The sequence below is a fragment of the Trichosurus vulpecula genome, chromosome 4 (assembly GCF_011100635.1).
Source record: "Trichosurus vulpecula isolate mTriVul1 chromosome 4, mTriVul1.pri, whole genome shotgun sequence".
Taxonomy (NCBI): domain Eukaryota; kingdom Metazoa; phylum Chordata; class Mammalia; order Diprotodontia; family Phalangeridae; genus Trichosurus; species Trichosurus vulpecula.
This window is the reverse complement of record NC_050576.1, coordinates 414,252,698-414,324,786: the sequence shown is the minus strand read 5'-3', so window position 1 is coordinate 414,324,786 and position 72,089 is coordinate 414,252,698. Positions and strand designations below refer to the sequence as shown.

At 37.6% G+C, this 72,089-nt stretch overlaps 1 protein-coding gene and 2 pseudogenes across 1 annotated transcript; all 3 read left to right on the top strand.

Moving 5' to 3' along the window:
- The first annotated feature begins 2,343 nt into the window (after positions 1 to 2,343).
- On the top strand, positions 2,344 to 3,508 carry LOC118847350 (annotated as a pseudogene).
- Positions 3,509 to 27,955: 24,447 nt separating this feature from the next.
- On the top strand, positions 27,956 to 28,393 carry LOC118847349 (uncharacterized protein C3orf14-like). The gene has a single exon (XM_036755813.1). The coding sequence runs from the start codon at positions 27,956 to 27,958 to the stop codon at positions 28,391 to 28,393; it is 438 nt and encodes a 145-aa protein (XP_036611708.1).
- Positions 28,394 to 63,014: 34,621 nt separating this feature from the next.
- On the top strand, positions 63,015 to 66,081 carry LOC118847348 (annotated as a pseudogene).
- The last annotated feature ends 6,008 nt before the right edge of the window (positions 66,082 to 72,089 follow it).

Sequence of the window (72,089 nt, the reverse complement as noted above, 5' to 3'; positions counted from 1 at the left end):
TATATTTGTATGTGGGATTAAAGTGAGATTGTTAACACTTTGTAGTTACTTTCCTTAATAAAGTAGATCAAAGAACCTGTGTTGGCAGCCCTCTGAGCACTTGTTGTTGTTGGTAGCTGCTAGCTAAATTGTTGTTTCACATACTAGCCTTCTTTGATTGATTATTTAACAGGAATAGACTTAATTTGAAAACTAGCCAGACTGAGACAGTAACTATCTTTCCTGCTCACTATTTTTCTGATGCATTCAAAGGATAAACATTACAGTTTTCACCCATCACATTGATACCATGAACCCAACAGGGAGGGAGATACCTTCCTCCTCTCTCTTCTACCTTAGGTCCTGAGAAATGGGCCTATGGGCAGCTCTCTTAGTTTTTTTTTTCCTTCTCAGTTTCAGGTGACATTAGTGATCTCTACCAGACACAAAGTTCAAGCCAAAGTAACCCCAGATCCCAAGCTCCTCTTGAAATGTTGTAGCCAGCCTGCCCAGAAGGAATACCCTAAGAAGTAGAGATGTCTGGGACTTAGAGCTGGGATTATGTTCTAAAGGAAGTGAATTAAGTTATAGACATAATCTTTTTCTCCTTTCCAGAGACTGAATTGATAGGGGAGAGAGGATTAAGTTCCACATGTCAGGGAGTAAGTTTGTATATTTGTGATTATACCTTTTGATGTAAATGTTCTTTTGTAAAGGTTAATCTAACAGTAGTTAAATGAAACTGGGTTGAAAGGAACCATACCCTACAGATGAAGGAACACCATTTGAAGAGCAAAATGTTGCCTCCAGGCCTTTAAGCTATGGGGGGAAGGGCAGTCATCAGTATCACATTGTTTATATTTCATAATTACTTAAATGTGTCCATATTACCCTCCCTTAGAACGAAAGCTCCTTGAGGTGAGTGACTAATTATTTTCTTCATATGCACAATGCCTAAAATAGTTTTCAACATCAAATAGATGCTTAATAAAAGCTTTTTAAATAACATGAATTATGGATGTGTCATATGGAGAATAAACCCATGCACATGTATGTGCATATAATGTATGTCTGAATATATCCACCCATGTACATATAACTATATGTGCATGCATAATATGTATATATTGTGCATGCATATTTGTCTTTCTGTTTGTTTATGTATGTGAATGTCGTATATATGAAATTTCCCCCCCCTCAATCATATATATACCTCCAAGAAATATTCGATCTAATAGAAAGCTATGCTTTATCTCATGATGATTAACTAAGCCTGAGAAAATAAAACAACAACAACAACAACAAGAAACAGATGACAAATTTTCCTGATGAATTGAGAGGGAGGAAGAAGGGTTTGATACCCTGAATGACATTTAATAGCATTATGTCTGGAAAAAATCTTTCTTCAAATACTTTCTCCAACCATTTTGATAAGAGATAGCCATTCTTTTCTATACCTGGTCACAACTTTGTCATTTGCACTATCCATTCTTCCTAAATTCCAAAAATATCCAATCCTTTTACAATTAATGCTACTTTTACAATATGAAGAAATATCTATTCATTTTTCTTAAGTTCAAGAATAGATAGTTGTAATTACTTTTAACCACTACAAAACCATCAAGAATGAATATTATTGATTTACAAAGACAAAGAGGAGCTGCTGAGAAGAGATATGAGAAGGAAATTTCCCCCTACTCCTTTTCAGTGGTCTGAGGTATGAGGGTGTGGGGAGGGAGTAAATTTCAGATTTTTTAATAGATTAATCATTTTTGCTGATGTTTTTCTTCCTTTTTTTGGAGGGGGAAGGCAGGGCAATTAAGGTTAAGTGACTTGCCCAAGGTCACACAGCTAGTAAGTGTGTCAAGTGTCTGAGGCTGGATTTGATCTCAGGTCCTCCTGACTGCAGGGCCGCTGTTCTACTCACTGTACTGCCTAGTTACCCCCTCTTCCTTTTCTTAATTTTCTTTATAAAATATTCTTTGTAATATGAGTTTGTTCTTTAGCTGTGGAAGGAAAGGGAGACAGAGGAAAATTTAGACTGTCTAAAACACATATCAATAAAATTTTTATTTTTAAGAAATCAACTACTCTTCAGTTTTGAAATTTAATTGACTCAGGAGATTAAAAACTTTGGCTGCTGACCATTTCCTGGTTTCTAGAAGTTTAAAAAATACTAAGATTTCCATATTAACTCTGAGGCTTGGCTGCTGGGGCCAAGGCCAAGGCTTGGGATGTAGCTCCAGGGAAGGCAGCCAGGTCATAGCCCTCAGCTGCTACCACTGCCTCTGCTGGATCTCAGCCCAATTTACCATAAAAGGGGGATTTCTGCCCCCTAGGACTGAAAAGCTTCAACTTTCAACCATGCTGAAGCTTCTTGTTGTGGGGGTGCCAACCAGATGTTTTTTCTGCAAAGGATCTGTGGTGGGGCAGGGTAATGTGTCACCAGCAGGAACCGAGAAGCAGACACAATGGCGCTCACTGAGTTAGGACTTCTACTAATAGAGAAGTGTAGATGAATGACCCCTAGTTCCACCACAGTTGAAGAAGAGGAAACATCTCCAGTACCCCAAGAAGATGAAGAGGAGGTGCGGATACTGACATTACCGCTACAAGCCCACCATGCCATGGAGAAGGTGGAGGAGTTTTTATATAAGGTATGGGAAGGACATGGTGGGTCATCCTGTATGATGTGCTCCCTGACTGCCTGAAGGACAATGATTACCTTATACATGGTCACAGACAACCCATGCCTTCTTTCTGTGCCTGTTTTAAGAGCTTCTTCCTTATCCATATTGAGACTGGTAATATTTGGACCCATCTTCTTGGTTTTGTGCTGTTTCACTTTTTAGGAATCTTGACCATGCTCAGACCAAACATGTATTTCATGGCCCCTATACAGGAGAAAGTGGTCTTTGGGATTTTTTTTCCTGGGTGCTGTGCTCTGCCTCAGTTTCTCCTGGTTTTTTCACAGCATCTATTGTCATTTTGAAAAAAGTCTCTTGGACATTTTCCAAATTGGACTATTCAGGGATTGCTCTATTGATCATGGGGAGCTTTGTCCCCTGGCTCTATTACTCATTCTACTGCTCTCCACAGCCATGACTCATCTACCTCTCCATTGTCTGTGTCCTGGGTATCTCTACTATCATTGTAGTTCAGTCAGACTGTTTTGCCACACCCAAACACAGGTAAACAACAGCAGGAATGTTCCTGGGACTGGATTTGAGTGGGGTTGTGACCACCATGCACTTCACTACTGCAGAAGGCTTTGTCAAGGCAACAGCTGTGGGCTGGATGTGTTGGTTCTTCCTCATGGCTGTGACATATATCACTAAAGCTGGGCTATACGCTGCCTGAATCCCTGAGCACTTTTTTTCCTTGCAAATCCAATATATGGTTCCAGTCACATCAGATTTATCATGCCCTGGTGGTGGTGACAACCTTTGTCTACTTTGATGGTGTATCCAACCTTCAGGAATTCCATTATGGCCTTGAAGATGGCTGCACTGATGACTCCCTTCTCTGAGTCCATCCAGTACAGAGATAAAGGAGGAGCTTCCCAAGTGCCTTTTAAAAATTGTTTCTTTGCTGAAATGAAAAGAAGACTTGAGTTGTCTGTTTCTGGAAGAAACCTCTTAGTAAGTTCCATGCCAGCTGAGCCTCAGCCCACTCTTACATCCAATAGGCTGTCAACTCTCAATTTCTACATCTAGGACTGGAGCTGATGGCCTGCCTAAGTCACTCCTTTCCCTCTTCAGAAGAGCAACCAGTCACCTCACATGGGCATTGTTTTGAAACTCATGTTCAAATTCCCTTCTACCCTCCCTTCCCCAGTCATTTTGGAAATAGCAAAAGAACTGGGTTTCTTCAGAAATTCTGTTTCTAGTAGAAAATGTTTCCCCATTTATACTTTTTAAACTGGATTAGAGCTGTCCACTCTTTTCATAGCACACTTCTGTAAACAAAGCTAACTTGGTCCCAACTTTCCAGGGCCTGGATCTCCACATAGAATAATAGGAATAAAGCCACCCAATTTTACCAAGCTGGCCACTCATTAAAGTGTACCCAGGCTTTACCCAACTTGTTTTAATTCCCCCACCACCACCTTAACCCCCCAGCAGAGTAATGTAAAATTAAAGAGACAGAAAATATTTAATATTTAATACTAAGCTTGAAAAGGGAGCTGTGTATCATTGCTGTGTATCTCAGTACAAAGACTATAATGATATAAATAGAACATATGGTATTTAGGAGGAGTTCAGGGCCATTAAAATCTTATTGTCTCTGGTTATCTAATAAATAAGTCATTCTATGCCCCCTAAAAAGTGTGACTAATTTGAAGCACGAAACAGTTTACCTGTTAGTTCTATAGGTAAGGAAGAATTGTGACCAGATATAGCATTACAGAATGTAACATTGATAATTTAGATTACATTAAATTAAAAAAAAGTTTTTCACAAATAAAACCAATGCAACCAAGATTAATAAGAAAACAGAAAACTAGGGAAAAATTTTAACAGCAAGTTTCTCTAATAAGGACCTCCTTTATAAAATATATATAAAATGTCAAATTTATAAGGAAATGTGCAATTCCCCAATTGATAAATGGTCAAAGGACATGAATGGGCAATTTCCAGAAGAAGAATAATCATATAAAAATGTTCTAAATCACTATTTATTAGAGAAATGTAAATCAAGACAATTCTGGGTTACCACTTCGCACATATCAGGTTGGCTAATATGACAAAAAAGCAAAATTAAAAGTTTCAGATGTGGAAAATTTGGAATACTAATGCACTTTTAGTGAAGATGTAAACTGATCCTGTCATTCTGAAGAGTAATTTTAAACTGGACTTTGACCCAGCAATCCCACTACCAAGTCAGTATCCCAAAGAGATCAAATAAAAAGGAAAAGATCCTATATGTACAAAAAACAAACAAACAGGAGTGGAGCCAAGATGGCCGCATGAAGACAGCTTCTTACCGGAGCTCTCTCACAAGATCTGTCAGATTCCCATAAAAAAGTGAATTTGAGCAGATTTCAGAGAGTCAGAAACCGCGAGCAGTCTGCGTGGGGCAAATTTCCGAGCCGGGAGAGTCTGAAAGGCCGGAGGAACGAACCTGCAGGCTCGGAGAGTGCTCGGTGCGGAGCTGCTCCAGACCAAGGCAGAAGCGGCCGGCCGGGAAATCCACGTGGGAGACGGGCTGGGAGAAAGCTGGGTGCCCGAAACCGGCAGAGATCCCCAGGCCTCCCAACACAGGATGGAGCGACAAGAGGCAGCACAATGCCACCGGCCGTGAAAACACCCAGTCCTGACGCTTGCAAAACCCAGGAACTCGGCTTCTTGAACTTCCGGAAGACTCAATGGCCAGGTAAACGGCTCTAACCCCTCCCCCCCTCACCCAGAGAATTCCTCGGGGAAAAAAAAAAAAAGAGAGAACTGAAACAGAGGAGAGAGTAGCGGGGCTTCACAGGACAAATACCAGAAGCTCATTAGTCCCAGAGGGGAAGAGTCGGCGGGGGTCAAGCCAGGAGCCCAGACGTAACCTTGCTCCCCCAGGGGAAGCTCCAGTCATCAGCTCAAACAACAAAGAGCTGAGACCATTGCTGAAAAGCAAGTGCTGGAGAGCACCTACAGGGAGTGAGACGCCAGGGAGCCAGACCCCTCCCCCACACCTCAGGAAACAGAAGGTTATAATTCTAGACTCACAACCCCCAGAATAAGAAAGCTGGGAGAGAAAGCCCTGAGACTCACAGATAGAAATTCGTTGTAAAGCCAGCAAAAGGCAAACCAACATGAAGAAGAACACAAAAAAACCAAGGACAATAGATTCTTTTTATGGAGACAGGCAGGATCAAAATATCGACATAGAAGAAGATAGCAATGACACGGTAGATACATCAGATACCTCAAAAGCTAATATGATCTGGTCTCCAGCCCAAAAAGCACTGCTGGAAGAGCTAAAAGAGGATTTTAAAAACCAAATTAGGGAGCTAAAAGAAAATATGGAAAAAATGGAAAAAAGGGAGAAAAAATCCACTGATGAAATCAAGTCCCTAAAGAATAAGATTGGTGAAATGGCTATGGAGATTCAGAATCTAGAGAGAGAAAAGGACACCCTGAGAGGTGAAATCAACCAATTGAAAATGGAGGCTCAAAAGCAAAATGTAAACACTAACTCATTTAAAATTAGACTTGAGCAAGTGGAAGCTAATGAATCTATGAGGCATCAAGAAGTAATAAAACAAAACTTAAAGAATGAAAAAATAGAAAAAAATGTGAAATATCTGATTGGCAAAACAACTGACCTGGAAAATAGATCCAGGAGAGACAATTTGAGAGTTATTGGTCTACCGGAAATCCACGATGAAAAAAGGAGCCTTGACAGTATCTTCGAAGAAATTATCAAAGACAACTGCCCAGAGGTCCAAGAACCAGAGGGCAAAATAGTCATTGAAAGAATTCACCGATCACCCCCTGAAAGAGATCCCAAACTCAAAACACCAAGAAATATTATAGCCAAATTTCAGAGCTATAAACTCAAGGAGAAAATACTGCAAGCAGCCAAAAAGAAGCAATTCAAATATCGTGGAACTACAGTCAGGATCACGCAGGATCTCTCAGCTTCCACATTAAAAGACAGGAGAAATTGGAATATGATATTCCGAAGGGCAAAGGAGCTGGGACTACAACCAAGGATCAACTACCCAGCAAAACTAAGCATAATTTTCCAGGCAAGGCGATGGACATTCAATGAAATAAGGGAATTCCAGACCTTCCTGATGAAAAGGCCAGAACTCAATGGAAAATTTGATCTCCAAATACAAACCTCAAGAGAGACATAAAAAGGTAACCAGGGGGAAAACCCCACAAACTTCATTAACCAATAAGCTTAGGTTGTTTACATCTTTATGTGGGATTATATCATCTTCTGTATGTTTTTTATGTATATATATATATATATATACACATATACATATATAAGTCATTCTTGTGAATGGTATAACTATTGTGACAAATGAAAGGGATATACATAGGTTGTGAATGCCTGTATAAATTAACTGATGTAAAGATATAAAATATAAATAAGAGATATAAAGGGAGGGCTATGAGGGAAGTGGTAAGGAGGTTGTAGAAAAGGGTAAATTACACCAAAGGAAGTGGAAAAAAAACATATTATAGTAGAGGGAAAGAAGGGAGGGAGAAGAGCAGTATTTGAGCTTTACTGTCATCTGATCTAGTTCAAGAAGGGAATAACATACTCTGATAAGTTTAGAAATCTAACTTGTCCTACGGGAAGTGGGAGGGAAAGGGGGGAAAAAGGGAGGGGGGAGGGCAGAAGGAAGAGGAGAAGTAGCAAGTGGGTAACGGTAAGATAAGGGAGGGGAATAAAGAGGGTGGGTTAACTGAGGAAAGCGGCGGTCAAAAGCAAAACTTTGTTGGGGAGGAGAAGGGGAAAGGGAGAAATAAAAGCATAAACAGGGGGAATTAGGATGGAGAAAAAGACACAGATAGAAATCATAACGCTGAACGTGCAGGGGATGAACATTCTCACAAAACAGAAGCAGATAGCAGAATGGATTAAAAACCATAATCCTACAATATGCTGTTTACAAGAAACGCATCTGAAACAGGGGGATACACATAGGGTTAAAGTAAAAGGCTGGAGTAAAATATATTGTGCCTCAGCTAAAGTAAAAAAAGCAGGTGTAGCAATCCTAATCTCAGACAAAGCAAAAGTAAAGATAGATCTAATTAAAAGAGATAAGGAAGGACATTATATCCTGCTAAAAGGCACCATAAACAATGAAGCAATATCATTGCTTAACATATATGCACCAAGTGGTAAGGCATACAAATTCTTAGAGGAGAGGTTAAGGGAGTTACAGGAAGAAATAGACAGCAAAACTATAATATTGGGAGACCTCAACCTCCCCCTTTCTGAACTTGATAAATCTAACCTCAAAATAAATAAGAAAAAAGTTAAGGAGGTAAACAGAATTTTAGAAAAGGCACATATGATAGACCTCTGGAGAAAACTGAATGGGGATAAAAAGGAATATACTTTCTTCTCAAAAGTACATGGCACATACTCAAAAATTGACCATGTACTAGGGCATAAAAACCTCACAATCCAGTGCAGAAAAGCAGAAGTAGTCAATGCATCCTTTTCAGATCATGATGCAATAAGAATCATTTTTAATAAAGTACCATGGAAAAATAAGCTAAAAACTAATTGGAAACTAAATAATTTAATTCTAAAGAGTGAGTGGGCCAAAGATCAAATCAGAGAAACAATTAATAATTTCATTCAAGAGAATGACAATAATGAAACAACATACCAAAACTTATGGGATGCAGCAAAAGCAGTTCTTAGGGGAAGTTTTATATCTCTAAATGCCTACATGAATAAAATAGGGAAAGAGGAGATCAATGATCTGGGCATACAGCTGAAAAAGCTAGAAAAAGAGCAAATTGAAAACCCCCAATTAAATACCAAATTAGAAATACTGAAAATCAAAGGAGAGATTAATAAAATTGAAACCAAGAAAACTATTGAATTAATAAATAAAACAAAGAGCTGGTTTTATGAAAAAACCAATAAAATTGACAAACCTTTGGCCAATTTGATTAAAAAAAAGAAAGAAGAAAATCAAATTACCAGTATAAAAAATGAAAAGGGTGAGGTCACCTCTAATGAAGAGGAAATCAAAACAATAATTAGGAATTATTTTGCCCAACTGTATGCCCATAAATTTGACAACCTTAGAGATATGGATGAATATCTACAAAAACATAAACTGCCCAGACTAACAGAGAAGGAAGTGAAATTTCTTAATGACCCCATATCAGAAAAAGAAATTGAGCAGGCCATCAACAAACTCCCTAGGAAAAAATCTCCAGGGCCAGATGGTTTTACATGTGAATTCTATCAAACATTTAAAGAACAACTAATTCCAATACTTTGTAGACTATTTGGGAAAATAGGTGAAGAAGGAGTGCTACCAAATTCTTTTTATGACACAAATATGGTACTAATACCCAAACCAGGTAGAGTTAAAACAGAGAAAGAAAATTATAGACCAATTTCTCTAATGAATATTGATGCAAAAATTTTAAATAAAATATTAGCAAAAAGATTGCAGCAACTCATTACGAGAATAATACACCATGACCAGGTAGGATTTATTCCAGGAATGCAAGGCTCGTTCAATATTAGGAAAACTATTAGCATAATTGACCATATCAACAACAAAACTAGCAAAAACCATATGATCATCTCAATAGATGCAGAAAAAGCCTTTGACAAAGTACAACACCCATTCCTATTAAAAACACTAGAAAGCATAGGAATAAGGGGAACCTTCCTCAAAATTATAAATAGCATCTACCTAAAACCATCAACAAGCATTATTTGTAATGGGGATAAACTAGATGCATTCCCAATAAGATCAGGGGTGAAACAAGGATGTCCATTATCACCCCTATTATTCAATTTGGTTCTAGAAACATTAGCTGTAGCAATAAGAGAAGAAAAAGAAATTGAAGGAATTAGAATAGGAAAAGAAGAAACTAAATTATCACTTTTTGCAGATGATATGATGATGTATCTAGAGAATCCTAGAGAATCAAGTAAAAAACTACTTGAAATAATAAACAACTTTAGCAAAGTTGCAGGATATAAAATAAACCCACATAAATCCTCAGCATTCCTATACATTACTGACAAAGCCCAACAGCAAGAGCTAGAAAGAGAAATTCCATTCAAAGTTACTGAAGGCACTATAAAATATTTGGGAGTCTATTTGCCAAGACAAACCCAGGGCCTATATGAACATAACTATGAAACACTTTTCACGCGAATAAAATCAGATCTAAATAAATGGAGAAATATCAGTTGCTCATGGTTAGGCCGAGCTAATATAATAAAAATGACAATTCTACCTAAATTAATCTATCTATTCAGTGCCATACCAATCGAACTACCAAAAAATTTTTTTACTGAGCTGGAGAAAATAATAACAAAATTCATTTGGAAAAACAAGATGTCTAGAGTACCTAGGATATTAATGAAAAGACATGCTAGAGATGGTGGTTTAGCCACACCAGATATTAAACTGTACTACACAGCAGCAGTCATCAAAACTGCCTGGTACTGGTTAAGAAACAGGGGTGTGGATCAGTGGAATAGGATAGGTATACAAGAAGGTGAAATCAACAAGTTTAGCAATCTACTCTTTGATAAACCCAAAGAAGCCAGTTTCTGGGCTAATAATTCACTATTTCACAAAAACTGTTGGGAAAATTGGAAAATGGTAGGGCAAAAACTGGGCATAGACCAATATCTTACACCATATACCAAAATAAAGTCAAAATGGGTTCATGATTTAGGAGTAAAAGTTGATACTCTAAGTAATTTGGGAAAGCAAGGAATAGTTTACTTATCAGACTTGTGGAAAAGTAAAGAATTCATGACCCAACCACAGATAGAGAGCATTACAAAATGCAAAATGGATAATTTTGATTATGTCAAATTGAAATGTTTTTGTACAAAAAAAGACAATGCAACAAGAATTAGGAGGGAAGCAGAAAATTGGGAGAAAATCTTTGCAACTAGTATGTCTGATAAAGGCCTCATCTCTAAAATATACAGGGAGCTAAGCCAAATATATAGGAATACAAGCCATTCCCCAATTGAGAAATGGTCAAAGGATATGAACAGGCAGTTTTCAGAGGAAGAAATTAAAGCTATGTACAGGCATATGGAAAAATGCTCTGGATCGCTGCTGATTAGAGAAATGCAAATCAAAACAACTCTTAGATACCACATCTCTCCTGCCAGATTGGCTAAAATAACAAATCAGGAGAATGATAAATGCTGGAAAGGATGTGGGGAAATTGGAACATTGTTACATTGCTGGTGGAGTTGCGAGCTGATCCAGCCATTTTGGAGGGCGGTGTGGAACTATGCCCAAAGGGCTATAGAAATGTTCATACCCTTTGATCCAGTAATACCACTTCTAGGGTTATATCCCAAAGAAATCACGCAAGCGGGAAAAGGACCCATATGTACAAGAATATTTATAGCAGCTCTCTTTGTGGTAGCCAAGAATTGGAAAGCAAAGGGATGCCCATCAATTGGGGAATGGCTGAACAAGCTGTGGTATATGAAGGTGATGGAATACTATTGTGCCATAAGAAATGGGGATGATGCAGACTTCATAACAACCTGGAAAAACCTACACGACATAATGCTGAGTGAGCGGAGCAGAGCCAGGAAAACGTTGTGCACAGCCACAGATATGTGGATTCCGTGAGGACCAACCCTGACATACTGCGCTTCTCTCAGCAACCTAAAGGGGCAAGGACAACTCCAGGGGACTCATGATGGAGAATGCTATCTTCATTCAGAGAAAGAACTGCGAAGTTTGAATACAGACTGAGGCACACTACATGCTCGCCTTTTCTGCTTCTCTTTTGTTTTTGTTTTTGGGTTTTTTTTTTTTTTGGTTTTTTTTTTTTTGGTTCTGTTTCTTCTTTCTCATGATTCATTCCATTGGTCAAAATCCTTCTCCACGACTTGACTAGAGCATAAATTAATTCAATGCGAAGTTATACATGACAGTTATATGAGACTTCATGCCGTCTTGGGGAGGGACGGGGGAGGGAGGGGAGAAAAACTGGAACTCAAAACTATGTAGAACCGTGTGTGGTAAACTAAAAATAAATAAATTTAAAAAAAAAAAACAAACAAACAAAAAAAGAAACCCTGAGACTAGGCTAGAAAATCAAATTGCATAACTTAGAGGCAAGAGAACTTTGGGCAAGAATCAACTCGTGGACCCTTTGATTTTTATATATGTTAAATATATTTTCTCTTCTTTGAGTAAATACAATCTCTTTTTTGACTGTCAAATAACCTAAAAGTGTTTCATTTCAATGATTAAATTTTAGTAAACAATGGTCCTGAGTCAGGTCTAAATTAAAGCATTGCTTTTAACTTTTCAGTTTCCTTTTCTTTAAGATATGTAACTTAATTTTTCCACCAAAATAATTTTATTTCCATTTTTAATTGGTTATAGACACAGGTATAACATAAGTTCAGATTATTTAAGTCCTCATGCACTATTACATTCTTTATAAAAAGAATCTCCATCTTGGGTCTACTCATTATACTTCTATGGTATAACATTTATACACCGAGTATGGGATCACAAGAAAAGATACACACATGATTTGTTCATTTAAGTTACTTATTTTACAGAAGTATTAAAAATGAATGCCACACGGAACTGAAACATGTATTAAAATTTTGAATATAAAATTCAGAATTCTAACTGGAATGTAAAAAGAATAGAAGCCCCGCAGACACTTGTGTTAAAATCAGTAATGTAATAAAACATTATTCATAGAATGCTTTCATCTGTTCATTTTGCATTCCCTAATTTAACAGTTAACAATGTGACAGCTTGACAAACCCAATGAATTGTTAGGATGAAGCACTTTTGTTAGTTTTTATACCAAAGGAGCAAATTTGGTGCATACTAATGCCAGCTATTTTACACATCAATTTCTGATAACAAACCTTTTATGAACTACATAGCATGCTGTGAAAATACTTTTATTATTTGTATGCAACTATCTAATATATATTTTAAATATATAGATACATTTTTCTTAACTTTATGTTCTTCTGGACATAGAAATACATTATAAAGACATTCTACAGTGAGTATTAATGAAGCCAGACCAAAATGAAGGGTGAAAATTCCAATTATGGAACAGAAAAATATATTTCCTGAGTTATTGGAGCATATAACAATAGCTTTTGAGTTACTGTAATAGATATATTCCTCCATTTTAAAGACACTAATGAAATTTGGATTCAGTGCCTGGGGCTAGAGATGATTTTTGAGAATTGAAAAGAAGTATAGAACAATTGTTTTCGTTCTTGAATTCTTGAATCTTTCATTATTTATTCAGTTAGGAGATTATGTTGATATGGTAAGATGAGATCTATTTGTCACATTTAAGGTGTTTGGAGAGGCACCTCTATCTCTTTTATAGATTTCTATTACATAGATATATAACTTAGATTCTTCAACTTCCCCATAAATAGCATGATTTTAAGGTATTTAAAACTTCAATTTGCCTTGTTCTTAATAAGTCCTACTTGGGCATTGGTTCTTCAAACGATAGCCAGTGAGAAAACAGATAAAGAAACACATTCCCTGAATGTAGCAGGGGGAAGGTAATTATTAAGAAAGAATATTGTATACATTGTCAGAGTGATAACTGTAATGCATGCATGAATTTATTTTTTCTTCTGTCTTAGACCAGGTGCTTGTTACCTCCAAATGCAAGTTCAAGATCTCTAGAGATTCATTAGATAAGGCAAACAAAAACAAGACAACTAACAAAAACAAAACACAAATTCTTAAAGCACAGCCCTCAGCAATAAAACACATTGACAAGTGAATTTGTCCTAGGCCCTCATGCAGAAAGATACAACCAAGTTGATAACATCTACATCCCACATGAGATTTTTTTTTAAACTACCAGATTCAAACATGCTAAAACTGCTTTGTATAGGGTTTACCAAAAAGTGGTCCTTAATTCATTTGACCTAACCTTGCCCAGGATTTCTATGACTATGGGATATTCATGTCCTTTAAATCATTAATGTCATGCATCCTATTCAGTCCCCTAAGCCTGAAGGCCTGGGAAATTAAGCAATGCTTATGACACCCTTTCACACAAAAAAGGGATTTCATCTGGAGTAGGTGGCAATTCCCAGAAATGACTGTGATGTGCACACAAAAGGCACCCATCAAACCCATTAAAAATATAGTACTCAATATTGAAAACAATGTTCAGATATGGTCTGATGATAACAGAATAGAGTAGGACTAAAATATCAGTTGTTCTGGACACTTCCTCTGTAAGTGAATGAATAAATGAAAAAAATAATGTGAATCATAGTTTGTGAATAAATTAAATAGGGTTTTACAATGTGAAAAACAGTGTGCTGAACCCTGGGGATATAAACTGAAAAAAAAAATAAGACAGTTGTTCCTCTTAAGGAACTCAGATTTCAACAGGAATACACAAAACATACAGAAGGTCACAGTAGGAGTAGGAAAGGCTCTAGATTCTTGTAACGGGAAGCAAAGTGGAACTTTTTGTTGTCTTTTCTTTTTGAGTGCTTCTCAGCACTAAGGCAATCAAGTGTCTTTGACTTAGTCTTGCCTTTGTTTGCAGGAAGGTCCACATCCTTTTGCTAGTTAGGTCACAAGAGGTGTGAAACCCTTGAGAGATGTGAAGCATTCTGACCCTGAAGACGTGTATATATGCTCTAAGGTTAGCATTTTGTTTGGGGCTCACACACTGGAAGATTGTTGTTGTGGAGATGCTGGGTAGCTGTTAAGGACCCCTCCATCTTTGAAAAAAACAAATGTTGGTGCTTCTCTTTCTGGTAACTATGTATGAACGGCGTTGGTCAGACAGCTGGAACCCTGTCTGATGATTTCTGTTATTTGCTCTGTTTATATTTTCTCTGTTTGTAATTTCTGTTTGTATTTGCTCTGAAGTTCAAGGTGCTGATATTTTCCCCTGACCTAAGTGAACAATCTATGTATGTTTGATAAAAGTGAGATTGTAAACCCCTTAACGTTGCTTTCCTTAGAAAAGCAGATCAAAGAACCTTTTCTATCAGTCCTCCTGTGTGCTGGTATTGTTGATCTTACACCTCCATAGCAGCTGCTAGTAACATTGTTGTTACAATTCTTTAAGGAATGGTGGAAAAAGAAAGGGTAATATATTTTCATTGATCTCATTTCCATTAGTAAAAGCATGTTGGTTTCTAATGTTCAGAAATTTGACAGTGTCAAGATATATTTATTTTCTATATCTTTGGTAGCTGCGGTTGCTAATAAGGCTAGAGATGCAGTATGTCTGGAAGAAGTTTCCAATATGTAACCCCAGATGGACTGCCTTGATGGATTATATTTTAAGACCTAGTCTGAAAGCAGGGACCATATTCTGTGGATACTACTCCTTTCAGGGTTCTTTGTGTATTAATACTCTAAAAAATTAAGGAGCAGAAGCGGAGACACAAATGTCAGAACAAGGTGATTGTGTTAATTTTCCACTTTTAGAAAAAGAAAACAATATTTAGGATTTTGTAATTGAAAATTTCACCAACTAATCTCTTTAAAGACTATTCTTTCTGGGTTATTAAATAAGCAGGCATAGACTAAATTATTGCCAATCATCAAATTAATTAATTTTGAGGAAAAGTCGCATTTAAAAGTCTCATGTTAGCTATTTACTTTCCTGTTCAATTGATTTTTCACTTTAAGAGGTGAGCAAAAATTCAATGAAAAAGAAGACCCAAGGAAGAAATTCTTAGAAATTAAGGTTATAATGAGAATTATAATATATGAGGTTTGTATTTTTAAATGAGCAGTGCAACTCCATGTAATTTTAAGAGTGTTCTGGGAGTTACTGCCAACTAGACAGTAAATTCCATTTGCCTTTTATTAACATATCTTTGCTATAAGTGCTGCTGAAATTGCCCATAGAAGACACATTTTTCCAGGGTAAGAGTAATAGAAGTAATATTTGGGAATTAATACTGCTAGTTGCATGATCCAGTCTGTTTTGGTCTTTATTATTCCAAAAACAAAACAAAACAAAATAATTTATGTCATGTTGGCCTCAGCAGGGAAGTGAGGACATGATTCATTAATAAATGGCATATCTAAAAGCCATCCTACCTACAATTAGTTAAACTTCATTTAGAGAAGTTTCATAGAGCAATGGAGAACTTAGACAGCAAGTTATTTTGATTTTCTGTCAACAATTATAGCAGAATGTCTCCTGTTTTACATATTTATAAATGAGATACAGATGCCTATTCTTCTGTGATAGATGTTCTTTGTCAAACTGAGTGACATATTGCAGTTGTAGTCACCTAGTGTGGCAATAAGTAGGTTCTTAAAATCTTTCTGAGCTTGCTATGCTGGCCAAGAACAACAAATGTAATAGTCTTGTTGAAAGAAAAAAAAAATCCATACATTCACCCATGTTAAAGATTGAGCTTATCTGAAACTGCAAACAGAAAAGAAAAAAAAAAGTTTGTGTTCTCAGTTGGATGTCTCTTCAAACCAATAGTCTGTGACAATGGTTTTTAAATTTTCTTGTTAACTTTTTCTTTACCTTTCTTTCCTTGAATAGAACCTCTTTTTTTTTTTCTTTTGGTGTGGCTTCAGAGAAATACTTTCTCTTTGTAGATCAGAGCTGTTCAACCTTAGGGTTATATTGAAACAATAGACAGTATATTTTGATTTTCCCATTTTGGTGAGAACTCTGTGGTAGCTTGGTTTGGTTTACTAAAGCATTTATGCAAATTTCTATGCTTGTAGGTGGGTCACATAAATCACATTGTGGGTGGCTGTTTCAACAATCTGGCTAGCAGCTATTGAGGGGGTGAAAGACCAACACAAGCCAAACAACAAGCACGCTGCCAAAGTGCTTCAAAAGCTCAGGTTCTTTAGATCTGCTTTACTAAGGAAAGCAACATTAAGGGGTTATCAAGCTTATTTTAATCCACCATACAAATATCACTCACTTAGTTCCGGGGAAAAAGCCAGTATCCTGAACTTCAGAGCAAAATACAAACAAAGTACAAACATCGACAGACAGACCTTGTCTGATTCAAATCCCAATACATAGTTACCAGAGTTTAACAAAGTCCCAACACCTGGGTTTATGAGCTGGAGGGCTCTTAGCTACAGCTGCCTGGAGTTTCCACATCAGTGTGAACCACCAAAAGTGAGATCCCTGCACAAATGGCTCTGTCTTCTCTTCTTATTGCATTTCAGACGTCATCAAACATCATGTGAATGACCAGAACTTAGGCTCACATTATTGGCTCTTGAGTTAGCACCTCCCCTTAGGAACCTGGGAGGGTCACACCCACATAGGTTTGGCACCCAATAGGGGTTAGAGCCTGGGGCTTAGCACTTAGTAAGACTCAATGAAATACACTGAATTAATCAAAGGAAACAAAAGCCAAACTCTTCAAGGGCACTTGGGTGAACTGAGTGCAAACAGCCCATTTTGCTTACCAACACGGCTGCATTTTGGACAGCCCTGATTTAGACAACAACCAAGAAGGGATCCTGTGAGTGGACAGGCAGTTAAAATAAAAGATCCTTCTCAACAGCAGCATTACTCTCCTTAAATTATCTAAATATTTTATTTATGTAAAGGCATACATATATCTATTTTGATTATCACCAATACTTTATAATTTTAAAAAGGCATATATCCCCATATTAAACTTCAGCATCTCTCTCTCCTTAAGAGTTCAACTGTCAGGATTGCCCTCTCCTCCCCAATTTCAACATACCAAAGAACTTAAACATCCTCCTCCTCCTTCCCTATACCAACAACTCTAACTTTGTCCTTGATAATTTCTTCCAGGTGGTTGTCCTTATAATATATCTACTCTTTTCCTAACTTTCAACTTCTTTTCAACTACCGGCTCATTACTTGCTATCTATAAACATGTTCAGATCTCCCACATTCTAAAAACAAACAAACAAATCTTTAACCTGATTCTATCAAGCCTTTAATCTATTATCCTTTCTCTTTCATATTTTTTTCCTGCAAAACTCCTAAAATAGCTGTGTAAATTGTTTCATATACTTTATTATCTGCCACTCATTGCCTAAAAAATTAAGATATGTTTACAACTACCACATGACCAAAACTGCTATCTCCAAAATCATCATTCTCCCAATCAACAAGCATTTATCAAATTCTTACTATACGCCAGACATTGGGTAAGCTCTGGGCAAAAAAAGAAAGTAAAAATTATGTTTCCTGACTTTCAGAAGCTGACATTTTTATGGGAGAGACAATGTGCAAATAGCCAAAGTGTTTTACAGTTTATCAGTCCTATCTGACTCCGTGACCTAGTGCACCATACCATGACAATACCGTGTATGGAATTTTCTTAGTAAAGATACTGGGGTGGCTTGCCTTTTCTTTCTCCAGGGAAGTAGATACATACAATATAAATATATAGAAATAGGGAGGTTGTAGAGGATGAGATACTTACGGTAGGGAAGACTAGAAAAAAATTCTAAAGAAGGTAAATTCTAGACCCAGGGAAGAGACAGTAAAAAGGCTCAATATAGCTAGTGGCCTAAGTAGTGTTTTGTACTTTCCATCTCCCACCAGGCACAAAGTGTTTCCAGAGGAAAGGTTAAGCTAGAGGTCTTCTACTTCCCCAAAAGCATTCTCTACCCTTTACACAGGGAGTCTACCACTTACTCTTAGCATGTCCTAGCCAACTTCCTCATATAAGAAAACCTCAGAAGACCTCAAACCATGAGATACTGCCTTATGCCTTCTATATCCTTCTGGGCACAACATGTCACCAGAGGTAGAGCTGCAAAGGGCATGGCCAGGAATCTTCCATCTGCCCCAAAGCAGGCACTTTTATCTGTGCCAGCACAAGGCAAAGTTTGCCTTCCATTGCCAGTCCAATCTTGCAACTGGGAAGTGGAGAAATTCCCATGCAAAGGATTGAAACCTTCCCTTTTACTGCAGCCTTCACATCTTCTGCTGGACTTACCTTTTGGGGGAATGGGTAGAGGAGTGGTGCTCTCTACTAAATGATGAACATTCTCCCACCTGCTTATAATCTTCACCTCACAGTGTCTCCAAACTCATGTAGACCATCACCCTAAAGTCATTCCCAAACCCCACTGCCTGATCCCTCATTTCCATCCTCCTCAACTTTATCATCCCAAAATTTCAACCTAATTCGACTTACCTCTTTCACTGTGCCCTCTGTAATGCCTGTTTCTTAAGCAATAAACTTCCTTTGATCGTAATTCTTTTCCTTTCCCACTGCTTCCATTGACAGATCTACTGTAACCTGGCTTTCTCCTGATGACTTAACTTCTCTGGCTACCCATTCTAATACTGTCTTCACCTACAATCATGTTCTTTGCCTCACTGAGAGAGGCAAGGGAGTTGGAATACTCCTTGCTTCCCATTTCCACTTTTAAGTTTTCCTCTTTTCTCTGTCATTCAGTAAGCTCTTTTTCTCTGATGTCCAGGCTATTCACATCTACCATTCAATCACAATCTGAGTTGCTATTATCTATATATAACCCAGATCACTCCCTTTCCTTCCTCAATGAGTTTGATATCTCGATCACAATTTTTGTCTCCTTCCTCACTCTCGTCCTCATACTAAGTGCCTGAAAAATAAATATTGATACTCCCTCAAATACCCTAAAGTTTCAGTTTCTCAGCCTACTAGACACCCACAATAGTGCTAATACCTTTGTTTTTATATATTTATTTGTTTATTTGGATTAAAATGCCCATCCCTTGGCTCACTTCTTAAGCAGCCTTAATAACTGAATGGGTGTTGCCTCAGGTAAAGTAAGAATTCAGAAAGGCCTTAGCTTAAAATGTCCAGGGTCTCTCACAGTATCCTGGGGCATTCCCAGTTGTCTGATCTATATCTGACCAAAGGACCTGGATGGCTTTGGAGGAAAAAGTGAGGCATGTGAGTTTGCGTGGCCCTCCTTCAGTGTAATCCAATTCATTTGTAAATCATGACATCTTCTTCCTGAAATCATGGTCTTCTTCAAGAATGAAGGAGAAAACCACAACCTGTGAGTAGTCCAAGCTGCCCAATGGGGACTCAACTGGCCAGTTCCAGTTGAGCAGCTGAGCTCCTCTTCTCCTCTCCTCTACTTTCTTTTCCTCTCTCTACATAGGGTGCCATGTCCTTACCTGAGGTTGTTGTGCTCAAAGGAAGGTAAATTTTCATGGTTGAAGCCTGCCTCAGTATTGTGGGGTTTACTGGCTATTTTCTTTCTTAAAGACCATGCCTGAAATCCAATTCATTGTAGCCACTGGACCCAAATGGCTCTGGAGGAGAAAGTGATCCTGATGACTATGCACAGCCCTTCATTATCACTGTAATCTAATTGATTTACAAGTCACGATGTCATCTTTTGATGTAACGTTCCTCTTTGAGAACAAAGGATAAACCACATGAACAATCACAGATTTTCCACATCTTTGTTCAAGAATTCCAAAATTTCCTTCTGTAACTATAATCCACTAACTTTTGACCTCTCCCTCTTCCTTTCCTTAAAAAGCCTCCTCTTCATCCGAACCACATCCATCTCTTGACTCCTTAATTCTCTCCCTAGTCAACTCCACTACATTAGTTGCTCTCACTGCTTTTCACTATCTTGTCACTTTGGTGAACCAATTCAACTCTGTGTTGTCTTCCTCTCTTGAATCAATAATTCTCTCATCATTGCTGACAATTACACTTAGCTAAGCCATAGACTTGAATCACTTTCACCATTTATGATCTTTGCTCCTAAACACATTTTATACATTCTACATAAACATTCATATTAAAAGTATTTTCATTTTAGCCATCTTGTATAGAAGAATTAGGATGTGTGGGAGGAACCATGAAAAAGAAAAAAATAAAACTAAAGAAAACCAAAAAGAGAGCAAATAGTATTCTTCAATCCACATTCAGCCTCCTTATTTTTTTGTGTGGATATAGATGGCATTTTTCTTTTATTATACCTAATTTATTTTTTTAGTTTTCAACAATCATTTCCAGAAGATTACAATATTTTGAGTCACAAATTTTCTCCCCATCTCTACCCTCCCCCTTTCTTGAAGATAGCATTATTCTGATTGCCCTTTCCCCAATCTACTATCCCTTCTACTATTCAACTCCTGCCCCCTCCTGCCTTATCCCCTTTTCCTTTACTCTTTTATAGGGCACGATAGATTTCTATACCCCATTGCCTATATACCTTATTTCCCAGTTCCACACAAAAACAATTTTTTTTAATATTTGTTTTTAGAAGTTTGAGTTCTAAATTCTCTCCCTTCTTCCTTCCACACACACCCTCCTTGAGAAGCCAAACAATTCAATATAGATTATATATGTATCATTACTCAAAACACTTCCATAAAAGTCATGTTGTGAAAGACTTAACTATATTTCCCTCCATCCTATCCTGTCTTCCATTTTATTCAATTTTCTCCTTTCACTGTCCTTTTTCAAAAGTGTTTGCTTCTGATCACCCCTCCCTGCCACTATCTTCACATCTATCAACCCCCTCCCTGTTATACCCCCCCACTTCCCTGTAGGCTAAACTAAGCAATTGAGGGTGTATATTATTCCCTAGTTAAGTCAAATCCTATAAGAGTAAGGTTAACTTATTCCCTGTAGCCTTCCCCCTCTTCCCTTACATAATAAAAGCTTTTTCTTGCCAATTTTATGGAGATAATTTACCCCATTCTATTTCTCCCTTCCTCCCTCACTTAATATATACCTCTCTCACCCCTTAATTTTATTGTTTTAGACATCGGCTCTTCACCCTGTGAATTGCCCTCTTTCTTTACATGTGTATATTCCCTTCAATTACCCTAAGATTGAGAAAGGTCTCATGAGTTACAAATATCGTCTTTCCATGGAGGAATGTAAACAGTTCAAGTTTAGTAAGTCCCTCATGATTTCTCTTTCCTGTTTGCCTTTTTCATACTTCTCTTGATTTTTGTATTTGAAAGTGAAATTTTCTATTCAGCTGGGTTTTTTTTTTGTTTTTCATCAAGAATGCTTCAAAAGCCTTTATCTAGTGGAAAATCCATTTTTCCCCTGAAGTGTTATGCTCAGTTTTGCTGGGTTGGTGATTCTTGCTTTTAGTCCCTTTAACCTCTGGAATATCATATTCTAAGCCCTTAGATCCCTTAAGTAGAAGCTGCTAGATCTTGCATTATCCTGATTGTGTTTCCATAGTACCCAAATTGTTTCTTTCCAGCAGCTTGCAATATTTTCTCCTTGACCTGGGAACTCTGGAATGTGGCTACAATATCACTGGGAGTTTTTCTTTGGGGATCTTTTTCAAGAGATGATTGGTGGATTCTTTCAATTTCTATTTTACCCTTGGGTACCACAATATCAGAGCAATTTCCCTTGATAATTTCTTGAAAGGGGATTTCGAGGCTCATATTTTCTTCATAGCTTTCAGGTAGTCCAATAATTTTTAAATTATCTCTCCTGGATCTATTTTCCAGGTCAGTGGTTTTTCCAATGAGATATTTCATATTACCTTCTATTTTTATCATTCTCTTAGTTCTGTTTAAAAATTTCTTCATTTCTCATAAAATCATTAGCTTCCATTTATTCCATTTTCATTTTTAAGTAATTATCTTCTTCAGTGAGGTTTTGGACCTTTTTTTTTCATTTGGCCAATTCTGGGTTTTTTTGTTTGTTTGTTTGTTTGTTTTTTAAGGCATAAATCTCCTCATTGGCTTTTTGGACCTCTTTTGCCATTTGGGTTAGTTTATTTTTTTCTTTATCCTTTATTGGATATTTATTACAATCCACATGCATTTTCTATATATACAAATTTTCAAAAACGACCTGATTCTTTTCTTTTTTATAATTATTTTTTTTTATTTTTAGTTTACAACACTCAGTTGCATATAACGTTGAGTTCCAGATTTTCTTTCCCCTCCTCCCCACCACCATCACCAAGGTGGCATGGAATCTGATATATATTTTAAATATAACTTCACATTGAATTTATTTACACAAAAGTCAGTTGTAAAGTGCAATTATGACTAAAAGAATGAATCACAACAAAGAAGACACAAAAAAATGAAAAAAAGAAAAGATAAAAAAGGGAAAAATGGCAAGCATAAAGTGTACCTCAATCTGCATTCAGACTCCATAGTTCTCTCTCTGGATGTAGGTAGCCCTCTCCATCATAAGTCCTTTGGAGTTGTCTTTGCACCTTGTATTGCTGAGAAAAGTGAAGTCTATCAGGGTTATTCATCACAGAATCCATATATCTGCGGTTGTATATAATGTTCTCCCCATTCTGCTCTCTCCCTTCACTCAGCATTATATCGGGTAGGATTTTCCAGGTTATTATGAAGTACACGTGATCCCAATTTCTTATAGCAAAGTAGTATTCTGTTACCTTCATATACCACAACTTCTTCAGCCATTCCCAAATGAATGGGCATCCCCTTGATTTCCAATTCTTTCCTACTACAAAAAAAAAGGGGCTATAAATATTTTTGTAAATATGGCTCCATTTCCCACTTGTGTGATCTCTTTAGGATACAAACCTAAAAGTGGTATTGCTGGGTCAAAGGGAATGAACATTTTTATAGCCTTTTGGGTGTAGTTCCAATTTGTTCTCCAGAATGGCTGGATCAGTTCACAACTCCACCAGCAATGTAACAATGTTCCAATTTTCCCACATCCTCTCCAGCATTTATCATTTTCCTGTTTTGCCATGTTAGCCAATCTGACAGGAGAAATGTGGTATCTAAGAGTTGTTTTGATTTTCATTTCTCTAATCAGTAGTGATTTAGGGCATTTTTTCATATGCCTATAGATATCTTTAATTTCTTCCTCTGAAAACTGCCTGTTCATATCCTTTGACCATTTCTCAATTGGGGAATGACTTGTATTCCTGCAAATTTGTCTTAGTTCCCTTTATATTTTGGAGATGAGGCCTCTATAAAGACACTAATTGCATTGGATTTTTTATACAAAAACATTTCAATTTAACATAATCAAAACTATCCATTTCACATTTTGTAATGCTCTCTGTCTTTTGTTGGGTCATGAATTCTTTGCTTTTCCATAAATCTGATAGGTAAACTATTCCTTGTTCTCCTGAATTGCTTATAGTATCAACCTTTATTCCTAAATCATGAGCCCATTTTGACTTTATTTTGGTATATGGTGTAAGACATTGGACAATGCCCAGGTTCTGCCATACCATTTTCCAATTTTCCCAGCAGTTTTCATCCAATAGTGAATTCTTAGCCCAGAAGCTGGATTCTTTGGGTTTATCAAAGAGTAGACTGCTATAGTCGACAACTGCATCTTGTGTACCTATCCTATTCCACTGATCCACCATTCTATTTCTTAGCCAGTACCAGGTTGTTTTGGTGACTACTACTCTATACTACAGTATGATATCTAATATGGCTAGGCCAACTTCCCTACCATTTGTTTTCATGAATTCCCTAGATATTCTAGACCTCTTCTTTTTCCAGATTAAATTTCTTATTATTTTATCAAACTTTGTGAAATAGTTTTTTTGGTAGTTCCACTTGTATGGCACTAAATAGGTTAATTAATTCAGGTAAAATTGTCATTTTTATTGTATTACCTCAGACTAACCATGAGAAACTGATATTTTTTCCATTTATTTAGATCTGACTTTATTCACATGAAAAGTATTTCATAATTTTGTTCCCATAGGCCCTGGGTTTGTCTTGGCAGGTAGAGTCCCAAATATTTTGTAGTGTCTACAGGAACTTTGAATAGAAATTTTCTTTCTGGCTCTTGCTATTGAGCTTTCTTAGTAATGTATAGGAATCCCAAGGATTTATGTGGGTTTGTTTTATAATTCTGCAACTTTGCTAAAGTGCCCAGATCATTTATCTCCTTTTTCCCTATTTTATTCATGTAAGCAATTAGAGATATAAAACTTCCCCTAAGAACTGCTTTTGCTGCATCCAATAAGATTTGGTATGTTGCCTCATTATTGTCATTTTCTTGAATGAAGTTGTTAATTGATTCTATGATTTGTTCTTTGACCCAATCATTCTTTGGAATTAGATTATTTAGTTTCCAATTAATTTTTAGCTTATTTTTCAATGGTTCTTTATGATAAATAATTTTTATTGCATCATGATCTGAAAAGGATGCTTTGACAACTTCTGCCTGGATTGTGAGGTTTTTATGCCATAATACATGGTCAATTTTTGAGTATGTGCTATGTACCTCTGAGGAAAAAAAAAAGTTTATTCGTTTTTATCCCCATTCATTTTTCTCCAGAGGTCTATCATATCTGACTTTTCTAAAATTCTGTCCATCTCTTTAACTTCTATCTTGTTTATTTTGAGGTTATATTTATCTAATTCAGAGAGGGGGAGGTTGAGGTCTCCTATTATTGTAGTTTTGCTATCTATTTCTTTTTGTAACTCCTTTAATCTCTCCTCTAAAAATTTGCATGCCATACCACTTGGTTCGTTTATGTTAAACAATGATATTGCTTCATTGTTTATGGTGCCTTTTAGCAGGATGTAATGTCCTTCCTTACCTTTTAATTAGATTTATCTTTACTTTTGCTTTGTCTGAGATTAGGATTGCTACCCCTGTTTTTTTTTTTTTACTTTAGCTGAGGCACAATATATTTTACTACAGCCTTTTACCTTTACCTTTTTTGTATCCCCCTGTTTCAAATGTGTTTTTTGTAAACAGCATATTGCAGGATTATGGTTTTCAATCCATTCTGCTATCTCCTTCCGTTTTATGGGAGAGTTCATCCCATTCACATTCACAGTTATGATTACTATCTGTGTCTTTTTGTCCTTCTTATTTCCCCCATTTATGCTTTTATTTCTCTCTTTCCCCTTCCACTCCTCAACAAAGTTTTGCTTTTGACCACTTCCTTCCTCAGTTTACCCTCCCTCTTGATTCCACCCCTGTTTTCCACTTGCTACTTCTTCCTTCCCTTCTGACCACATCCCTCCCTTTTTTCCCCATTTCCCCTCCTACTGCCTCTGGGACAAGTTGGATTTCTGTACTTATCATGGTACATTATTCCTTTCTTGAACCAAATAATGCTCTTCTCCCTCCCATCTTTCCCTCTACTATAGTGTATTTTTGTGCCACTTATTTTGATACAATTTACCCTTTTCTACTACTTCCTTACATCTTCTCCCAGAACCTTCACTTTACATTTCTTAATTATGGTTTTTATCCTTATATCAGTTATTTTATACAGACATCCACAGTCTATGTGTATCACTTTCAATTATCATAATAACTGTACTATTCCAATTTCTCCTGTCATTTCATGTAGAAGCTGAGAGATCCCGCGCAATCCTGACTATAGTTCCACAATATTTGAATTATTTCTTTTTGGCTGCTTGCAGTATTTTCTCCTTGACTTTGTAATTATAAAATTTGGCTACAATATTTCTTGGAAGTTTCAATTTGGGTTCTCCTTCATGGTGTGATCGTTGGATTCTTTTACTGACTATTTTAACCACAGGTTCTAGGGCTTCTGGGCAGTTATCTTTGATAATTTCCTGAAAGATACTGTCAAGGCTCTTTTTTTCATTGTTGATTTCCAGTAGATCAATAATTCTTAGATTTTACCTCCTGTATCTATTTTCCAGTTCAGTTGTTTTCCCAATCAAATGTTTCACATTTTCTTCTATTATTTTCATTCTTTACATTTTGTTTTACTACTTCTTCATGCCTCATAGAGTCATTATTTTCCACTTGCTCAATTCTAATTTTTAATAAGTTGCTGTCTTCATTTTGCTTTTGAGTCTCCTTTTCCAGTTGGTTGATTTTACCTTTCATGGTGTCATTTTCTCTGTTTAGATTCTAAATCTCCATAGCCATTTCGCTGTTCCTATTCCTAAAATACTTGATTTCATCAGTGTTGAATTTTTTTCAATTTTTTTCCATTTTTCCTTTTACCCGAATTTGGTTTTTAAAATCCTCCTTTAGCTCTTCCAGTAATGCTTTTTGGAATTGCCAAAATGCATTACTTGAAGGGGTTAGTCTATTTTTAAAGTGTTATTTTCTTCCGTATTTTTTGGATCTCCTTTAGCAAGCTGTTGACTCATTTTTCATGATTTTCTTGTGTCACTGTCATTTCTTTTCCCAGTTTTCCTCTACTTATCTCACTGGTTTTTCAAATCTTTTTTTGAGCTCTTCCATGCTCAATTTATATTTCTCTTTGAGGCTTTTGATGTAGGATCTTTGACATTGTTAACTGTATTTTTTAATCTTATTTGTCAACAAAATAAGATTCTATAGTTTGAATTTTTCATGCTGTCTGCTCTTTTCCCAGCCAATTACTTGAATTTTGAGCTCTTTGTCTAGATATGATTGCTTCCAGAGTGGAGAGTGCTCTGTCCCAAGTTTCAGGGGTTTTGTGCTGCTGTTTTTAGAACTACTTCTAGGAACCTATAAATTTTCATTTTTTCTGAGGTGGTATGATCCAATGAGAGGGGTTTACTCCTCTCCTGGCCTGTGCTCTTGTCTTTGAGTGACCTCAAGCACTCTTTTCCGCCTTGGAACTGGTAAGAGGACTCCCCCTCCACAGCCACCACAAGTCCTGCCACACCAGAGCTCTTCCGCACCCCAGGACCCACCAAGATTGTGACCCAGACTGAAGCAGGGCAAAGCAAAAGAATCCTGCCTCAGGGTCAGCAAAGTGATCTCTGCAGTCCTGCTCTGAGGAGCCACTTCATTCCCCATCATCTCTTTGCCTGGAACTCCGAAACAGCTGCTGCAGCCACCTTTGCTGCCCCAGGGCTAGGGCCAGACAGAACTCTTTTCTCACCGAGGTCCAACAGAGTTTCTCCACTGACCCGCTAAGTTGTCTTTGACTTTTGTGTGTTTACATGTCTGGAAAATGCCACAGCTCATTGTTTCAGTGCCCTGAACCCTGCTCAACCCATTCTGCTCTGGCCTGGTCTGTCTGTGCATTCCCCACACTAGACTGTGCTCAGCTCCAAGCACTGTGCATTAGACCCTTCCCAGCAGCCATTCAGGCCAACTTGTGCTGGCCACTTTTTTCACTCTGTCAGTTCATGCATTCTGTACCTCTACAATTTCTTTAGAGTCATTTTATAGGTGTTTGGAGGGATTTATCTGAGAGCTCAAGTAAGTCTCTGCTTTTATTATTCCACCTTTACTCCTCCCCGAAGGTTTTTTTTTTTTTATTTCAAGGCTACAGTTAACATCTGCAACGATCTTTAAGGCTAATAACATAAAATCTGAAACTGTTTCCATTTATTCCCCTTCTATTTGAAAAAAAGTGATGTGTGCAGGAGGGCGCATCATGCATCCTCAAGAGGAAGGCCAGTCTGGCTCCAGCTGTGGCTCAGGGGGATGCTGGAGCCATCGGAGGGGCCCTAGGCCCCCGAAGGAGGGCCCAACAAGACTAGCACAAAGATTACTGTTACTTGAAGAAATGGAGAATGATCACAGTGGCCAGAAGACTGAAAAAAAGTCATCTCATATAAAAGCAGCTAAGCTAGCCTATACAAGGAATCAGAACCTTTTAAATGATATAAGAACATTAGAAAAGATACTTGAAAAAAAGGTACATATACGATCACATCCTGAAATGGTTAGTCTTGAGACTCTCTACTGGGCATCAGCACAAGAACAGGCCCCCAAGTGGGAGCAGTTTCTTTTAGGAAGAACACAATATCCCATTGGTGTTAGATATCAAAATCCAGCAAGAAATGACGTCAGAGATGTCACAGAGAGATAACCACAAGAAAGGTGTTGTTTTCAGTTCTCTGCTTCAGAATGCCTGATCAGGAAAGAAAAACTTACCTGGACATTGTATCAACCCAAAGGAAGTTGTTTATCTAAAGACATACATTAGCGTGTATTCTGTTACCTGTCTGACAGTAGGGAGACTTTTAAAATTTACTGGAAATTTTGTTAAACCAGGATTGAAATTCATTACAGTCTTTTTATAGGATGATGAGAATTGTTTTTACTTTTAATCTGTCATTTCATCAAACTTTTAGGAATGTAAAAGAAAAATTTTGAAAGATGATTTTGAAAGATTAAATTAATGGTTAAAAAAAAGAAAAAAGTGATGTGACCATTTGTCAACATCTTAGTTTTTGTGTTTGTGTGTGTGTGTGTGTGTGTGTGTGTGTGTGTGTGTGTGTGGTTGTTTGTTTTTTTTATTTTAGTTAAACTTCAAACTAGCTTTTGTACTGTCTTTTTTCACCCTCATTAAGGAGTTTCTTAATTCTTCCCAATTTCCTGCCATCAGCAAGGCATCATCTGTGTATCTGAGATTGTTGATATTTATCCTAGCAACTTTAATTATGGCTTTTGATTCATCTAGCCTAAAATTTCACATAATACACTCTTCATATAATTTAAATATAAAAGATGACAATATACAGACTTTTCCGATTTTTAACCAATTATGTATTCCATGTTCAGTTCTGTTTCTTAATGGCCCACATATAACTTCCTCAGGAGATAAGTAAAATGATGTGGTCCTCGTCTTTTTCATGACTTGCCACATTTCATTGTGATCCACACATACAGAGGCTGGAGAAGGAAATGACAATCATTCCAATATCTTTTCCACAACAACTCCATTGATAACATTAAAATGATAAAAGAGATGACATGTGGAGATGAGTCCCTGAACATGCAATATTTCCAATAGGCTACTGAGTAGGAGTGGAGGTCTATAGGAAACTTTAATCCCAATATCTTCCCTACATTAATTATTTCCTCTTTATCCTACATAAATTTGTATGTCACTTCCATCAGGTTGCAAGCTCCTTGAGGGCTGGGACTATGTCATTCAACTGCTCAGGAATGTTTCTGGCTGCTGTTGTTGTTGATGTGTTATTTCAAAATGTCTAAGTGTTCATGACCCCATTAGGGGTTGTTTTGGCATAGATACTAGAAAACTTTGCCATTTCACTTTTCAGTTCATTTCACAGATGAGGATACTGAGACAAACAGACTTAAGTGACTTACCCTGGGTCATACAGCTAGAAAGCATCTGAGGCCAAATTTGAACTCAGAAAGGTGAGTTTTCCTGACTTCAGGCCCAGCATTCTATGCCCTGTGCCACTTGGTGGCCCTCAGGAGCCTTTATTTAACTCTTCTTGCCTTAAGATAAAATATACATTTTGTGTGTGTGTTATTTGAAGTTCTTTACCATCTGGTTATAATTTAGGCTTTCCAGGATAATAACCACAAACTCTATGTTCAATATAAATTAGATAATATGCTGTTCCCTGTATAAAGCATTCCACCTGTTTTGAACTAATCAAGCAACAGATAATATGCTGTTCCCTGTATAAAGCATTCCATCTCCTTTGAACTAATCAAGCAACAAGAATTTATGAAGCACTCCTTTCACTTTGCATGGTTATCCCCCATGTAATGCCTAAATTATCTATGGCTTAGTTCATGCCACCTCAATCAAAATACATTTCTTAATTTTTAAAATTTTTATGCCCCTCTTTAAACAACAAGAAAGCATTTATTATTCATCCATTACACATTGAACACTGAATTAGACATTGAGAATATAAAGACAAAAATAACTTAGTTCTTATCCTTGAATGACATGCACATAGTGGTTGAGATAACTTTGAAGAAGAATAAGGATTTTGAAAAGTAAGTTGAGGAAGTAGTGCATTCTTTGCATGGCATAAAGCTAGTGTAAACTCAGTGAGTTAGGAGGGAGAGTATCATGTACAAGAGAAAGTAAAAAGGCCGGTTTGGCTACACTGTAGAAGGGATTAAGTTGTGATAAGGTTGAAGATTTAAATTAAAAGAAAAATTATGATTTTACATTTGAAACAAAAGAGTTTGTATATGAATCTAGAGATAATAGGGAAGTTTGAAGTTTTTTTGAGGAAGGAAGTAACATGGTGCAACTTGCACATTAGGAAAATCACTTTGGTGCCTGTTAGGAGAATGTATTAGAGTGGAGAAAGGTATCAAGCAAGATGATCAATTAGGAAATGATTGTACTTGTCTAGAGAAGAGATGATAGGAACCAGAATTAGGGTCATACCTGCCTGAATTGATAGAAGGGGACAAATGTAAAACATGTTGTAAAGGTAGAAATGACAAAATTTGGTAATCCCATGCATATTCAAAATGAGAGATTGTTAGGAGTTAAGCATGACCTCAGTATTACAAACATAGGTAATTGGAAAAAAAAACTATCCTCAAAATAAAAACAAAAGTTTGGTAGAAAGGAAGGTTTTGGGTTAAAAGATGAGTTAAGCATTGAACATGCTGAATTCAAGATTTCTGCAATATATCTAGTTCAAAATATTCAAAGGACAATTGCTGATGTAAAACTGGAGCTCAGGGGAGACACTGGCCCTGGAAAAGATATGCCTAGGAGTCATGATCATGGAGTTGATAATGAAAACCAAGAGAGTTGGGCTGATAAAATCATACACACACACACACACACACACACACACAACATGAGTGTAGGAAAGTAAGGGAAAAAGAACAATGACAGTGACATGTGTTATATCTCCAGCTAGTGACCATGATCTCATAGTCGATCCCGCAAAGAATATTAAGAGGTCAGACTATTAGGGGCAACCTGACATAAAACATTGTGTTAAAAAGCCAGGAAGAAAAAAGATATCTTAGAGAAGAGGGTAGTTACCAATGTCATACCATAGGGAACAATTAGGTAGAATAAAGTAGAAATTGATAAAGCCAGTGTTCCACTACCATAATCTTTGAGAATACATGGTTATTTCATGACACAATAAAGTACTAAAAAGAAGCTGAGTTGATTACCATTAATCTAATCTCTGTGATCATGGCATATTTCTATGACATTTCATACGTATATATATATGTATATATATGTATATATATGCATATATATGTACGTATACATATATATGTACATATACAAATATATATATACATATATATAACATATAAGACTCACAATCAGTGAAAATATAATATTGATATTAAAAAATAAAGACAAGGGTAGATAATTTATCAACCTGACATCAGAAAATGTATTCATACATCCAAAACTCACCAATGTTTCAGCAGAATGGTTAATAAAGGAATTTAAAATACATAACATTCAATTATTTTAAAGATGCATTTATGAGCAGAGATTTGTGACCAAAAGTTCAATCAGTAAATGAAGCACTGTGAATACAACAACAGCCATATGTCAACTGGGTGGGGGGAGGTATCTACCCTCTTTACTCAGGTAAAAAAATGTGATCACATGGTTGATTACTTTCTAATCACGGAGGGCAACATCCTCTCGTTATGGATATCCATCAGTAGTGTGCTCACCAAGAATATGTAGTAATGCTCTCCTCTGCTTGTGATACCCAGATTATTATGGGTTCAGCCTTGAGAGAATTTTGGAAACTTATATTTCTATATTCAGTAATAAAACAAGTTGTTCCACTGATTGAAAAAAAAATCATGCAGAAATCTAAATTTTACCTAAAAATGAATTTGTTATACTGAAAAGGATGGGGGCACAGGGAGGTAGATAGGATATTTTGCTGATACATAGAGCTATGAATGAGTGAATCAGTCAATGAATAACTATTATTAAAAGTGCATACAATGTGCCACACACCGTGTAAAAACTAGGGATGCAAATATAACCTAAGCCAAAGAAAATGCCTTCCCTAGATGAACTCATTTTCTAATGTAGAAGATAAATACATATATGATATACAAAAGGAAATTTCAAAGGGAAAATGATAGTCTTATTAAAGATTAGGAAAAACTTCATGGAAAAGACAGGATTGTAGCAGAGATTTTAAGGCAACCAGGAGTTGTAGAAAAGGAGAAAGAGCATTTTAAGCATGAATTATAGCAACTGTAAAGAAAATATGGCAAAGAAAAGGTATTAGTTCTTTTTGCAGGAGGCAAGATGGTGGATTAAGAAGTAAGTCACTCTCACTCACCCTTATTGACCTCTAAAACCCAAGAAAACATTGCCCCAGGAAAAATCCACTAACCACAGACCTAGGAGAAAAATGGGGTGGGGGTAGGATCAGAAGTGTTTTGGACAAGGAAGCATGGAGGATTGGTGGGAGAAGTTCCTTTTGCTCTGGTGGAAAGGGAGTGGTACAGGATTGAAGGTGTCCTGCCAGGCCAGCCACAAGGCCTACCTTGACATAACAGTAGGTGATCCTGAGCACCAGGATGGTGGAGCAAACAAGCACTGACACCAGGACTCCCTCATGCTTTGGTGTGGCCAGGGGAAGTGGCAAACTCCAGCTAAGAGAACCACTGCAAGGCAAGTGTCTTCCAGCAGCTGAACTTCCACATGCCTCACATTGACTCTAAGCAGGCTGGAGTCCTCTAGCAACCAAATCTCCTCATGCTTTAGTGAAGTACAGGAGAGCAAGTGTCCTCCACCTTCTAGACTGCTGTTCTACCTCAGAGAACTTCAGTGTAGCCCTAAGGAAATGTAGAAAAACCACACCTGACCTCATCAAATACCAGGTACCAACACTAGGAACCCAGCTCAGCATGAGGTAAGCTGCTATCACCTGAGGCCACAGGACACAAAGATAGGGACCAGGCCCCTGGTATCCAGCACAAGAACCTTGGGACTGTGCTCCCTGTGCTCCATCAGGAAAACTCAACTTTAAGAGGCAGAAAATAGATAAAAATAATGAACAAAAAGAAGAAACAGGCACTGAAAATAGATTATTTCTATGGGGATGGGGAAGATCAAAACACAAATTCAAAAGGGAACAACATAGTCAATACACCCATATCTGAAATATAAAACTGGATTATGAACTGATCTCAAGCAAAAAAAAAAAGCCTTCTTGGAAGAGATCAAGAAGGATTTCAAAAGGCAAATAAGAGAGGTATAAGAAAAATTGGGAAAAGAAATGAGAGGTATACAAGGGAAAGTAAACAGTTTGGGAAAGAAAGGACAAAAATTGAATATAGAAGACAATTTCTGGACAAATTCCAAAGACAAGTTAGAAGTCAGTGAGAAAACGTTCTTTGACCAAGGTGAGAGAAATTTTCCATCTAACCTCAACCCAGAGGTGGCTGCAGTGGGGGCAGCAGTGCCAGCAGAGGGGGCGGCTGCCATGGTGGCAGTGGCAAGATTAGAAATGGCTGCTTCTGGAGCTCCAGACTCACAGGTAGTGGGGGGAATCAAGCAGCTTATCAGAACAAGGGAACAGGGATTTTATTGCTGGAAATGAGGCAGGATTCTCTTGTTTTCCCTTACTTGGATCTGGGTCACAGTCCTGGGTGGTGGTCCTGGGTGAGAAGGAGTGCTGGTGTGGCAGAGCTTGTGGTGGCTGTGGAGAGGGAGTCACCATAGCAGTTCCAAGGCAGAAAAGAGTGCTTGAGGTCACTCACAGACCAGAGTAAGTACCAGTAACTACCAGGACAGTAGAAGAGTTAATATCCCTCATTGGATCATACCACCTCAGAAGAATGAAAAATTTACAGGTTCCTAGAGGTAGCTCTGAAAAGAGCAGCATAAAACTTCTGGAACTTGGGAAAGAGCAGTCTACACTCTGAAAGCAGTCACATCTTGAGAAAGAGCTAAAATTCAAATAATTGCCTGGGAAAATGAGCAGACAGCACAAAAAACTCAGTCTATAGAATCTTACATTGGTGACAAAGAAGATGAAAACATACAGCCAGAAGAAGACAACAAAGTAAAAAACCTACAAGAAAAATATGAATTGGTCAAAGGCCATAGAAGAGCTCAAAACATATTTGGAAAATCAAGAAAGGGAAGTAGAGGAAAAACTGGGAAGAGAAATGAGAGGGATGCAAGAAAATCATGAAAAATGAGTCAACAGATTGCTAAAAGAGATCCAAAGAATACTGAAGAAAATAACACCTTAAAAATATACTAACCCAAATGGCAAAAGAGGTCCAAATTGCCAATGAGGAGAAGAATCCCTTAAGCATCAGTATTGGCCAAATGGAAAAGGAGGCCCAAAAGCTCACTGAAGAAAAGAATTTCTTAAAAATGAAAATGGAGCAAATGGAAACTAATGATTTTATCAGAAATCAAGAAATTATAAAACAGAATGAAGAGAATGAAAAAAAATAAAAGACAGTGTCAAATATCTCACTGGAAAAACCACTAAAGATGGAAAATAGATCCAGGAGAGAGAATTTAAAAAAAATTTGGACTACTTGAAAGCCATGATAAAAAAAGCCTAGATATCATCTTTCAATAAATTATCAGGAAAACCCTCCAATATTGTAGAACTAGATGGGGAAAATAGAATTTGAATGAATACACCAAATGCCTCATGAAAAAGATCCCAAAAGGAAAACTCCTAGGAATATTGTAGCCAAATTGCAGAATTCCTAGATAAAGGAGAAAATATCACAAGAAGCCAGAAAGAAACAATTTAAGTATTTTGGAAACACAATCAGAATAACAAGATGCAGCAGCTTTTACACTAAGGGATCTAAGGGCTTGAAATATGAGAGGTAAAAGGAGCTAGGATTAAAACCAAGAATCACCTACCCAGGAAAATGGAATGTAATACTTCAGCGCCAAAAAAATAGATTTTCAATGAAATAGAAGACTTTCAAGCATTCTTGATAATGAAAAGTTCAGACAGAATAGAAAATTTGACTTTCAAATTCGAGAATCAATAGAAGCATGTAAAGGTAAACAGGAAATATAAGTTATAAGGGACTTGCTAGAGTTGAACTGTTTACCTTGCTACATTGAAAGACGATATTTGTAACTCATGATACCTTTTTCTCAGTATTAGCGTAGTTGAATGGAATATACATATACAAATACAAATACATATACATATACATATACATATACATATACATACACATACACATACACATACGCATACACGTATACAAACATATATACATACATACAGAGAGAGACAGAAAGACAGACCATCAGAAGGCACAAAGTGAATTGAGTATGAAAGGATGATATAAAAAACAATAAAACTAAAGGGCGAGAGAGGAATATATTGGGAGAAGTAGAAAGAGAGAGATAGAATGGGGTAAATTCTCTCACATAAAAGAGGCAAGAAAAAGTTGTTATAATGGAATGGAAAACAGGGTAGGTGAAAGGAAATGAGTGAACCTACAGGAAAGTCCAGGGGAAGGGGATGAGGGGGAATGATAGAAGGGAGGGCAGATTGGGGGAGGGGTAATCAAAAGCAAACATTTCTGAAAAGGAACAGGGTCAAAGGAGAAAAGTGAATAAATGCTGAACAAGATAGGATAGAGGGAAATATAGTTAGTCTTTAACAACATGATTCTTATGGAATTTTTTCCCCATAACAATACATCTGTAATTTATATTGATTTGCTTGCCTTGTCAAGGACGGTGGGTGAGGAGAGAAGGGAGAGAATCTGGAACTCAAAATTCTAAAAAAAATGTTAAAAATTGATTTTAAATACAACTGTGAAATGAGATATGCAGGCAAGGGGGTACAGAAATCTCTATGGCCCTACAAGAAAGTAAGGGGGAAAGAAATAAAAGGAAGAGTGAGGTGATAGAAGGGAGGACATCCTGGGAAAGGGGGCAATCAGAATACATGCCATCTGGGAGTGGGGGGGGGAGTGGAGTAATGGGGAGAAAATTTGTAACTCAAAATTTTGTGGAAATGAATGTTAAAAAATAAAAATAAATTAATCTTAAAAATTAAAAAAAAACAGAAAAAAGAAAACAATTACTGGGGAAGAAGGCAAGGTATCAGAAAATGCCAACTATGTAAAAATAAAATTATCAATAAAGGGAAATGCCAGGGTTAGACTAAAGACAAAACCAAACAATTCCTTATAAAATACAACTGGACAAATGGAAACAAATACACTAAAATAAAATTCCTTAAAAAGTAGAATTTGGCAAGGGGAATCTTATCAGTCTATGAGACATCAGGAAATATTTAAGCAAAATTTAAAAAATGAAAAAATAGAAGAAAATGTAAAATACCTTATTGGAAAAACAATTGACCTGTAAAATAGATCCTGGAGAAATAATATAAGAATTATTGGTCTACCTGTAAGCTATGATGGAAAAACGAAAAGAAAAGAAAGGAACCTGGAGAGCATCTTTCAAGAAATTATCAAAGAAAACTGTCCTTCGGTCCTAGAACCAGAGGGGGAAATAGTCATTGAAAGAATACACTGGTCACCTCCTAAAGGAGATCCCAAAGCAAAATCACCACAGAATATTCTAGCCAAATGCCATAATTATCCGGTCAAAGAAAAGATGTTACAAGCAGCCAGAAAGAAACAATTTAAATATGGCAAAACCACAGTCAAGATCATGCTGGACCTTGAAACTCCTACATTAAAAGATCAGAGGGCTTGGGATATGATATTCCATAAGGCAAAAGAGCTTGTAATACAACCAAGGATCAATTACTCTGCAAAGTGCATAGTGTTTCAGGGCAGAAGGTGGACATTCAGTGAAATAAGGGACTTTCAAAACTTCTGGATGAGAAGAATAGAGCTCAACAGAAAATTTGATTTTTAAATATAAGACTCAGGTATAAAACTGTAAAAGAGAGGCATAAAAATGTAAACAGGAAAGGAAAAAAAAACTTGGTGTTCAATAAGGGCAAACTTTTTAAATCTCTGAATGGGAAGATACCTGTAACTCTTGAGAACTGAATTTTATTATCATATTTGGAAGGGGCATACAAAGCATGGACATCAGTTGAAGTTAATGAGATGATAAAAAAAAATCTAATTAAGACATTAAAAGGGATTGTAATCAGAAGAAAGGAAGGGGGCAACCAGAAAAGAATAAGTTACATTACAGGAAGAGAAGCAAGGACGTACTACAGTAGGGGAAAGTAGAGAGGGAGAAGAGCATTGTTGGAACTTTATTCTCATTAGATTTGGTTCAAAAAGGGAATAAAATAATCAGTTAGGTATAGAAGTCTGACTTACCCTATAGGAAGTAAGAAGAAGTAGAAGGGGAAGAAAAAGGTAAAAAGTGAATAGAAAGGAGGGAAGAAGTAGTAAGGGAAAAGGGAAAGAAAAGGGAAGTGCAGATAGAAGGGAGGGCAGATTGATAAGGGGTAGTTGGAAATAAAAAATGGGACAGGGAAAGGGAGAAAAAAGAGAAAAAATAAACAAGGGGGAAAAGGATGGAAAGACACAGGTAGTAATCATGACTGAATATAAAAGGAATAAATTTTCTCATAAAACAGAAGTGAATAGTAGAGTGGATTGAAAACCACGATCCTACAACATATTGTTTACAAGAAAGACATTTGAAGCAGAGGGATACACACAGAGTAAATGTGAAAGGCTGGAGTAGAGCATATTATGCTTCTGCAAAAGTAAAAAAAAAAAAGCCAAAAAAGAGGGATAGCAATTCTCAGACAAAGCAAAAGCAAAAATAGAACTAATTAAAAGAGGCAAGGAAGGACACTACTTCCTGGTAAAAGGTACCATAGACAATGACGTAATAGTCTTACTAAACTTATATGCACAATGTGGCATAGCATCCAAATTTAGAGAATTTAAGAGACTTTCAGGAAGAAATAGACATCAAAACTACTTGTGGGGGATATCGACCTCCACCTCTCAGAACTAGGTAAATTTAATCACAAAACAAATGAGAAAGAAGTTAATGAGATGAAAATAATTTTAGAAAAGTTAGTTATGGTAGATCCCTGAAGAAAATCGAATGGTATGGAAAAGAATATATTTTTTTTCCTCAGTGGTAAATGACACCTACAGCAAAATTGACCATATATTAGGAAAAACAAAGCCATGTCATCCAATTTAGAAAGCCAGATATATTAGATGCATCAATTCAGCTCATGAGGCAACAAAAATTACATCTAATAAAGGTCCATGGAAAGATAGACTAAAGATTAAATGGAAAATAAATAATCTAATCCTGAAGAATGAGTGGGTCAAACAACAGATCATAGAAACAATCAATAAATTCATCCAAGAGAATGAAAATAATGAGACAACGTACTAAACATGAGATGCAGCCAAAGTGGTTCTTAAAGGATATTTATATCTCTCAATGCTTACATGAATGAAATAGAGAATACATGAATGAATAGAAACATAATAGAAATGAATAGAGATGAAATAGAAAATACATGAATGAAAAAGAGAATGAAGAGATCAATGAATTGGGCATGCAATGTTAACCCTTACAAAAGAGACAAATTATAAATCCCAATTAAATACCAAATTAAAAATATTGAAAACCAAAGGAAAGATTAATAAAACTGAAATTAATAAAACTATTGAACTAATCAATAAAACTAAAAGCTGGTTATATGAAAAAACATTGATTAATTTAATTTTAAAAAGAAAGAAGAAAAGTAAATTACCAGTATCAAAAAAGAAAAAGTTGAATTTATCACCAATGAGCAGGTAATGAAAATGATTAGATGCTATTTTGCCCAACTGTACTTCAATAAATTTGACAATTTTAGTGAAATTGATGAATATTTATAAAAAAACCATAAATTCCTCTGATTAATAAAAAGGGAAAGAAAATAATTAAATAATGCCATTTCAGGAAAAAAAAATAAAGGAACCTTCAATGAACTCCCTAAGAAATAATTTCCAGGCTCAGATGGATTTATAAATGATTTCTATCAAATATTTAAATGCAAATTAAACCCAATTCTATATAAATTATTTTGGAAAATAGGCACTAAAGGAATCACACCAAATTCTTCTTATGACCCAAATATGGTCCTGATACTTAGACCAGGAATGGCCAAAGCAGAGAAAGAAAGTTGTAGACCAACTTCCCTAATGCATACCGATGCAAAAATTTTTGATAAAATAGTAGCAAAAAGGTTACAGCAATTTATCATCCATATAGTACACTATTATTAGTTAAGATTTATATAAAGAATGAAGTGTTCATTCAATATTAGGAAAACTATCAGTATAATTCACCATACCAAAACAAAACTAACAGAAACCACATGATCATATAACACCTATTGCCATTTCCATTAAAAACAGTAGGGGTCATAGGAATAAATGGACTTTTTCTTGAAATAATAAGTAGCATCTAAGAACATTTGCAAGCATTATTTGTAATGGGGATAAGAGAAAAGGATGTCCATTATCACTACTGTTATTCAATATTGTACTAGAAGTCCTAGCTTTAGTAATAAGAGAAGGGGATAAAAATGAAGGAATCAGAAGAGGCAAAGTAGAAATGAAGGAATCATTCTTTGCAGGCAATATGATGGTATACTTACAGAATCCTAGAGAATCAAGTAAAAAGCTACTTGAAATAATAAATAACTTTAGCAAAGTTGCAGGATAAAAAATAAACCAAATAAATCTATATTTCTCTAAATTACTAACAATGCCCTAGAGCAAAAGATGGAAAATTCCATTTAAAGTTATTGTAGACATGATAAATTATTTGGCAGTCTACCTGAAAAGACATATCTAGGAACTATGTGAACACAATTAAAAGAAAAAAAACCACTGTTCATGCAAATAAAGTCACATCTAAACAATTGGAAAAACGTCGGGTGCTCAGGAGCATGCCAACCTAATACAATACAAATGTCAATTCCACCTAAATCAATTTACTTAATCAGTGCCATGCCAATCAAACTACCAAAAATATGGAGCTAGAAAAAAATAATAACAAAATTCATCTGGAAGAAGAAAGATCCAGAACATGAAGGGAATTCATGAAAAGAAATGATAGGAAATGTGGTTTACCCATTCCAGATCTTAAATTTTATTATAAAACAGCAATCATCGAAACTACTTGGTGTTGGCTAAGAAAGAGAATGCCAAATCAGTTGAATAGGTTAGGTACGCAAGACATGGCAGTCAGCGTCTATAGTAATGGCTGTAAAGAAGTTCAAAGCATCCACCTACTGGGATAAGAACTTACTCAGACAAAAACTGCTGGAAAATAGTATAGCAGAAATAAAGCATAGACTAACATTTTACACCATATACCAAGATAAAGTCAAAATGGGTACACAATTTAGATATAAAAGCTGATACTATTAGCAAACTAGGAGAGTTAGGCATAGTTTAACTGTCAGATTTATAGATAATGGAAAAATTTATGACTAAACAATAGAGAGAGAATAATTTGAGATGCGAAATGGATGACTTAGATTACATTAAATTGAAAAGGTTTTCCACAAACAAATCCAGAGCAACCAATATCAGAAGGCAAGCAGAAAGCTGGGAAACATTTTTTATAACCAGGCCTCATTTTTAAAATATATAGAGACTTGCATCAAATTTATAAGAATACAATTCATTCCTCAAGTGATAAGTGGTCAAAGGCTAAGAACAGGAAGTTTTCAGAGGAAGAAACTAAAGCTATCAATAGTCATAAGAAAAAAATACTGTAAATCACTATTGATTAAAGCAATGCAAAATAAACCAACTCTGAGGTAATACATCACACCTATCAGATTGGCTAACATCACAAAACAGAAAACTGATAAATGGTGGAGAAGTGGGAGAATTGAACACAAAATCATTGTTAGCTGAATTGTGAACTTATCCAACCATTCTTGAGAGTAATTTGGTAATATTCCCAAAAGATTGTAAAACTATGCATACCCTTTGACCCAAAGAGATAATACAAATGGGCAAGAAACCCACAAATACAAATATGTTGATAGCAGCTCTCTATGTGGTGGCCAAAATTGGAAGTTGAGGGGATGTCCATTAATTAGGGGATGGCCAAACGAGTTGTGGTATATGAATATAATGGAATAATATTTCTCCATAAGAAATAATGAGTAAGCATACTTCAGAAAAACCTACAAAGACTTACATGAACTGATGCTGAGGGAAGTGAACAGAATCAGGAGAATATTGTACACAGTAGCAGCCACATTGTGTGATGACTGACTTTGCTAAACTTAATTCTTCTCAGCAATGCAAGGATCCAAGACAACTCCAAAATACTCATGATGTAAAATTCTATACATATCCAGAAAAATAACTATAATGTGTGAATGTAGATAGAAGCATACTTCCCCCCCCCCATTTTTGTTTGTTTCTTATTTCCAATGGATCATCCCATTGGTTCTAATTCTTCTTCACAACATAACTAATTTGAAAATATGTTTAATATGAATGTATATGTAGAGACTATGTCAGATTGCAGATCATCTTGGGAGGTGGGGAGGATAGAGAAAGGGAGAAAATTTAGAAGTCAAAATCTTATGGAAGTGAATGTTGAGAACTAAAAATTTATTTTTTAATTAAATAAAATTGGGGAAAAAAAGAAAGAAAGAAGAGGTATTCGGTTGCATAGGATACTAAAGGTTTATAGAGCCATTAGGTGATGTCATTCTCGTACACCTGTAAAACCTGGGTGGTGTGCCAGAAAATTAAACTTCTACAATTTGAATTGTTTTGGGAAGATTCTCTACATTATCTGGCAAGATAATTCAAGGTGAGCTGTTAAGCATTCAAACTCTATGGCAGAGTGTTACCTCAGATAGGCCCCAAACGGCAAAATTACATTCACCTAAAAGACTATTTTACATAGAATTCAAAAAAGACAGACAGGTGCTCACAAAGAGGTTACAAGAAATGGTACAAGAACACATTCAAAGTCTCTCTGAAGAACTTAATATCGGTTGTGAGACATGAGAAATACTGGCACAAGACTGCCAAGTATGGTCTGCCTGCATCAAAGAAGGTTCTATGCTCTACAAGCAAAGCAAAATTGCAGTACTACAAACGAAATATGATATTTGAAAATATAGAGAAATCTCTATGTCAAATGTTCTTTTTTTTGTGACTGAGACATGGTAGAGCTTTCCAAGCTCTTTTTAGACTGATGTATAGTAGAATGTATTGTATCTTGACTCCAACATAATGGTGTCATTCATCCACTTTGAGTGCAATGGATAACAACAGCAGCCACTGCAAAAGTAGAAGAACAATAAATGAACTGCCCTATCAGGAAAAGCCCATAGACCTATATAGCTAGATTGTAGTTATTGTTTCTTCTTTCCAATGGATCATCCCATTGGTTCCAATTCTTCTTTACAACATAACTAATTTGAAAATATATTTAATATGAATGTATATGTAGAGGCTACATCAGATAGCAGATCAGTATATACAGTAAAATGTATGACTGGAAAGCTGTAAAGGGAAAGTATTGCAAAAAGGCTTTAAAAGCAATTGTATTATAGTTGATACTGGAGGAAACTACAGGAGATTACATGGGGAGGGGAAAATTTACATGTCAGAAGAACTGGGCTTTAGTAATGCCACTTTGGCAACTGAATAGAAGATAGACTGGAGTGAGGAGACACTTGAGGGATGGATAGCAATTGGAAGGTTATTGTACAAGTTCAGGCAGAAATTTGAAGACGTGCATTAGGTTGTTCATCTTTCATTTTTTAAGAAAAGTAACATCAAATTATTGGAAGAGTAATATCTTGACGTGCCTGTGAATTTGATTTAAATGAGGCAGAGTTGCACGGAGCCATGGGCCTCACTCTCTCTTCTAGCAATATTTATGTTTATTGGCAAGAGAGAAGTTAAAATGACTATCAGTGGTCTGTTATACAATGGATGACCTTGGCGTCTTCTGTCTGACCAAACGTTGAGCTTTCTACAATGCTTGCCTCAGCTTCCTTCATGGTTGTTGGAATAAAATTGTTCTCATATCCTCAATTTGCCTGGGGAAGTCCTCATATACTTGGTGAGACATGTTTCTTTAACAGTATTGGTAATTACACACATGCAAACACATATAATTAAGGGTCTCATTAATAGTATTCTGTAATAATTTGATATATTGATGGTAAATAATCAGCTGCACTCTTCCTAATCCAGTTGTCATTTGATTTTGTATTTTCTTCCTACATGTTGCAGTTTAAAAGAAAAATAAATGTTTTTAACGTTTAAAAATATTTCATCCATGAAAAGAGCAGATTTGTTAGGTACTTATGGTTTGCATTAACTTAAATTACTGTAATTATCACAATGTGGGCCTAGGCAGAGTATGGAGAATCGCTAATAGATGACCTAAATGTTTTAAATGATTGATAAAATTAGGATAATCATATTTCAATGTGATCTCATTTCATACCATATCCCTCACAACTTGAAGTATCATGAGAAATGGATATAAATATTCAGGCCAAACAGAAGTATCACTTTAACCCATCCATATTTTCTTCTTCATTCTGAGGAGTCCAGTTATTTATCTCCTACAAAATGACCATGTAATTGTTCAAAGTAGAGAATATTTTAGCTACTATAATTTCTTTTCTTTTGGGATTTTTATGAGAATAATTATATAATTTAATTATACTTATCTAAAATGTGATCTAAATAAAGTTGTACCTTAAAATTGTAACTGTCCTTATATGCTTGAATGTAGTGATAAAAACTGTAGAAATGCAATTTCCTGTATGGATAATAGAGGTTGTTATCATATGAGGAAAATTTGTTTAAGAAAAAGGACAATATGGCTGCATTCCTGCTACATCTCTACAATATCTAAGAAAGTTTGGAATATTCTTCTATGACAGTTATTATTATATATTTCCATCAGTTTAAACATGAAAATTTAGGACCCACTTTCATTTGGGTGTTGTTGGTCAGATTCAACACTTTTAAAATGATATGCCTTTTTTCATTTAAAACACACACATTACTGAAAAGAAATAAATAGATGAAATAATTCAAATATATTTTACAATGTTTTGATTCTTTGAATTACCAGCTTTATAAAAGTTTTTCAAGAAAAAGCAAAATTTTTTTGAGTTTAACTTTTTATTATTTAATACTTTTAGTTTTCAACATTGATTTCCAGAAGATTTTGGATTACAAATTTTCTCCCAATTTCTACCCTCCCCCACCCCAAGATGGCATATATTCTGATTGTGCCATTCCCCAGTATGCACTCCTTTCTTTCATCCTACTCCCCCCCACACCCTTTCCATTTTCTTGTAGGGCAAGATAAATTTCTATACCCCATTGACTGTATATCTTATTTCCCGGGTGAATGTAAAACAACTTTTTTTTGAGCATTTGTTTTTAGAACTTTGAGTTCCAAATTCTCTCCCTTGGAACTCTTTTGCCATTTGGATTAGTCAATTTTTTAAGGTGTGATTTTCTTCAGTATTTTTTTTGGATCTCCTTTAGCAAGTCATTGACTTGTTTTCCATGATTTTCTTGCATCATTCTCATTTCTTTTCCTTATTTTTCCTCTATTTGTCTTACTTGATTTTTGAAATCCTCTTTGAGCTCATCCATGGCCTGAGACCAATTCATGTTTTTCTTGGAGGCTTTTCTTGTGGGTTCTTTGACTTTTTTGACTTCTTTTTTCTGTATATTTTTATCTCCTTTGTCACCCAAAAAGACTCTATATTCTGAGTCTTTTTATGCTGCATGCTGCTCATGTTCATAGCCAACTACTCGACCATTGAGCTTTTGGTCAGGTTATGACTGCCTTTAGACTGGAGAGTGCTTTGTCCCAAGATTCAGTGGCCTTGCACTACTGTTTTCTAAGGCACCACAAGCTCTACCACATCAGTGCTCCACCTCCCCCAAGAACCGCCAACCAGCACTGTGATCCAGATCCAAGCAGGGCAAAGCAAGAGAACGCTGCCTCTGATTCAGCAAAGCAGTCCCTGCACTCCTGCTGAGATTGTCCTCTTGATTCCTCCCACCACATGGCCCAGGGACTCTTCAAGCAGCCACAGCTGGAGCTCTGCAAGAAGCTTTGACTTGTTTTAGGCAGCATGAAAGTAACAAGTAAAAAGGGATTGTTTGAATATTGGATTTAGTGCAAGGGTGATGGTGAGGAGTCTGCTTTTACCTGAAGAATGTAATGGTACCTAATGTACATATAGAGGATTTAGCCTTAATAACACAATGGCCCCTTCCATATCAGACTTCAGTGAAGTAGATGATGGTATAGGGTTTTATAACAGGGATAGTAAATAAGTGATGAGAGATGAGAGGGAACTCTTAGTGAACAGTCTCAATGATTTTGTTGAAATACAAAACAATAACCTCAGGTAAGATGATGAAAGTACAAGTGGCAAAAATCTTGTGGAAAGAAGAGCTTTCAAATAGTCATTGTGATGTGTGGCATTCATTACGGGGGAAATTTTTGGGACTATCTTTTCATAATGAGGAGACAATTTACACTAGCTATAATAAGTTTGAAGTAGACACAGTCAGCAGATTTGTCAATTTCCATTTCCATTCCACAACATAAACCTTTCCTTCCCTTACTGCAACTGCTATGTCCTTCTCCACTAAAGTTAAGTTTCTATTAATGTTGGTGTGTCTTGGTATTTATTAGTTCATAAAACTATTTATTATCTCTGTCCCTAGGTTGAAAATTCATAGGGACAAGGAAGCTTTTTAAAAAGAAAATTTTTTAACCTCCTCAGCCACCTTGAAAATTCTTATTAAAATTATGGTTGATAAACTGATTTTGATTCAATTTTGTGGTCAATATGACATAGGGATTTTGCTGGTGTCAAGCTGCGTTTACTGCAGATAATTCTCGCTTCAGGCCAATGTCATTCTCCCCACCAGAATCTCTACAGAATTTCAGATGTATGTTTTTTGGGGGGAGGTCCTAGCCTACTTGGTCCTGCTTCTCTTTAGTTTTATTGAAAATTTGCTTTATCTGGCACTCTTTCCCCTCTTTTACAGGGTATTTTTTCAATGGTTATAGGCTTGGAGATCACCTTGTCATAAGGTTCAAAAACTAAATTATTTCCATGGAAGGTGGTAGCAGATAAGAAATGGAACTCACCTGGATGCTCACATAATGGCTCTTCCCTTCGAAAGAATGGGTCCTATCTCCATATCTATCCTTTGAAATTATCCAATTTTTTCACGAAAATTAATGCTTTCTCTTTGAATGCTTATCAGAAGCTTAGGTTTGCTTACAAGAAGATAATGGAATTTATCACTAGGAGTGAACTAGAAAAAATTCGAACTTTGACTTTTTGAATAAATTATTGAGAACCACTCAAGATACAACCTAGATCCATGTTTTTCAAGAACCATGTTTTGGAGTGATGATCTATGTTTTCAAAGACTCAATGTAACCAGCTTATATTGATTATAATCTCACTGTAATTTGGGACATGTTACCTGATGAATCACTACGGCCGTGATAAATGCATGACATATTTTTTTTCTCATGATGCAAGACATAATTTTGTTTGATTAAAGTCTCAAATGACCATTTTTAGTGGAATTCAATTCAAATTCCCTCCAGTCTAATAGGGTGTATAAGAGTTGTTATTCTTCCTGTTTGTCCTGAAACAACTCAGTGTCATCTCCTGTGTTGGTAACCAAAAATGGGCTCCTTAGCACTTAGTTCAACAAGTGCCCTTAAATAGTTTGGCTTCTGTTCCCTTTGAGTAATTCATTGAGCCTTACTAGGTGCTAAGCCCTGGGCCCAAACCCCTATTAGGTATAAAACCTTAGTGGGTGTGGATTGGCAACTAAGGTGGGGCCCAAGGTGGGGCTAACTCCAGGGAGGGCCTAGTTTTCATGTCTGGGAGAGCAGAGGCTTAGACCACATGGGTTTAAGTCTGCCTCTTTGTGACGATTCTAGGTCACGTGGGTGAGTCGCATGTGTGACTCACCCCTGACACTGAAAAAGATATAAAAACCAGGGGTTGGCTGTCTGTTCTTTGGAGCTTTTTGCTGCAGCAGTAGTGGCATGTTACTCTGGGCCAGCCTTTCTTCTGAGCTCCTGGGCTGAACCTAGATGTTGGTAACTATGAATTGTATTGGGTCTATCTGTTGATGTTTGTACTTTATTTGTAATTTGCTCTGAAGTTCAGGGTGCTGGCTTTTTCCCTGAACTAAGTGAATGATATTTGTATGCCAAACTAAAGTAAGCTTGTCAGCCCCTTCACCTTGCTTTCCTTAGTTAAGCAGATCAAAAGAACCTGTGCTGTTGGCAGCTTTCTGGGTGCTGGCTGTGGGTGGATCTTACACCCCCACAGAAGCTGCTAGCCGGATTGTGGAAACATCTTCTTGCCACAATAAGGCATCAATCAATCAATCAATCAATCACTCAATCAACATTTATTGAGTGCCTACAATGTGACAGAAAACTTGTTAAGTGAAGAGCATACAATCATAGGTACAAGGTAGTCCTTGACTTTCAAAAGCTTATAATATAGTGGGAGAGATAATGTGTCAATAAATATATACAAAATAAGCTATGTGCAAGATCAATAAGAACTAATTAACAGATGGAAGGCACTAGAATTGAGAGTGGTTGGAGAAGGCTTCCTGTAGAAGATAGGTTTTTAGTTGGCACTTAAAGTAATTCAGTGCGATTAATAGTTGGAGCAGGTGAAAGAGAGCATTCTAAGAATGAGATAGTTGGAGAAAATGCTGGGAGCCAAGAGATGGAGTGTCTTGTTCAAAGAACACACAGGAGGCTAGTGTCACTTGACTAAAGATTGGGAAGGTACCAGGCAGCTATATTATGAAGAGGTAGCTATATGGCATATAAGATAGAGTGCTGGACCTAGATTCAAGAAGACAAGTTCAAATCTGGCCTCAGACATTTGCTAGTTGTGTGACACTGAGCAAGTCACTTAGCCCCTATTTTCCTCAGTTCTTATTTGTTCATTTGTAAAATGAGGGCACACTGGAGAAGGAAATGGAAAACCTCCCCAGTCTCTTTGCCAAGAAAACCATAAAAATGTAGACTCAGAAAGAATACAATGACTGAAAAATGACGTCATGGTATGAAGGCTCTTGAGTGCTGAACAGAGCAACATATCACAATTGAATGTTAGGGAAAGCTACTATTTTATACCACATAGAGTCACCTGTCCACAAGGGAGTTTATGAAATTGATTTTTGATATAGAAACTCTTCCCAAAAAAGCAGATGATGATCTATACCAGCAGAATAGTGAAAACAATGCAATTAAATATTCCTCATCAATTTCAATATGCTATTAGTACTAAAACCTTAGTTCCTTAATCCTGGTCATTGATTCCTAGGAACAACTTTGCAGTTGATTTTGATCCTTGTATTAATTCCAAATCTGCTTTGGACAATTCTAAATCCTTTGACCCTTTTAAATGTAATGATCTGTATCTTTTATTTACAGATACTATGATTCTGCCCTAATTCACAGGAACCTTCACATTAAATCCAATACCTTCTTCCATGTCACATTTTTGAAGTATCAGGACATATTCCCATATAACAAACCTCTATATTTGATGGTTCTTCCATGAATTACTGACATAAGCTTAGGTGTCCCAATTTAAAGGTTTTATTTTTAGTAGCCTGACAAATAATTATTCTAAGCCAGAAATCCCAAGCTCATTTAGAGCAGCTAGCTACTCTATTGTTATATTTTCAGTTTTGTGTATATATTATCTCTTAAAAACTTTAGTTCTACACATTCTCATCAGATTTTCTGCTCTTACAGAGAAGATAGAAGTAAAGTAGAGCAAAATATAATTCTACTTTACTGCTGTCATTTTGACCATAATATATGCTGAATTTCGATTTGGTTTTTTCTTTCAGAAAATCAGTGGAGGAAAAAGTTCTTTTTTATCATTGATACATTTTTTTACAAGTTTTTATTTATTTAGTTAAATACTCCCAAATTACATATTTTTCTTTTTTATAATTAAGATGTTTAATTTTTAGTGTACATCACTCAGTTCCACATAATATTGAGTTCCACATTTCTTCCCCCCCTTCCCCCCTACCTCCACAAAATGGCATGGAATCTGATATGTCTTCTACATATAACTTTGCATTGAACTTAGTTACAGAATAGTCAAGTTGTAAAGAAGAATTATGATCAATGGAATGAATCAGGAGAAAGAAGAAACAATGTCCCCCACTGGAAAAAAAAGCAAACAAAAGAGAAAAAAAAACTAAGGGAAATAAAAGGAGAGCAAACAGTGTGCCTCAATCTGCATTCATGCTTCATAGTTCTTTCTCTGGATGTAGATAGCTCTCTCCATCATGAGTCCTTTGCAGTTGTCTTTGCACCTCATATTGCTGAGAAGAGCTAAGTCTACCAGGGTTAGTAGTCACAGAATCCGTATGTCTGTGGTTGTGTATAATGTTCTCCTGATTCTGCTCCACTCACTCAGCATTATATCATGTAGGTTTTTCCATGCTGTTATGAAGTCCGTAGCTTCTCCATTTTTTATAGCGCAATACTGTTCCACTATATTCGTATACCACAGCTTGTTCAGCTATTCCCCAATTGATGGCTATTCCCTTGATTTCCAATTCTTTGCTACTACAAAAAGAGCCACTATAAATATTTTGTACATATGGATTCTTTTCCCACTTGTGTGATCTCTCTGGGGTACAACTCTAGAAGTGGTATTACTGGGTCAAAGGGTATGAAGATTTTTATAACCCTTTGGGCATAGTTACCAATTGCTCTCCAGAATGGCTGGATCACTTCACAACTCCACCAGCAAGGAAACAGTCTTCCAATATTCCCACATCCCCTCCAGCATTTATCATTTTCCTGTTTTGTCATTTTAGCCAAACTGACAGGAGAGACGTAGTACCTAAGAGTTGTTTTGATTTGCATTTCTCTTATCAGTAGTGATTTCCAGCATTTTTTTTCATTTGCTTGTAGATATGTTTAATTTCGTCCTCTGAAAACTGTCTGTTCACATGCTTTGACCATTTCTTGATTGGGGAGTGACTTGCATTCTTATAAATTTGGCTCAGTTCCCTGTATATTTTATAGATTAGGCCCTTATCAGAGACACTGGTTGTAAAGATTTTCTCTTAATTTCCTGCTTCCCTCTTAATCTTTGTTGTATTGTCTTTTTTATACAAAAACATTTCAATTTAACGTAATCAAAATTATCCATTTTGCATTTTGTAATGCTCTCTATCTCTTGTTGTGTCATGAATTCTTTGCTTTTCCATAAATCTGATAGGTAAACTATTCCTTGCTTTCCCAAATTGCTTATAGTGTCAGCCTGCATTCCTAAATCATGAACCAATTTTGACATTATTTTGGTATATGATGTAAGATTGATCTATGCTCAGTTTCTGCCCTACCATTTTCCAATTTTCACAGCAGTTTTTATGAAATAGTGAATTCTTAACCCAGAAGCTGGATTCTTTAGGTTATGAAAGAGTAGATTGTTATAGTCATTGAGTACTGCATCTTGTTTACCTATCCTATTCCATTGATCCATGGCTCTGTTTCTTAGCCAGTACCAGGTAGTTTTGATGACTGCTGCTTTATAGTACTGTTTAACATGTAGTATGGTGTTTCAACAATAAAGCTACCAGTTGCTGTGGGGATGTAAAGCCAACAACAACCAGCTCACAGAACACTGCAAGCCCAGGTCTTCTCCATCTGCTTTACAAATACAATTCATAGTTGTCAACATCTGAGTATTCAGCTGGGGAGCTCACAACGCCTGGCCCAGAGTCACACACCACTCCTGCTGTGGCTCAGAGCTGTGACAGAGAATGCTAACATCTGCATTTATATATCCTGTTCAGGGCCCTTGAGGACCCAGACCTCACCCAGGCTGGGGTTGGAAAAGCTCCTCACCCCCAATATCACATCAGATACAAATCAATGACTCTCGACTGTCTCAGTGCTAAGAAGTACAAAAACATCCCACTTTATGTGCCCCATTCAAACAAAGGCCCCCATCATTAAAGGTCAACAACAAAAAGTCCCACCTTAATTAATATTACATATGGCTAGGCCACCTTCCCTACCATTTATTTTCATTAATACCCTAGATATTCTAGACCTCTTATTTTTCCAGATGAATTTTGTTATTATTTTATCCAGCTTTGTAAAATATTTTTTGGTAGTTCGATTGGTATGACATTGAATGAATAAATTAATTTAGGTAACATTGTCATTTTTATTATGTTACCTTGGCCTGAGCATGAGCAACTGATAGTTTCCCATTTACTTATATGTAACTTTATTCTCGTGAAAAGTGTTTCATAATTGTGTTTATACAAGTTCTTGGTTTGTCTCGGCAAATAGACTCCCAAATAATTTATATTGTTTGCAGTAACTTTGAGTGAAATTTCTCTTTCTATCTCTTTCTATTGGGCTTTCTTAGTAATATATAGGAATACCGAGGATTTATGTAGGTTTATTTTATATCCTGCAGCTTTGCTAAAGTTGTTTATTATTTCAAGTAGTTTCTTACTTTATTCTCTAGAATTCTCTAAATAAATCATCATATCATCTGCAAAAAGCAATAATTTAGTTTCTTCTTTGCTTCAGTTTCTTTTTCTTCTCTTATTGCTAAAGCTAACATTTCTAGTACCAAATTGAATAGTAGGGGTGATAATGGACATCCTTGTTTTACTCCTGATCTTATTGTGAATGCATCTAGCTTATTCCTATTGCAAATGATGCTTGTTGATTGTTTTAGGTAGATGCTATTTATAATTTTTAGGAAGGCTCCTTTTCTTCCTGTGCTTTCTAGTGTTTCTAATAGGAATGGGTGTTATACTTTGTCAAAGGACATTTCTGTATCTATTGAGATGGTCATATGGTTTCTGCTAGTTTTGTTGTTGATATGATCAATTATATTGATAGTTTTCTTAATATTGAACCAGCCTTGCATTCCTGGAATAAATCTTACCTGGTCATAATGTATTGTTCTCGTGATAAGTGACTGCAATCTTTTTGCTAATATTTTATTTAAAATTTTTGCATCAGTACTCATTAGGGAAATTGCTCTATAATTTTGTTCTATGTTTTGACTCTTCCTGGTTTGGGTATTAGTACCATATTTGTGCTATAAAATAAATTTGGTAGGACTCCTTCTTCACATATTTTCCCAAATAGTCTACAAAATATAGAAATTTATTTTTCTTTAAACATTTCATAGAATTCACATGTAAAACCATCTGACCATGGAGACTTTTTCCTAGGGAGTTCATTGATGGCCTGCTCAATTTCTTTTTCTGAGATGGGATTATTTAGATAGTTTGCTACCTCTTCTGTTAACATGTGCAATTTGTGTTTTTTATAAATATTCATCCATTTCCCTGAGGTTATCAAATTCATGGAAATACAAATAGCAAAATAATATTCCCACAAGCCCTTGACCTAATCATCTCGATACCATTGCCAAGAAAAAAAAAAAACTTATACCTGCACAAAAACACTGCTCCCTGTCCTATAGTAATCTAAGATGTTCCATAATTAATATTAATAGATTTTTACTGTACTTACAAAACCTTCTGATTATAGAAATTTGCCACCAAGAGAGTAAAGGGACACAGAGTAAGGGGATCATATTTTCCCCAGCTTCCTATCAACTCCAGGCAGAAGTTATGTCAAACTGCAAGCTGCATTAAGCTAGGCCTCGTCTGCCAGGCTTTAGTTAAGAGGGTCCCACCTCAGCACATGCTGAACAGTTGCCCTCTCAACTTTGCCAAGAAATCACACCTGCAGCTCATGCCTGCCCTCCCTCAGGGCTGCTGGCATCTTGGGTCAGCCTTCCTGGATACTCACAACTGGAGTTAGGCTCAGAAAAACAGTCAGTTAACAGTCCCATTAAGTCTTTGAATGGCAAGATTGAATGAATATAATCTCACATTGCTTCAGGAACATCCTTAAAACTAGCTTTAAATAGCTTACATGCATTTCCTCCCTTATTTATAAAGTCTTCCCCTTAAGATCATAAGTTATTGCTCTAACACATTCACATCAGTTTCTCCTCTAGTTTTCTATTCTTCTCTAATTATGCCTGATCTGAAAGAATTGAACCATATAACATTTTCTTTATGTTTTAGACTATGAAATGAATTCAAATCCACATTTAACTTTTCCCACCAATACAGAAATATTCTATAACTCATCTTTCCTAAAGAGACTTACATAGAAATTCTTTTCCCTGACCTGAAGATGTCTCTGATTTAGTTCCAGTGATCAATTACACTATTTGTATTAATACCTAATTACTCTTATCACTTTAAAATATCTAAAAACTCTATCTCATATAGATACAATATAACTTTAAAATCCCAGCCTTAGTCTATGGGATAATGATTCAACCTTACATTTGTAAACAACATTATCTCATAAAACTTCTTTTCCCTTTTTCCCAAATTATTCCCATTCATACTTTAGAAACCATATTATCTTTCATTTGGCTATACGCAAGTACCAATGTAACTAGTAATTTGATTAAAAACAACAAGATGTCACATATTTGCATTTATCCAATTTTCCATTTTTTTCCCCATAAAACCAACTTCTTTCACAATGGTAACAGATTCTGGAAGATAACTTCCCTTTTGTCACTACCTGCTTATTTCTGATTAAAGAGATCTGCCATATCATCTCCCCCTGAGGGTGGGTTCTTTTTCATCAAATGGCAAGCTTCACTAATAAAAACTACCAAACCAAATCCATCTCAAGTCTAGTCTAATCTTATCATTTCTGTTGACTTTAAGAAGCCAGGTTTGTAGGCTTCTGACCCCTACTGTTTTATTATTTTCAGTAACACTCAAATCCCAGTAATTGCTGCTCCTCCCCCTTCCTTCCCTTCTGACAGGTGGGCTAGGGTAAAATTCTTTCTTCTTATCTAAACTAAAGGCAGGGAGGAGTAAGGAATGTAGGCTGCCATTTCAAACGTCCTTACAAGATTTTACAGAACATTTTTCAAAAGTATTTTCCCTTCTTTAAAACAGTTTAAAATTTTATCCTTATGTTAAAAGGAATACTCACTAAACCTTTCTGAAGAGAATTATTTAGAAGGTTTTAGAATGACAGACATCTCTCTCCTTCTCTTTCCTTAAAGCAAATTAACCCTTAAACACTGTCATTCATTAACTAAGTTGGTGAAAAATGTCCTCATTCTCAAATTGGAATATGATATTTTGAAAGGCAAAGGAGCTTGGACTACAACCAAGGATCAACTACCCAACCATAATTGACCATAATTTTTTTAGGTAAAGAGATGCACATTCACTGAAATAAGGGAATTCTAGGCCTTTCTGATGAAAAGACCGGAGCTGAATGGAAAATATGATTTTCAAATTCAAAACTCAAGAGAGACATAAAAAGGTAAACAGGGAGAAAAAAACCCCTTGTTAATCAATAAGGCAAATTATTTACATCCTTATACAGGATTATATATATATATATATATATATATATATATATATATATACATATATATATACATATACATATATATACACACAGATACACATATATTTACATATATATATATATATCTTGAGAATAGTACAGTTATTATGACAACTGAAAGGGATACACATAGACTGTGGGTATCAGTATAAAATAACTGATATAATGATAAAAAATCTAATATGATGATAAAAATCATAATTAAGAGATATAAAGTGATCATTCTGGAGAAGAGTTAAGGAAGTAGTAGAAAAGAGTAAATTACATCACATGAAGAGGCAGAAAAACACTATATTAGAGGGAAAGAAGGGAGGGAGAAGAGCTGTATTTGAGCTTTACTCTCATAGGATTTGGTTAAAGAAGGAAATAACATACTCTGATTACTATAGAAATCAAACTTGTCCTACAGACAGCAGGAGGAGAAAAGGGAAAGAAAAGGGAGAGGGGAGGAAAGAAGTAGCAAGGTGAAAAATGTAAGAGAGGGGATCAAGAGGGAGGGTAAATTGAGGAAGACAGTGTTCAAAAGGAAAACTCTTTTGAAGAGTGGAAGGGAGAAGGGAGAAATAAAAGCATAAACGGGGTGGGGGAGAATAGGATGCAGAAAAAGAGAGAGATAGCAACATAACTGTGAATGTGAATGGGATGAACTCTCCCATAAAACACAAATGGAGAGCAGAATGGATTAAAAACCATAGTCCTACAAGATGTTCTTTACAAGAAACACATTTGAAACAGGGGAATATACACAGGGTAAAGGTAAATGGAATACATTGGGCTTCAGCTAAAGTGAAAAAAGGAGGGGTAGCAATCCTAATCTCAGACAAAGCAAAAGGAAAGATTGATCTAATTAAAAGAGGTAAGGAAGGACACTATATTCTGCTAAAAGGCACCACAGAGCCCAAAAGCAAGAGATAGAAAGAGAAATTCCATTAAAAGTTACTGTAGACAATATAAAATATTTGAGAGTCTATCTGCCAGGACAAACCCAGGGACTATATGAATATAATTATGAAACAATTTCCACCTGAACAAATTCAGGTCTAAATAAATGGGAAAATATCAGTTGTTCATGGTTAAGCAGAGCTAATATGAAAAAATGATAATTTCACAAAAATTAATTTATCTATTCAGTGCCATACCAATTTAACTACCAAAAAATTATTTTACAGAGCTGAATAAAATAATAACAAAATTCATCTGGAAGAACAAAAGGTCTAGAATATCTAGGGTATTAATGAAAAGAAATACTAGAGAAGGTGGCCTAGCCGTACCCGAAATTAAACTGTACTATAGAGCAGTAGTCATCAAAACTACCTGGTACTGGTTAAGAAATAGAGTTGTGGATCACTGGAATAGGACAGGTACACAAGATGGAGAAGTCAACAACTATAGCAATCTGCTCTTTGATAAACCCAAAGCTTATGGGCTAAGAATTCACTATTTCACAAAAACTGCTGGGAAAATGGGAAAATGGTAGGGCGGAAACTGGGCATAGACCAATATCTTATACCATATACCAAAATAAAGTCAAAATGGGTTCATGATTTAGGAATAAAGGCTGATACTATAAGCAATTTGGGAGAGCAAGGAATAGTTTACCTATCAGATTTATAGAAAAGCAAAGAATTCGTGACCCAATAAGAGGTAGAAAACATTACAAAATGCAAAATGGATAATTTTGATTATCTTAAATTGAAATGTTTTTGTACAAAATAGCCAATGCAACGAAGATTAGGAGGGAAGCAGAAAACTGGGAGAAAATATTTACAACTAGTGTCTCTGATAAAGGCCTCGTTTTTAAAATATACAGGGAACTGAGCCAAATATATAGGAATACAAGTCATTCCCTAATTGAGAAATGGTGAAAGGATATGAACAAGCAGTTATCAGAGGAAGAAATTAAAGATATCTATAGGCATATGAAAAAATACTCTAAATCACTAGTGATTAGAGAAATGCATATCAAAACAATACTTAGGTACCACATCTCTCCTGTAAGATTTCCTAATATTACAAAACAGGAAAATGATAAATGCTAGAGAGGATGCAGGAAAATTGGAACACTGTTCCATCGTTGGTGGAGTTGTGAGCTGATCTAGCCATTCTGGATAGCAATTTGAAACTATACCCATAGGGCTCTAAGAATATGCATACCCTTTGACCCAGCAATATCACTTCTAGGACTGTATCCCAAAGAGATCACACAAGTGGGAAAAGGACCCATATGTACAAAAATATTTATGGTGGCTCTTTATGTGGTAGCTAAGAATTGGAAATCAAAGGGATGCCCATCAATTGGGGAATGATTGAACAAGCTGTGGTATATGAAGGTAATGGAATACTATTGTGCTATAAGAAATGGGGATGATACAGACTTCATAACAACCTGGAAAACCCTACAAGACATAATGCTGAGTGAGCAGAACAGAGCCAGGAGAACATTATACACCACCACAGATATATGGATTATGTCAGGACTAACCCTGACAGACTTTGCTCTTTTCAGCAACACAAGGTGCAAAGACAACTCCAAAGGCTCACGATGTAGAATACTATCTATGTCCAGAGAAAGAACTATGAAGTATGAATGCAGATTGAGGCACACTTTATGCTCACCTTTTTTCCGTTTTTTTCTCTCTTTTGTTTTTGTTTTTGTGTTTTTTTTTCGTTTGTTTTGTTTTTTTTTTTGGTTCTGATTCTTCTTTCTCAGGATTCATTCCATTCATCATAATGCTTCTCCACAGCTTGACTAGTGTGTAAATTAATTCAACGCAAAGTTATACGTGGAAGATATATGAGATTCCATGCCATCTTGGGGAGGGAGGGGGGAAAGGAGAGAAGAAAATCTGGAACACAAAATTATGTTGAACCAAGTGTTGTAAACTAAAAATTAAAAAAAGAAGACACCATAGACAATGTGTCAATATCATTACTTAACATATATGTACCAAGTGGTATAGCATGCAAATTCTTAGAGGAGAAGTTGAAGGATTTACAGAAGAAATAGACAGCAAATCTATACTAATGGGGTACCTCAAACTCTCCTTCTCTGAGCTTGATAAATCTAACCTCAAATTAAACAAGAAAGAAGTTAAGGAGGTTAATATAATTTTGGAAAGGGAAGATATGATAGACTTCTGAAGAACACAAAATGGTGGATAAAAAGGAATATACATTTTTTCGGAGATAATGGCACATGCTCAAAAGTGACCATATATTAGGCCATAGAAACTTCACAATCCATTGCAGAGAGGCAGAAATAGTCAATGCATCCTTTTCAGATCATGACAAAATAAAAACATTTGTAATAAATGGAAAAATAAACTGAAAATTAATAGGAAAGTAAATAATTTATAAAGAATGAGTTGGGCAAGTAAAAATATCACAGAAACAATTAATAACTTTATTCAAGAGAATGACAATAATGAGACAACATACCAAAACTTATGGGACACAGCAAAAGTAATTCTTAAGGGAAGTTTTATATCTCTAAAGGCTAACATTACTAAAATAGAGAAAAAGGAGATCAATGAACTGGGCAATGAGCAATTGAAAAAACAAGAAAAAAAAAACAAATTGAAAATCCCCAATTAAACACTAAATTATAAATACTGAATATCAAAGTAGAGATTGATAAAATTTAAATCAAGAAAGCTATTAAATTAATAAATAAAACCAAGAGCTAGTATTATGAAAAAAAAAACAATAAAATTGATAAACCTTTGGTCACTTTGATTTAAGAAAAAGAAAGAAGAAAATCAAATTACCAGCATCAAAAATGAAAATAGTGAAATCACCTCCAATGAAGAGGAAATTAAAACAATAATCAGAAATTATTTTGCCTGTAAATGTGACATGAGGGAAATGGATGAATAGTTACAAAAATATAAATTCCCCTGGTTAAAAGAAGAGGAAGTAAAATACCTAAATAACGCCATCTCAGAAAAAGAAATTGACCAAGCCATCAATGAAATCCCTAGTAAAAAATCTCCAGGGCCAGGTGGCTTTGCATGTGAATTCTATCAAACATTTAAAGAACAATTCATTGCCATACTTTATAGGCTATTAGGGAAAATAGATGAAGAAGGAGTCCTATCAAATTCTTTTTATGACACAAATATGGTACTAATACCCAAACCAGGTGCAGTCAAAACAGAGAAACTATAGACCAAATTCTGAGATGAATATTGATGCAAAATTTTTAAATACAATATTAGCAGAAAGATTGCAGCAACTTATCACGAGAATATGACCTCTATGACACTATGACCAGGTAGAATTTATTCCAGGAATGCAAGGGTGGTTCAATATTAGGAAACCCATAAGCACAATTGATCATATCAACAACAAAACTAGCAAAGACCATATAATTATCTCAATAGATGCAGAAAAAGCTTTTGACAAAATACAACACCCATTCCTATTAAAACACTAGGAAGCACAGGAATAAACGGAGCCTTCCTTAAAATGATAAGTAGCACCAACCTAAAACCATCAACAAGCATTATTTGTAATGGGGATAAGATAGAAGCATTTCCAATAAGATCAGGGGTGAAAAGAGGATGTCCATTATCACCCCGACTATTCAATTTGGTACTAGGAATGTTAGCTTAATAATGAGAGAAGAAAAAGTAATTGAAGGAATTAGAAAAGTCAAAGAAGAAAGTAGATTGTTACTTTTTGCAGATGATATGATGATTTACTTAGAGAATCCTAAAGAATCATGTAAAAAATTGCTTGAAATAATAAATAACTTTAGCAAAGTTGCAGGATGTAAAATAAATCCATATAAACCTTTTGCATTCCTATACATTAATAACAAAACCCAACTGCAAGAGATAGAAAGAGAAATTCCATTTAAAGTTCCTGTAGACACTATAAAATACTTGGGACTCTACCTGCCAAGACAAACCCAGGGCCTATGTGAACATAATTATGAAAGGATTTTCACAAACATAACATTAGATTTAAATAAATGGGAAAAAAAAAAACCTTTAATTGCTCGTGATTAGGATGATCTAATAAAATAAAAAAGTTTTACCTAAATTAATTTCCGTATTCAGTGTCATACCAATCAAACTACCAAAAATTATTTAACAATTCTGAATAAAATAATAACAGAATTCATCTGGAAGAACAAGACATCCAGAATATCAATGGAATTAATGAAAAGAAATGCTATGGAAAGTGGCCTAGTCATACCAGGTAGTTAACTGCACTACAAAGCAGCAATCATCAAAACTATTTGGTCCTGGCTAAGAAGCAGAGTGGTGAATCAGTGGAATAGGTTAGGTACACAAGCCACAGCAGTCAACAAGTATAGCAATCTACTCTTTGATAAACCCAAAGACTCCAGTTTTGGGGCTAAGAATTCACTATTTCACAAAAACTGCTGGCAGAAACTGGACATAGACCAATATCTTACACCATATGCCAAAATAAAGTCAAAATAGGTTCATGATTTAGGAATAAAGGCTGATAGCATAATCAGTTTGGGAGAGCTAGGAATAGCATACCTCTCAGATTTATGGGAAAGGGAAGAATTCATGACCTAACAATACATAAGATTATGAAATGCAAAATGGATAATTTTGATTATGTTAAATTGAAAAGATTTTAGTATAAACAAAGCAAATGCAACAAAGATTAGGGGGCGAAGCAGAAAATTGGGAGAAAATATTTACAACCAATGTCTCTGATAAAGGCCTCATCTCTAAAATATACAGGGAATTGAGACCAATTTATAGGAATACAAGTCATTCCCCAATTGAGAAACGGTCAAAGGATATGAAGAGGTCTTCATCAGAGGAAGAAATTAAAGATATTTATAGGCATATAAAAAAGTATCTAAATCACCGTTTAGACAAATGCAAATCAAAACAACTCTTAGGTAGCACATCTCTCCTGTAAGATTTCCTAATACTACAAAACAGGAAAATGATAAATGCTAGAGAGGATGTGGGGAAATTGAAACACTGTTCCATCATTGGTGGAGCTGTGAGCTGATCTAGCCATTCTGCATAGCAATTTGAAACTATACCCATAGGGCTCTAAGAATATGCATACCCTCTGACCCAGCAATATCACTTCTAGGCCCGTATCACAAAGAGATCACACAAGAGGGAAAAGGACCTGCGTGTACAAAAATATTTATAGAGGCTCTTTTTGTGGTAGCAAAGAACTGGAAATCAAAGGGATGCCCTTCACTTGAGCAGAGGCTAAACAAATTGTGGCATATGACTGTAATGGAATACTACTGTGCTACAAGAAGTGGGGAAAACACAGACTTCATAATAACCTGGAAGGATCTACAAAACATAATGCTGAGTGAGCGGAGCAGACAGGAGAATGTTGTACACAACCACAGACATATTGATTCTGTGGTGACTAACTTTCATAGACTTAGCTCTTCTGAGCAATACAAGGTTCAAAGACAATTCCAAAGGACTCATAATGGAGACAGCTAACTATCTAAAGAAAGAAGTATGGAGTCTGAATGCAGATTTTTGCAAACTATATGCTTTCCTTTTTTATTCTTTTTTTTTTTTTTGGTTTTCTTTCTTCTTTCCCATGATTCATTCCTTTGGTCTTAATTCTTCTTTACAACATGACTATTTTGTAAATAAGTTTAATACAAAGGTATATGTAGAATATGTATCAGATTACATACTGTCTTGGGGGAAGGGGGAGGAGAAGGAAGGGAGGAAAATCTGGAAATCAGAAACATGAAGAACTGAGTGTTGTGAACTAAAAATAAAAAAAAAATCTTAATTACAAAAGAAATCTATCCAGCCCTACAAGAAAGTAAGGGGGGCAGGGATGGGGAGGGAGTGGGTTGAAAAAAGGGAGTACAGACTGGGGAAAGGGGTAATCAGAATATATGCCATCTTGGAATGGGGGGAGGGTTGAAATGGGAGGAAATTTTGTAACTCAAAATCTTGTGGAAATCAATGTTGAAAACTAAATATTAAATAATAAAATTATATTTAAAAATAAACTTTTGTTTTAGGGGATTATCCCAGGTCATTAAATTACAATTTCTTATTGCAATTTCACCCTCTATGTCTTCCCATGCAATTTGAGACCTAGTCATTTGTTCATCTACAACACATAGGCTAAGTAGATTAATGAATCAACTCTATAGAATGTTTTTTTTTTTCCAAATGCATGTAAATGTATGGATGAATGACATTCGTTATCCATTTTCTTTTTCCTGTGTTGATAGTTACACCAACGTAACTACCAAATTTTAAGTCGTGGTGATATTTCTAAATAGGAGTTCACTGAAAAAAAAATGATTTCTTTTCTCACCTTACTCAAGAACTCAGATGACTTCAGCCTATTCATGAAGCATAACTTCTCTCCATTTTTATCATGAACACTTGTCTCCAGCACTTCATCATTAATATATTGACCATTATATTTCCTCCTCTTTTATTTCCTTGCCTTAAGTCCCTCCCTTTTTTAATTCCTCTTACAGAGAGCTACTAACATGATACTCTAAAGCACAGGTCTGACCATGTCCTTACCCTGCTTAAAAATTCCATTGACTCCCCATTGGCTTTAGTATAAATTATATTTAGTCTGTTTTGCATGTAGTTCTCTTCACAAACTGACCTACATGTCTTTCTAAGAGTATTCTCCTATATGCCCTATATGTCGCATCCAAAAAAACGAAACAAAACAAAAACCTGTTGGGCATGAACAAGGTTGGGGAATTCTTTTATTTTTTGGGAAAGACATACCCATCAAAGATGGGAGGGCAGTTTGAAAGTAAAACAAGAAAATGGTAGCCTGTTAAAACATTTGTTTTCACTGAATCCAAATTGCAGTTCCTGGGGTACATATTTTTTTTTTATATATAGATTCACTTATCTTCTATAGCCCATAATCAGAATTCAAAAGCAAGTTAATATAGAAAAAAAAAACACGTCATGGGCATGGGGGCAGAGAAGAAGAAAAAGATAAGCCAGGGATCAAAAGGGGATATTTGCAATAAAAAAGTATTTATTATCAGAATAAAATCATTTCCTGCTCAACGACAGAATACAAGGGAAAGCCACTAAATGGTTTTACTCTTAAAAATGTGAAATAGGGGGCGGGTGGGGGGCCAGCACTTCCGGTCGGGCATTCTGGTCTCCCCAGAGCTGCAGCGCCTCCTCCGCCCGCCCCCCCTCCCCCACCTCTGCCCCCGGCTCCGACCCAGAGAGAACTGCTCTACCCGCTGCCCGCGATGGAGGCCAACCCTGGCGGCGGCGGCGGGGCTAGGAGTGGTGTGGGGGGCGAGGACGGCGTCCATTATCCCTTTGACTTCCTCGAGTTCCTCAACCATCAGCGCTTCAAGCCTATGGAGCTGTGTGGGGAGCCTGCCAAGGCCGCGGCCGCTCTGCCCTGACACCGGGGCCCCCTCCCCAGGCCCCGCCCCAGCCCCCACCTCCCCAGTATGACTACCCTCCACCATCGCCGGCCTTCAAGCCCAAAGCTGAGACGCCCTCGCCATCGTCATGGTCCTCCTCCTGCTCTTCCTCTTCAAAATCGTCCTCCCCCTCCACATCCCAGGCGAAGAAGCCAGAGCCTGCTCTGCCCCCAGGCCTTGGGGCACCTCCGCCCTCTCCTCCGCCCCTTTTCGATGCTGCCTTCCCTGCTCCGCAGTGGGGCGATTGTGGACCTCTCCGGGCACCAGCACTTTTTTTTTTTTTCCTTTATTTATTTTTAGTTTACCACACACGGTTCTACATAGTTTTGAGTTCCAGTTTTTCTCCCCTCCCTCCCCCCTCCCTCCCCAAGACGGCATGAAGTCTCATATAACTGTCATGTATAACTTCGCATTGAATTAATTTATGCTCTAGTCAAGTCGTGGAGAAGAATTTTGACCAATGGAATGAATCATGAGAAAGAAGAAACAGAACCAAAAAAAAACAAAACAAAACAAAAAAAAAACCCAAAACCAAAAACAAAAGAGAAGCAGAAAAGGCGAGCATGTAGTGTGCCTCAGTCTGTATTCAAACTTCGCAGTTCTTTCTCTGAATGAAGATAGCATTCTCCATTGTGAGTCCCCTGGAGTTGTCCTTGCCCCTTTAGGTTGCTGAGAGAAGCGCAGTATGTCAGGGTTGGTCCTCACGGAATCCACATATCTGTGGCTGTGCACAACGTTCTCCTGGCTCTGCTCCGCTCACTCAGCATTATGTCGTGTAGGTTTTTCCAGGTTGTTATGAAGTCTGCATCATCCCCATTTCTTATGGCACAATAGTATTCCATCACCTTCATATACCACAGCTTGCACCAGCACTTTTTTGGGAACCTCAAGAGGCCAGAGACAGCAGGTGGGCCGGAGGCCGTCCCGTCCACTCCAGGGACCTTGCCCAGCCCAAGCCCTAGGCCCCCAGGGACTCCTGTGGCTGCTGACCTGGACGCTGCGACCAAGGATGACAAGGGCTACTTCCGCCGGCTGAAGTACCTGATGGAGCGGCGCTTCCCTTGCGGGGTCTGCCAGAAGTGCTTGAAGCAATCCTCCCACCTGGTCCAGCACATACTAGTGCACTCCGGGGAGCGGCCTACGAGTGTGGCGTCTGTGGGCGCACCTACAACCACGGCTCCAGCCTCATCTGCCACCGGCGATGCCACAAGGATGCACCTCCCCTGCCTGGAGCCCCGCAGGCCCCACCGCCACCACCGCTGCCCCCTCTGGCCCCTGCTGCCTCTGCCGAGGTGGACAGTGGGGCCTCTCCCTGAGGGGTGGCCCCGGTGGCCCCAGGCCCTGGGAGAGAGGGCCCCTTCGCCTGCCCCCTCTGCGGGAAGGTGTTCAAGAAGCCCAGTCACCTCCACCAGCACCAGATCATCCACATTGTGGAGAAGCCTTTCTCCTGCACCATGTTCAACAAGAGTTTTAACCACCAGCAAAGCCTGAAGCGCCACGTGAAGACCCACTTGGCCGACCTGCTGCGGCTCCCCTGTGGCATGTGTGGGAAGACCTTCCGGGATGCAGCCTACCTCCTCAAGCACCAGGCAGCCCATGCTGCTAGCGGCCCCAGCACCCCGCCCCGAGTACCCCTGCGACCTTTGTGGCAAGTCCTACTCTGCCCCGCAAAGCCTGCTGCGCCACAAGGCAGCCCCTGAGGTCCCCAAGGCCTGAGAGACCCCAGCACCACCGCCCACCTTTCCTACTGGGCACTACCTCCTGCCCCCAGAGGCTCCAGGTGATGGTGGAGATAAGGCTGCAGCAGCAGCGGGCAGCAGCTGTGGTCTACGGGGCTTTCTCAGTCCTCGTGCAGGGGACCCACCCTCTGCCCCTTGGAGGTGCGGGAGGCCCTACAGGAGGAGGGGGCAGTGGGGCTGTGGGGCCAGCGGCCCCCGCTCCAGGAAAGACCTTATGCTGTGGAATCTGCAGGTGGGGCTTTGGGCGACGTGAGACGCTGAAGCGCCACGAGTGGATCCACACGGGAGAGAAGCCCCACCAGTGCCCTGTGTGTGGGAAGCGCTTCCGAGAGTCCTTCCACCTGAGCAAGCACCACGTGGTGCACACACGAGAGCAGCCCTACAAGTGTGAGCATTGTGGCAAGGTCTTTGGCTACCGCAGAGCCTCACGCGCCACCGCTAGGTACACAGGCTGCAGCTGCCCTGTGCCCTGGCTGCCCCTGCTGGCCTTGCCTCAGCCACTGGCCACGGGGCCAGCCAGGCCTCAGCACCAGCCAGGCCTCGGCACCGGGGCTGCCCCTCCTGAGGGCCTCAGCTATGCTTGCTCTGACTGTGGTGAGCACTTCCGCGACCTCTTCCGCCTCATGTGCCACAAGGAGGCGCACGTGGCCGAGAAGCCTTATGGCTGCGAGGCCTGTGGCAAGGCTTTTGGCTTCATTGAGAATCTCATGTGGCACAAGCTGGTCCACCAGGCAACCCCTGAGCGCCTCCTGCCTCTTCAGGCACCTGATGGGCCCGGCCCAGATACGCCAGGCACTGGCCTGGACAACAGGCTGGCTGGAGAGGTGGGGGCAGCTGTAGCAGCCCTTTCGGCTGGGGCAAAGGGGGAAGAGGCAGGTGCTGGGGCTGGGGCAGGAGCAGGGCCTGGCCCCAGAGTCCCTGAGCGCTTTAGCTGTGCCACCTGTGGCCAGAGCTTCAAGCACTTCCTGGGGCTGGTGACCCACAAATACGTGCACCTGGTGCGGGGGACCCTTGGTTGTGGCCTGTGCGGCCAGAGCTTTGGGGGTGTCTACAACCTGCTCCTGCACCGCCGCAGCCATCGGCAGAAACGCGTCTTCCGTTGCCCTGTGTGTGGCAAGCACTGTCCTATCCAATTGCATCCTTAAATGCTCTCCAGATGGTAGGGGTTAATTGGTTTTCTCAGTAGGTTTTTTATAAAGATGCATTTTTTCAAACTTTTCTTTGCTATTCAACACTTCTCATCATTTTACAAGATTATATTGGTAATAATGTTCCACAATCCTCCTTTGTAACATTATAAAGAAGCTAATGCTATAAAGTGAATCTTCTTGGTGAGAAAATTAAATATTCATGTCTAGAGTGATGTCTAAGGGCTTTTGGTAACCTTAGGTCTTAGACATCACATGACCATGTGATTGCTGTGACTGAATTCTTTTGAAAAACTTAGCATATTTTCACTTTTCAATATTCACTTCCCCAAGATTCTGAATTCCAAAATTTCTCCCCATCTCTCTCCTTCCCCAACTAAAGGATAGCATGCATTCGATTACCGCTTCTTTGAATCTGCCCTCCCTTCAATTAACTCACACTCCCTTCTCTCATCCCCTTCCCTTCTATTTTCCTGTAATTCAAAAAGATTTTTCTACCCCATTGTCTCCATATGTTATTTCCCAGTTGCATGTAAAAATAATTTTAACATTCATTTTTACTTTTTTCTGATTATTTATTTATTTATTATTTTTACTTTTCAGCATTGATTTTCATAAGAGTTTGAATTATAAATTTTCTCCCCATTTCTACCCTCCCCCTCACTCCAAGATGGCATATATTCTGGTTCCCATGTTCCCCAGTCAGCCCTCCCCTCTGTCACTTCACTCCCCCTATCCCCATTTCCCTTACTTTCTTGTAGGGAAGAATACATTTCTATGCCCCATTGCCTGTGTATCTTATTTCCTAGTTGCATGCAAAAACTTTTTTTTTTTGAACATCTGTTTTTAAAACTGTGAGTTCCAAATTCTCTCCCCTCTTCCCTCCCACCCACCCCTCCTAAGAAGGCAAGCAATTCCACATAGGCCCCACGCGCATAATTATGTAATGCCCTTCCACCATACTCATGTTGCGAATGACTAACTATATTTTGCTCCTTCCTAAGCTATCCCCCTTTATCCTATTTTTTCCCTTGACTCTGTGCCTTTTTGAAAGTGTTTGTTTTTCATTAAGTACTCCCCCTATCTGCACTTCCTTCTATCTTCCTCCTTTTTATCTCCTTCCTCCTTCTTTCCAGTGCGGTAAGATACCCAATTGAGTGTGTGTGGTATTCCCTCCTCAGGTCAATTCCCATGACAGCAAGATTCACTCATTCCCCCTTAGTTGCCCCCTCTTCCCCTCCTACAAAACTGCTTTTTCTTGCCACTTATATGGGATCCTTCCATATTCAACTCAGCCTGTGTCCTCTTTCTCACTCTCTCTCTCTCTCTCTCTCTCTGTATATATATATATATATATATATATATATATGTATGTATGTATGTATGTATGTATGTATGTGTGTGTAGCCATAATGGCTTTTGTTTTCTTTGAATGGCTCAGCTTGCCTCATTGAGCCTCTGGACACTGTGGCTTGCTCTTCCGGGGCAGGAGGCCCGGGGAGCATGCCGGGAGGCAGACGGCTTCCTGTGTGGGGAGTCATGGGGCTGGCTGAGGGGAGGTGTTAGCTCCAGAACCTGGCCTACCCTAGGGGGAGGAGCCAACTCAAGAACCAATCAGCCCTGGTCATTCGGGCGGAGCTTGATGATGTCAGAAACCCTATAAGAGGGGAGAGGACAGCTTGAAGATTCTCTCTTTCCTTTTCCGGTTGGAGCCAGAGGCAGTTACGACAGTTACATCGTCAGTTACAGTTGCAGTTCAGTTTCAGAAACAGACACAGCTGAGGCAGGAGCTGCCAGCAGCAGAGCTGATCTACGGGAGGAAGCTGAACAAAGACTTCAGTCCAGTGGGTAATCTTATTACCATCAAGGGGGGAAACATGATTTTGCTTTACGCAATCATGTTTCTCTGTAGCCTCCTGGTTACTCTTTCAAGGCGTACCTATTGGGCCTGGAAGATTATGACCAACATATCAAAATGGGGCTTCTGGTTCATGGGTTGGTTACTGTGGAGCCTAAATAAATGTTTTGATTCTTCTGCCTTCTACTTTGAGAGTTTCTTCTATCCGGCGATTCCGAACCTTTCAGACATGTTTATGATCCTCTTTGAGATTATAAACTCGGCCCTCCTGCTACATTTGGCGTCACGAACAGGATCGCTAGGTATAAGATCTCTATTTAGAAGCAGAACAATTCCAGAGGAAGAGATAAATATCCCAGGATGGGAGGATCCATTTTATTCCTCCCTAGCAAAAGAATTGGCTAAAAAAGCTGGACCCTGTGAAAACTGGGAACCAAGGCTACGGAGAGGAGATCCTAGGGATTTAGAAAAGTGTTTACGAGAAGTTGGGATTCAGTCAGGGGCATCACTATCTAGGCAAAGCTGGATAGTGTTATCAGCCTACCGGCTAGTATACGAAAGATTGAGATTAAGTGAAAGACATGGGGGCACTCCTACCCCACAGGAAGAAGGGAAATCTCAGATAGCAGAAGACCAAAATGACTCAAATGAGAACTTTTCTATTAATGTGGCTAAGAGCAACAGGAGACCAAAAAAGCCCAGAGTGCATTTCAACCCAGCCCAGAAAGAGCCGGCTGAGGCACAAAACACTACTGGGGTTCAGGATGTGCCTCACACAGAGAATAGGAGATGGTTAAATGATCAGACAAGGGCTCGACCCATACAAAGGAGGAAGACAGAAACCCGAGGTGAAGATTCAGTTACAAGGGAAATTCAGGAAGATTTCTCACCGCAAGAGGTCACAGATATTTTGAGTAGATTCAGCCAAAGAATAGGAGAACCATTGATATCTTGGATGGTAAGACTCAGTGATCAAGGGGCCGGTGGAATATCAGTAGATGGGACAGACTGCATGAGATTCATAGGTATCAGCCATGATCCTCTAGTTCAACAAGCTTTTAGGGAACATCATCAGCAAGGAGATGGTGATAGCAGGACTACTCTGTTGGCATTAGCCGCTGTGGGATGCAATAAGAGATATGATACTGATTCTATGTGGCCCACTGAGCACAGACCCTGGTATTCACTTAGAGATTGTATCATGAGACTAAAGGAGGAGGTAATGAAGACTGCCATTATGACAGGAACTGCAGACAAATATTACAATGATTCAATGGAACTGTCTCATAGGAATTTAATAATTAGGACAGCTCCCCCTGCTTATAAACAACTAATTTTGAATTTATTACTTGGAGAAGTAGGGAGCCGTCTTACAACAGTGATAAATAAGATTTTACAGTTATATGACTTAGGTGACTGGGGAAGGGATAGATCTCCTCGAGAGAGAAGAGTGAATAACCAGCAAACTTGGCGCCAAAGGAGAGTAACAAGGAAAGAAATGTTTACTACTTTATTGAGAGCAGGGGTAGGTTTTGAAATGATAGATGGAATTCCAACCAATGAATTATACAGAATGTATAGAGGACTTGATAACACGAGAGATAGGGAAATCAGAACTGCTCCTGCAAATGCTACAGATGTTGAACCTTCAAACCCAAGTGAATCATATGAAAGGGAATACTAGGGAACAGGCCGAGCCCCAGTCCAAATTAAGGAAATACACAGGCTGGATTGTAGACCTCACATTAACTTGACCATATATTGGAAAAATGGGTCAAGTACGGTAACTGAGGCATTAATAGATACTGGGGCCGAGGCCACCCTTATTTATGGAAATCCAGACAAGTTCAGCCATGGAACTCCTATTACCATCACAGGACTAGGAGGGACTGAAATATCAGCCAGACAAGTTAAATTGATGATGAAAATTGGACAGTTGCCCAAGAAAGAATATAGTGTGGTTATTGTGCCTATTCCTGAATACATCATTGGAATAGACATTTTGAAGGGTATGACCTTAAATTTACCTGAAGGGAAATACCAATTTGCTGTGAGGAAAATAGGCATTAATGCAGTCTTAGTGGGGAAAATCAAGATGGATCCAATCACTTTGCCCGAACCTTCTGAAGTAATTACTTTGAGGCAATATCGTGTGCCAGGTGGGCAAGATGAAATTGCCAACACTATAAGAGAATGTGTTGAGGCAGGAGTGTTAGTCCCTACAACTACTCAATGGAACAACCCTGTCTGGCCAGTCCGAAAGTCAGATGGAACATGGAGGATGACAGTAGATTATAGACAGCTGAACAAAGTGACTCCTCCCTTGTATGCTGCTGTCCCAGACACAGTTACTTTAATAGAGAGAATACAAAACGTGAAGGGACTTGGTATGCAGTTATTGATTTGGCCAATGCCTTCTTTACAATCCCAATAGACCCCAAGCAATGGAATCAGTTTGCTTTTACTTGGCAAGGCCGACAGTATACATTTACACGCCTGCCGCAAGGATATATTCATAGCCCAACTATTTGCCACAGGATTGTAGCTGAACATTTGGATGAATTAAAGTTACCTGGTGTACAGCTTACACATTACATAGATGACATCATGATACAGGGAAAGAATATAAAGGAGGTGGAGGAGAGTTTAGCATTATTAATTGACCATATGAAAAGCAAAGGATGGGAAATCAACCCCGCAAAGGTTCAAGGGCCAGCTCAAACTGTAAAATTCTTGGGGATACAGTGGAATAGAGGACTGCGAGAAATTCTCCCACAAGCTCGACAAAAAATCCAGGATTTTCCCACCCCTACCAATAAGAAAGAGGCCCAAAAGTTCATAGGGCTGTTTGGTTATTGGAGACACCACATCCCACATTTGGGACAGATTTTAAAACCCTTGTATAAAGTCACCAGAAAGAAATATGAATTTGACTGGGGACTTGAACAAAGTAGAGCTTTTGAGGAAGCAAAGGCTGCTATTCAATTAGCTCTAGACTTATGGCCTATGCAAAATGGGCCAGTGGAGTTACAAGTGACTGTACAAGATGACTATGCAAATTGGAGTCTGTGGCAAAAACAACAAAGCCGAAGTGTACCTTTAGGCTTTTGGTCAAGGAAACTGCCCTCATCTGGAGTGCAATATACACCTTTTGAGAAGCAGCTGTTAGCTGCATATTGGGCTTTAGTAGAAACTGAGCAACTAACTCTGGGTCATGAAGTGGTATTAAGGCCTGGAATTCCAATTATGACTTGGGTAATGAGTACCCCAGCTTCTCACAGAATTGGACATGCACAAGAGGCAAGCATAATCAAATGGAAGTGGTATATTCAGAATAGGTCCAGAGCAGGCAAAAATGGAGTTTCTGCTCTACATGAATCTGTGGCGAACATTGATACTGAGAGCAATGAAAAGCCCCTTGAATCTAAGCAACAGATGGTACCATCCTTAGTGAAATGGAATAATGGATATGACGGACTAAATGAAGAACAGAAGAAACATGCTTGGTTTACTGATGGGACAGCAAAATATTTAGGACAGAAGAGACATTGGAAAGCAGTAGCCTATAACCCCTGTACAAGGAGAACTCTGGAAAGTTTTGGGATAGGTGGAAGTAGCCAATATGCTGAACTGATGGCAGTGCATCAGGCCATCAGAGCAGAGAAAGGAGGACAGTGTCATATATTTACTGACTCGTGGGCGGTAGCTAATGGATTAGCTACGTGGATGCCTATATGGAAGAATCAGAATTGGGAGATTCATGGCAAACAAGTTTGGGGTAAAGAGTTATGGGAAAATATATGGGACATGTCTTTGGTTACAGATCTGTCAGTTTTTCATGTTGATGCTCATGCAACCCTGACCACACCAGAACGTGAATACAATGCACATGCGGATCGACTAGCAAAGATTGCTACTGAATGTATTGTCCCTACTCCGACTCCAACTGATGACCCAGCCTTAGCAAGATGGGTCCACCAGACTGCTGGCCATTTAGGGGTCCAGGCCACCCATCGATGGGCACAGGATCGAGGTATCAGTATTTCTCATGCGTTGTTAAAACAAATAACAGAGGAGTGTTGTATATGCCAATTAGAAAAAGAACGAACTCTTCCTAGGATAGTTACTGGAGAAATAGCAAGGGGAA

Bases quoted from the DNA above. Each gene is read 5' to 3' on its own strand.
- LOC118847349 (XM_036755813.1), top strand. From the start codon at position 27,956: ATGCATCCTCAAGAGGAAGGCCAGTCTGGCTCCAGCTGTGGCTCAGGG.